The sequence below is a fragment of the Bufo gargarizans genome, chromosome 6, assembly GCF_014858855.1.
Source record: "Bufo gargarizans isolate SCDJY-AF-19 chromosome 6, ASM1485885v1, whole genome shotgun sequence".
Lineage (NCBI taxonomy): Eukaryota > Metazoa > Chordata > Amphibia > Anura > Bufonidae > Bufo > Bufo gargarizans.
The window spans coordinates 33593851-33665939 of NC_058085.1; the positions used below are offsets into that span (position 1 = coordinate 33593851).

Consider the following 72089-nt stretch of genomic DNA (forward strand, 5'->3'; position numbering starts at 1 on the left):
GATTTCATATCTTGGAGTGCCTTTTTTTCATTTTTAGTGACATTGTTACAAACCCCAGGATTCTGATTGATCTGATCGGGCAGCAGGACCAAATCACGTTCCACCAAATCTTGGTATCGATCCAGTCCTGGGGATCTGGATTGAATCGGATAAAAATCCAGATTCTTTGTGTGAAAGTACACTGACCTATTATTCAATTCCAGATCATCCAGGACTGTATTTGACTCCTGGAGTTCACATGCATGCATCATTTCCTGAAAGCTCATATATCTAATATTTGGGGAACTTACACCATCACAGATAGAGGGATCACTTGTGGACGGAACAGGGTGGTCAGCGTCCCCAGCATCCACAGCACGGACATAGTCACCACCCACCTGGAAATGCCGGCGGAGAGTGAGGGCGCAGGCCAGCCTGTTGATGTCCAGAAGAGTCCTATACCAATCAAATTGGCAGGTAGGAGAAAAGGTTAAATACTCTTAAGTACAGACGTGGACAAAATTGTTGGTACCCTTTGGTCAATGAAAGAAAAAGTCACAATGGTCACAGAAATAACTTTAATCTGACAAAAGTAATAATAAATTAAAATTCTATAAATGTTAACCAATGAAAGTCAGACATTGTTTTTCAACCATGCTTCAACAGAATTATGTAAAAAAATAAACTCATGAAACAGGCATGGACAAAAATGATGGTACCCCTAGAAAACACAGAACATAATGTGACCAAAGGGACATGTTAATTCAAGGTGTGTCCACTAATTAGCATCACAGGTGTCTACAACCTTGTAATCAGCCATTGGGCCTATATATATGGCTCCAGGTAATCACTGTGTTGTTTGGTGATATGGTGTGTACCACACTCGACATGGACCAGAGGAAGCAAAGGAAAGAGCTGTCTCAAGAGATCAGAAAGAAAATTATAGACAAGCATGTTAAAGGTAAAGGCTATAAGACCATCTCCAAGCAACTAGATGTTCCTGTGAGTACAGTTGCACATATTATTCATAAGTTTAAGATCCATGGGACTGTAGCCAACCTCCCTGGACGTGGCCGCAGGAGGAAAATTGATGACAAATCTAAGAGACGGATAATCCGAATGGTAACAAAAGAGCCTAGAAAGACTTCTAAAGAGATTCAAGGTGAACTTCATGCTCAAGGAACATCAGTGTCAGATCGCACCATCCGTCGTTGTTTGAGCCAAAGTGGACTACATGGGAGACGACCAAGGAGGACACCATTGTTGAAAACGAATCATAAAAAAGCAAGACTGGAATATGCCAAACTACATGTTGACAAGCCACAAAGCTTCTGGGAGAATGTCCTGTGGACAGATGAGACAAAAATCGAAGTTTTTGCCAAGGCACATCAGCTGTATGTTCACAGACGAAAAAATGAAGCATATCAAGAAAAGAACACTGTCCCTACTGTGAAACATGGAGGAGGCTCTGTTATGTTCTGGGGCTGCTTTGCTGCGTCTGGCACAGGGTGTCTTGAATCTGTGCAGGGTACAATGAAATCTCAAGACTATCAAGGAATTCTAGAGAGAAATGTACTAGCCAGTGTCAGAAAGCTTGGTCTCAGTCGCAGGTCATGGGTCTTGCAACAGGACAATGACCCAAAACACACCGCTAAAAACACCCAAGAATGGCTAAGAGGAAAAAATTGGACTATTCTAAAGTGGCCTTCTATGAGCCCTGACCTCAATCCTATTGAGCATCTTTGGAAGGAGCTGAAACATGCAGTCTGGAAAAGGCACCCTTCAAACCGGACACAACTGGAGCAGTTTGCTCATGAGGAGTGGGCCAAAATACCTGCTGAGAGGTGCAGATGTCTCATTGACAGTTACAGGAAGCGTTTGATTGCAGTGATTGCCTCAAAAGGTTGCGCAACAAAATATTAAGTTAGGGGTACCATCATTTTTGTCCATGCCTGTTTCATGAGTTTATTTTTTTACATAATTCTGTTGAAGCATGGTTGAAAAACAATGTCTGACTTTCATTGGTTAACATTTATAGAATTTTAATTTATTATTACTTTTGTCAGATTAAAGTTATTTCTGTGACCATTGTGACTTTTTCTTTCATTGACCAAAGGGTACCAACAATTTTGTCCACGTCTGTATATTAATATCATCAGCTGACAGTATGGAGGCGGATAAATTGATTACTTCAAGTTCATCCTGTCCTTTTTGTATCTCACTGGATACCGGCGATTTTCCATGTTTTCGACCCGCTCTCCGTTTTTTTAAACCGCTTTGTGTGAAACAGTTTCTTGACTTTGTGAGGTCTGTGTCAGTGAAGAGGTAAGATCCTGTTCAGAATCGAGTCCAAATCCGTTGAGCTGAAGGAGACCCTTTGAGGATTTTTTATTTTCTTTTTATTGCGCAGCTTTTTTTAAATGGAGCGCGGTGTGTTCTTTTTAGAATCTGTCCATGTGTACACCTGGTTGGACTCATAGTCGAGCAAATCGTGGTTTTATTTCTTTTGCTTGAATTTTATGAGATCGTCCTCCATTTTTTGAAGATCATCCTTTAGTTTGTTGTCCAAGTTGGTGAATTCAGGATTGTTGATGTGTATGCACAGAGTTTCTTGCGTTTTTTTGATGTTTTCCCTGAATTCCACCAGAGCTTGACTTTCATTAGTTATGATTAAGTCCATTATTAAGGAATATGTCTTGATGGTGGTGGTGCACCAAATGGCGGTATTTAAAATCTCTGAATGTAACCCAAAACTATTAAGGGTGTATCTCACAATGACATCTGCATCAAAGGCTGCCAACAAATTTTTTTGTGCCCAAACGAGTGTTTCTTTAAAAACTGAATTTGACAGCAGTATATAAGCCTGTAATTTCACGCCTTAAAATAGTGATTTTTTTTGTCAAAAAAGTGTGTTTTTAAAACCCCAGAAAATGATGGGTGTATTTCTCCCTTAAATTGCACACTGACTAATACAGATGTTGTAGATTGCCCAAAAAGTTTTTTTTTGCTAACAGAATATGAAAGCTGTATATATTAAACTTGAATTTAACACTTGCAGATCTGGAAAATACAGTTTTTTAAAGAAAAAAATGTGTGTTTTTTAAACCCCAGAAAATGATGGGTGTATTTCTACCTTAAATTGCCCACTGACTAATACAGATGTTGTAGTTTGCCCCCCAAAAAATGGTGATTTGCAATGTCCCAAAAGCTCAGATGCAGTGCTGGTGCACTGAGCATGCATAAAATGGCCGCCGCCGCCGCCGCCACCCACCTAACTAACCAAATTCTAAAAGTTAGTATTTTTTGGTCAATTAGCTTAGGGCAGGGTAAAACGATTGTGCACCCACACAACTATTTCTAGGTAGATCGCTGAGTTAGATTTTCTCCTATTCTCTCCCTGAAATCACAAGTCCAGCAGCATCCTCTCCCTACACTTGTAACAGCAGAGTGACGTGCAGCGCTGCGTGACTCGATCTTACATAGAGCCTGGGTCACATGCTGCTCTGGCCAATCACAGCCATGCCAGTAGTAGGCATGGCTGTGATGGCTTCTTGGGGGCAAGTAGCACGACGCTTGTTGATTGGTTGCTGTGCAGCCTTTCAAAAAGCGCCTAGAAAGCACCGAACCCGAACTTTTATGGAAATGTTCAGGTTCAGGGTCCCAAAATCCTAAAGTTTGGTACGAACCCGAACTTTACAGTCCCATGTCGGCGATCGCAGCAAACCGCAGGTCAATTAAGACCCGCGGTTTGCTGCATTTCCGGGTTATTCGGGTCTCTGGGGACCCGATAACCCGGAACAGGATGGTGATCGGTGGTGTGATAATACACCACCAATCACCATCCTTAGATCCTGAGAGGTGATGGTGACATCACCTCCCAGGATCAGCTCTGATTGGTAGGTGGGCGGGGCGGGCGGTTCAAATTAGAGCAGCTCTGCTCTCCTCATTCTTTTGTGTCCAGGAGCCGAGGAGAGAGGAGCGCTGCTGCACGTGGATCCACACCCCAATCTGTGCCCCAACACCCCCCAGGTATTTAGGGAAAGGTTGGGTTAGGCGGGCAGGTATATTCAGGGAACGTTAGTGTGAAAAAAAATATATATATATATATGATTGTTGCATCACCCTAAATCGGGTGTCTGGGGTCCACAGCACAGCTGTGTGACCCTAGACCCCCCAGGGGTGCTGCAGCTTGCCCCCCTGACCCTCCCCCTTTACTTTTTTTGGGCGCAAGATGCTATTTTTTTGTGTGTACGCTGATTGTGGCCGGCACTCTTAGCGTCCATCCACTGTTAGCGCATCGCACACCCCACGGCTGATTAACTTCGGACGGTTGACGTAGTCTTTGGTTTTTTTTTGCCTGTTAGGTTTAGGGTAAGTTTGCGAACACCTGTGCCCCCACACAGGCACACTGAATAAAGATTTACATGCACACACACACACACACACTCCCCTATGGCCCGCCGATTGTTCTCAGACGAGGAGGCATACGCCCAGATTGCATCCGAGTCTGAGAGTCCCAGTGAGGATGAGGATGACCCCACTTTCCTGTTGTCATCTAGCAATGATGATGAGCCCCCAAGGCGGCAGAGACGCCGCCAGGCGGAGCAAAGAGACCACCATGATAGGGACCCTGTGGCCCACCCTAGTACGAGCAGCTCTGGGGCTCGTACTAGTTTTCCGGCCCACCAGTTAAACCAGTGTACCCCAGAGCGATTTGAGCCCGTGATTCCTGATTTTGTAGGCCGACCAGGAATCCAAATTTCCACAGTGGGCTTCACTGAATATGACTATTTTAGTTTTTTTTTCAGTGACCACTTTGTAAATCTGATGGTGGAGCAGACGAACCTGTACGCCCAACAGTTCGTTGCTCAACACCCGGGCTCCTTTTTGGCTAGGCCCGGTGGCTGGACCCAGGTCAGTGCAGCCGAGATGAGGACGTTTTGGGGCCTTGTGCTGCACATGGGCCTAGTCAAGAAACCCAGTGTCAGGCATTACTGGAGTGGGGACGTCCTCTACCAGACCCCACTTTACAGTAAGGCCATGACACGCTCCCGTTTGAGACCATCCGGAAATGCCTGCATTATTAAGATAATGCAGCATGTCCCCCCTGAGGTGATCCTGCCTATGATCGCCTGTACAAAATCAGACCGGTCATCGATCACTTTGGGGCCAAATTTGTACAGGCCTATGTACCTGGAAGGGAGGTTGCGGTTGATGAGTCTCTCATTACGTTCAAGGAGAGACTCATTTTCCGCCAGTACATTCCCTCTAAGCGGGCGAGGTATGATGTGAAGCTGTACAAACTTTGTGAGAGTACCTCAGGGTACACTTACAAGTTTTGTGTGTATGAGGGGCGAGATTCCCGTATTCAACCCACAGAATGTCCCCCCACTCTGGGTGTTAATGGGAAACTTGTGTGGGACCTTATGCACCCACTGCTAGATAAGGGTTACCACCTGTAAGTGGATAACTTTTATACCAGTATCCCCTTGTTCCAGTCCCTCGCCGCCAGATCCACATCCGATTGTGGAACCGTGCAGAAAAATCAATGCAGCCTCCCTGTCCACCCCCTCCAGGTACCTATCCCCAGGGGAAAGACCCGTGCCCTTACCACTGGAAACCTGTTGCTGGTCAGATATAAGGACAAGAAGGATGTCCTTGTACTGTCCACAATTCACGATAACGGCATCACCCCTGTCCCTGTGCGAGGTACCACGGCAACGGTCCTCAAGCCCGATTGTATCGTCGACTACAATCGGTATATGGGAGGAGTTGATCTCTCTGATCCAGTCCTCAAGCCATATAATGCCATGCGCAAAACCCGGGCATGGTACAAAAAAGTTGCGGTCTACTTGGTACAGGTTGCCATGTACAACTCTTTTGTGCTGTCCCGGAGAGCTGGCAACACAGGGACATTCCTTCAGTTCTATGAGGCAGTCCTCAAGGCCCTGATCTTTTCTGATTGGGAAAGTGCAGGCCGGAGTACCTCGGGAACTGGAGGCGCTCGGATCGTCCGTGGCCAACACTTTCCAGGTGTGGTCCCCCATACTGGAAAGAAGGGACGGAGCCAAAAAAGGTGCAGAGTGTGTCACAGGAGGGGGATACGGAAGGACACCACTACTCAATGTGACACGTGCCCCGATCATCCGGGCCTCTGCGTTATTGGTTGCTTCAGGGAGTACCACACTTCCATGGAGTACTGAATTTATATCCCAATTTAGCCACTGACAATCGGATAAAAAACTGGTTCTCAGCCTTGAGACACTAAAACAAAAACAAAAAAATCTTCAAAAATATTATTTAGTAAAACTAAAATAAATTTAAAAAGTAGACATATTTTTGTCACCTTACATAATAAAAATTGTAATAGCAAGCGATCAAAAAGTCATATGCCCCCCAAAATAGTGCCAATCAAACCGTCCCCTCATTCCGCCAAAAACTAGCCCCTACATAAGATAATCGGCTAAAAAACAAAAATTACTCAGACTATGGAGATACTAAATAAAGTAAAAAAATAATAATAATAACGGTGCCAAAAAAGCCATTTTTGGGCAAATTTTCCATGTTAATCCGTTTTTTGGCAATAACAAAACAAGGGTTAACAGCCAAACAAAACTTAATATTTATTACCCTCATACTGCAGTTTACAGAAAATACCCCATATGTGGTCGTAAACTGCTGTATGACCAAACGGCAGGTCGCAGAAGGAAAGGAACGCCGTATGGTTTCTGGAAGGCGGATTTTGATGGCCTTTTTTTTTTTTTTTGACACCATGTCCCATTTGAAGCCCCCCTGATGCACCCCTAGAGTAAAATCTCCATAAAAGCGACCCCATCTAATAAACGACACCCCTCAAGGTATTCAAAACTTATTTTACAAACGTCGTTAACCCTTTAGGTGTTCCACAAGAGTTATTGGCAAATGGAGATGAAATTTCAGAATTTCTATTTCTGGTAACCATGCCTCACAAAAATGTAATATAGATAAACCAAAAATCATATGTACCCTAAAATTAGTCCCAACAAAACTGCCACCTTATACCGTAGTTTCCAAAATGGGGTCCCTTTTATGGAGTTTGTACTCTAAGGGTGCATCAGGGGGCTTCAAATGGGACAGTTTTGGTTTTGGGACAGCAAAATCTGCCTTCCAAAAACCACACGGCGCACCTTTCCGTCTACGCCCTACTGTGTGCCCGTACAGTAGTTTACGGCCACATACGGGGTGTTTCTGCAAACTACAGAATCGGGGCAATAAATATAGCATTTTGTTTGGCTGTTAACCCTTGATTTGTTACTGGAAAAAATGGATTAAAATGGAAAATTTGCCCAAAAATTTAAAATCTCAAATTTCACCCCCATAAACGACTATATAAAATATATAAAATATCATTCCCAAAATGATCCAAACATGAAGTAGACATATGGGTAATGTAAAGTAATAACCATTTTTGGAATTATTACTACGTATTATAGAAGTAGAGAAATTAAAACCTGGAAATTTGCAATTTTTTACAAATTTTTAGTGAATTTAGTATTTTTTTTATAAATCAAAATACCTTTTTTTTTTTACTTCATTTTACCACTGTCATGAAGTACAATATGTGACGAAAAAACTGTCTCAGAACGGCCTGGATAAGTCAAAGCGTTTTAAAGTTATCACCACATAAAGTGACACTGGTCAGATTTGCAAAAAATGGCCTGGTCCTTAAGGTGAGTCCTTAGGCTGGTTTCACACGGGTGTAGCGGGAAAATGTGTGGGCGCGAGTGCAAAACATTGTAATGCGTTTTGCACGCGCGTGAAGTTCAGGCTTGGGATTGATGTTCTGTAGATTGTATTATTTTCCCTTATAACATAGTTATAAGGGAAAATAATAGCATTCTGAATACAGACTGCATAGTAAAATAGCGCTGGAGGGGTTAAATTTAAAAAAAAAATAATTTAACTCACCTTAGTCCACTTGATAGCGCAGCCTGGCTTCTCTTCTGTCTTCAGCTTAGCTGTGTGCAGGAACAGGACCTGTGGTGATGTCACTCCGGTCATCACATGGTCTGTCACATGATCTTTTACCATGGTGATGGATCATGTGATGACCGGAGTGACATCACCACAGGTCCTGTTACTGCACACAGCCCAGATGAAGACAGAAGAGATGCCGGCTGCGCGATCAAGTGGACTAAGGTGAGTTAAATTACTTTTTATATTTTTTTAACCCCTCCAGCGCTATTTTACTGTGCATTCTGTATTCAGAATGCTATTATTTTCCCCTATAACCATGTTATAAGGGAAAATAATAATTATCGGGTCTCCATCCTGATCCTCTCCTGGCAACCGTGCGTGAAAATCGCACCGCATCCGCACTTGCTTGCGATTTTCACGCAACCCTATTTATTTCTGTGGGGCCTGCGTTACGTGAAAAATGCAGAATATAGAGCATGCTGCGATTTTCACGCAACGCACAAATGATGTGTGAAAATCACCGCTCGTGTGCACAGTCTCATAGAAATGAATGGGTCGGGATTCAGTGCGGGTGCAATGCGTTCAACTCACGCATTGCATCCGCACGGAAAACTCACCCGTGTGAAAGGGGTTAAGTGTTCAGTTGGTGAGGCACGAGGAGATCCAGGAGAGAGACACATCTGTAATGCCAAAGGGATGAAAGACTGGTGGCTGGAGGGAGCGGTGGACTTTGCGCCTGGATGGAGGAGCACAGAATAAAACACATCAAGTATCGTCAGCAAAGATTTCATCTGCAGCATAATTGTTATGGCTTCTAATCAGTCATAAAACAGAAAATTACAGTAAAGGAGTTAAGTGAGACTAAATCAGACCCCCAGACATGGCCAACGAGCGGTGGTGATGATACCATCCTGGTCCCCACTCCTCCAACGAGGGGACATCTGACTGCTGCAGCCAATCAGAGGCCACAGCGGTGACCTGCTCCCCTCCTGTGTGACGTACTTCTCCTCTCGCTCTAATATTACAATCACTTCCATGTATCATCATTACCTTCACGCAGAGAAAGCTTCCTTCCAACAACTGCTTCTTAGGTCGGTATTATTTGTCAGTCCGTGTACTTGAGTAACTTGACCTAACGACACCTTCAGCTGATCTGGCTCCAGTCCAAATAGACACCATTTATCAGGTCCCACACTTGATGCCTATGTCACCGTGAATCACCTGTGTCCCTTAGGACAAAGTATTAGGCTGGATCGGCGTTGGTCACTTACTGTACCCCGGAGCGTCACGTGTTGTGCCGGTGATCAGCGCATGCGTGGATTTGGGAACTCGCTGGAGTTGATGGTCACATTGCCAGAACACAGAGTCTCTCCCAGGATGAAAACAAGTCTACTGCGCATCCGCCGATGTGTAATCCGGGATATAAGCAGGAGGTGGAAGAGGAAAAAACAAAAGGGCCATAAACCCCGGAGTTGTGATGTATGATATATCCAGGGCCGGCCTTAGGTGTTCAGGCGCCCTGTGCGAGCTAACCTTGTGGCGCCCCCCCTCAAAAAAAAAAATATATATATTGGGTGGCACAGTGTAGGCTATATGTGTATAACAAACATATTTCACATGAAAACTTACAGTTACTTGGCTTGGCCCTTTGGGATCTCGGACGCCACTTCCACACTTGGCCGGGGGCTCGGCGGAGCTGATGTTGTGTTTTATCCTAATGAGAAAGATTTCATAATAAGGATTTGGAGAAGGGGCAGAGGGACAGCAGAGCAGGGAGAGGCTGGTGCTGCTACTAGGGGGCTAATACCATGGGGGAGTAATAAAGCCCACCATAATGCCCCCCCAGTAGTAATGATTCTCCTTATAATGTGACAGTGCAAAAAATACCCCCTTGTAATGTCCCCAGTTGAGCTAATGTCCCCATAGTGCCCCCATAATGTGCCAGTATAAAATACCCCTATATAGTGCCCCTAGTAAATGACCCCATAGTGCTCCACACCCTCCTTCCTCCTAGTGCCCCCCATAATGTACCAGTATAAAATGCTCCAGTAGATGCCCTCAGTGTCCCCCATAATTTGCATGTATAAAATACCCCTTCTTAGTGCCCCCCATAGATGACCCCATAGTACTCCTCTCCCCCCTTCCCCATAGTACCCACCATGTGTCCCAGTATAAAATTGTACTGTACAGAGAGCCCATATAAAATACCCCTTCTTTGTGGCCTCAGTAGATGCCCCTATAGTGCCCCCAATCATGTGCCAGTATTAACAGCCCCCCCTGTGCCAGTAATAATAGCCCCCTATGCCAGTAATAGCAGCCCCCCTGTGCCAGTAATAGCAGCCCCCAGTAATAAGAGCCCCTCTGTGTCAGTAATAACAGCCCCCAGTAATAACAGCCCCTCTGTGCCAGTAATAACAGCCCCCAGTAATAACAGCCCCTCTGTGCCAGTAATAACAGCCCCTCTGTGTCAGTAATAACAGCCCCCAGTAATAACAGCCCCTCTGTGCCAGTAATAACAGCCCCCAGTAATAAGAGCCCCCCTGTGCCAGTAATAACAGCCCCCAGTAATAACAGCCCCTCTGTGTCAGTAATAACAGCCCCTCTGTGTCAGTAATAACAGCCCCCAGTAATAACAGCCCCTCTGTGCCAGTAATAACAGCCCCCAGTAATAAGAGCCCCCCTGTGCCAGTAATAACAGCCCCCAGTAATAACAGCCCCTCTGTGTCAGTAATAACAGCCCCTCTGTGCCAGTAATAACAGCCCCCAGTAATAAAAGCCCCTCTGTGCCAGTAATAACAGCCCCCAGTAATAACAGCCCCTCTGTGTCAGTAATAACAGACCCTCTGTGCCAGTAATAACAGCCCCCAGTAATAAGAGCCCCTCTGTGTCAGTAATAACAGCCCCCAGTAATAACAGCCCCTCTGTGCCAGTAATAACAGCCCCTCTGTGTCAGTAATAACAGCCCCCAGTAATAAGAGCCCCTCTGTGCCAGTAATAACAGCCCCCAGTAATAAGAGCCCCTCTGTGCCAGTAATAACAGACCCTCTGTGCCAGTAATAACAGCCCCCAGTAATAACAGCCCCCAGTAATAAGAGCCCCTCTGTGCCAGTAATAACAGCCCCCAGTAATAACAGCCCCTCTGTGTCAGTAATAACAGCCCCCAGTAATAACAGCCCCTCTGTGCCAGTAATAACAGCCCCCAGTAATAAGAGCCCCCCTGTGCCAGTAATAACAGCCCCCAGTAATAACAGCCCCTCTGTGTCAGTAATAACAGACCCTCTGTGCCAGTAATAACAGCCCCCAGTAATAAAAGCCCCTCTGTGCCAGTAATAACAGCCCCCAGTAATAACAGCCCCTCTGTGTCAGTAATAACAGACCCTCTGTGCCAGTAATAACAGCCCCCAGTAATAAGAGCCCCTCTGTGTCAGTAATAACAGCCCCCAGTAATAACAGCCCCTCTGTGCCAGTAATAACAGCCCCCAGTAATAACAGCCCCTCTGTGTCAGTAATAACAGCCCCCAGTAATAACAGCCCCTCTGTGCCAGTAATAACAGCCCCCAGTAATAACAGCCCCCGCCAGTAATAACAGCCCCCCCCCTTTGCCAGTAATAACAGCCCCCGCCAGTAATAACAGCCCCCCCTTTGCCAGTAATAACAAACAGCCCCCCCCTTTGGCAGTAATAACAGCCCCCGCCAGTAAAAGTATTGTACATCATAAAAATAAAAAAACAAACACCTCCATGTCAGTGATGCGATGCAGGCCTCTTCTGGCCTGCGTCCCACGCTGTATGGCTCAGGCGGCGCGATGACGTCATCGCGCCGCCTGCGCCGGCCTCTGATAGGCTGCCGGCCTAGTGCCTGCAGCCTATCAGAGGAAGGGAAAGGGACACGCCTCTCCCTCCCCTGCCGCAGCACAGGCATCTGTATCGCTGTCCTGAGGACGGCGATACAGATGACTGGAGATGAGCGCTTCCACAATGGAATCACTCATCTCCCTGTGCCCAGCGCCGCCGCCTTTACACTGCGAGCTGTCGGCCGCCCGGCGCCCCTGTTGCTATGGCGCCCTGTGCGGCCGCACAGCCCGCACACCCCAAAGGCCGGCCCTGGATATATCTCCTGGAGAATGAATAGCAGATGAGCACACACAGCTCTGCTACACACACATCCCAGGACTGGATTACATGGCTGTATACACACTGCACACAGGGTCTGACTGGCTCACCGGGAAGCCGGTGAAATGCCCGGTGGGCCCCTTGCCTGTCTGCTTATACTACAGCCAGAGCCACCAGCAGGGCAGTTACTATACTGTCAGGTGCCTGGCTGTTATCAGGTGCTGGGCTGCAGCACTGGCACACACATCATTTTACTTTGGTGAAAGGGACAGCACAGTACCTTGCAGGGCTTGTTCCTTTCTCCAAAGTAAACTTCACCGACCCGACATGAGCAGACAGCTTCCCCTCCTCTCTGCAGTGTGATATTCCTTCATGTGTGAGGAGGGGGCCGAGCCACAGGAGCCGAGGCAGCAGCAGGAGATGATTGAGACGCTGCTCTCTCTGACCTCCTGTGTCACTTGCCTCCAGTATAAAGTTCCGTTCTCTTCTCTTACTGGTCCCACTACTCCACACAGCAGCACTGGGGTAAGTTACTGTGGGAGGGAACTGGGAAGTTAGGAGAGTCCTGAAGCTGCTGCCCCTGCACACCCTGTGCCCCCCTGTTGTTCCAGCCCCTCACAGACCTTTGCCCACCATCTATCTCACCTATACTTTATACAGAGCAAGAAGTTATGTCTCCCAGTGTCCCCCTCTTCCCTCTCATCAGTGGCATTTCACACTTTCCCAGCCCCTCACCCCCACATAATATGTAATGTCTCTGGAGGTTATATCAGCACTGGAGCGTTATAAGAGGAGCGGCTGATATCAGTCACATATGATGTAATGTCTCTGGAGGTTATATCAGCACTGGAGCGTTATAAGAGGAGCGGCTGATATCAGTCACATATGATGTAATGTCTCTGGAGGTTATATCAGTACTGGAGCGTTATAAGAGGAGCGGCTGATATCAGTCACATATGATGTAATGTCTCTGGAGGTTATATCAGTACTGGAGCGTTATAAGAGGAGCGGCTGATATCAGTCACATATGATGTAATGTCTCTGGAGGTTATATCAGTACTGGAGCGTTATAAGAGGAGCGGCTGATATCAGTCACATATGATGTAATGTCTCTGGAGGTTATATCAGTACTGGAGCGTTATAAGAGGAGCGGCTGATATCAGTCACATGGGATGTAATGTCTCTGGAGGTTATATCAGTGCTGGAGCGTTATAAGAGGAGCCGCTGATATCAGTCACATATGATGTAATGTCTCTGGAAGTGATATCAGTGCTGGAGCATTATAAGAGGAGCGGCTGATATCAGTCACATAGGATGTAATGTCTCTGGAGGTTATATCAGTACTGGAGCGTTATAAGAGGAGCGGCTGATATCAGTCACATGTGATGTAATGTCTCTGGAGGTTATATCAGTGCTGGAGCGTTATAAGAGGAGCGGCTGATATCAGTCACATATGATGTAATGTCTCTGGAGGTTATATCAGTGCTGGAGCGTTATAAGAGGAGCGGCTGATATCAGTCACATATGATGTAATGTCTCTGGAGGTTATATCAGCGCTGGAGCGTTATAAGAGGAGCGGCTGATATCAGTCACATATGATGTAATGTCTCTGGAGGTTATATCAGCACTGGAGCGTTATAAGAGGAGCGGCTGATATCAGTCACATATGATGTAATGTCTCTGGAGGTTATATCAGTACTGGAGCGTTATAAGAGGAGCGGCTGATATCAGTCACATATGATGTAATGTCTCTGGAGGTTATATCAGTGCTGGAGCGTTATAAGAGGAGCGGCTGATATCAGTCACATAGGATGTAATGTCTCTGGAGGTTATATCAGTGCTGGAGCGTTATAAGAGGAGCGGCTGATATCAGTCACATATGATGTAATGTCTCTGGAGGTTATATCAGTGCTGGAGCATTATAAGAGGAGCGGCTGATATCAGTCACATATGATGTAATGTCTCTGGAGGTTATATCAGTGCTGGAGCGTTATAAGAGGAGCGGCTGATATCAGTCACATATGATGTAATGTCTCTGGAGGTGATATCAGTGCTGGATCGTTATAAGAGGAGCCGCTGATATCAGTCACATATGATGTAATGTCTCTGGAGGTTATATCAGTGCTGGAGCGTTATAAGAGGAGCTGCTGATATCGGTCACATATGATGTAATGTCTCTGGAGGTTATATCAGTGCTGGAGCGTTATAAGAGGAGCGGCTGATATCAGTCACATATGATGTAATGTCTCTGGAGGTTATATCAGCGCTGGAGCATTATAAGAGGAGCCGCTGATATCAGTCACATAGGATGTAATGTCTCTGGAGGTTATATCAGTGCTGGAGCGTTATAAGAGGAGCCGCTGATATCAGTCACATAGGATGTAATGTCTCTTGAGGTTATATCAGTACTGGAGCGTTATAAGAGGAGCGGCTGATATCAGTCACATAGGATGTAATGTCTCTGGAGGTTATATCAGCGCTGGAGCGTTATAAGAGGAGCGGCTGATATCAGTCACATAGGATGTAATGTCTCTGGAGGTTATATCAGCGCTGGAGCGTTATAAGAGGAGCGGCTGATATCAGTGCTATATGATGTAATGTCTCTGGAGGTTATATCAGTACTGGAACGTTATAAGAGGAGCGGCTGATATCAGTCACATAGGATGTAATGTCTCTGGAGGTTATATCAGTACTGGAGCGTTATAAGAGGAGCAGCTGATATCGGTCACATATGATGTAATGTCTCTGGAGGTTATATCAGTGCTGGAGCGTTATAAGAGGAGCGGCTTATATCAGTCACATATGATGTAATGTCTCTGGAGGCTATATCAGCGCTGGAGCGTTATAAGAGGAGCGGCCGATATCAGTCACATATGATGTAATATCTCTGGAGGTTATATCAGTACTGGAGCGTTATAAGAGGAGCGGCTGATATCAGTCACATAGGATGTCATGTCTCTGGAGCATTATAAGAGGAGCGGCTGATATCAGTCACATAGGATGTAATGTCTCTGGAGGTTATATCAGTACTGGAGCGTTATAAGAGGAGCGGCTGATATCAGTCACATATGATATAATGTCTCTGGAAGTGATATCAGTGCTGGAGCGTTATAAGAGGAGCGGCTGATATCAGTCACATAGGATGTAATGTCTCTGGAGGTTATATCAGTGCTGGAGCGTTATAAGAGGAGCGGCTGATATCAGTCACATATGATATAATGTCTCTGGAGGTTATATCAGTGCTGGAGCGTTATAAGAGGAGCGGCTGATATCAGTCACATAGGATGTAATGTCTCTGGAGGTTATATCAGTGCTGGAGCGTTATAAGAGGAGCGGCTGATATCAGTCACATATGATATAATGTCTCTGGAGGTTATATCAGTGCTGGAGCGTTATAAGAGGAGCGGCTGATATCAGTCACATTTGATATAATGTCTCTGGAGGTGATATCAGCGCTGGAGCGTTATAAGAGGAGCGGCTGATATCAGTCACATATGATGTAATGTCTCTGGAGGTTATATCAGTACTGGAGCGTTATAAGAGGAGCGGCTGATATCAGTCACATATGATGTAATGTCTCTGGAGGTTATATCAGCACTGGAGCGTTATAAGAGGAGCGGCTGATATCAGTCACATATGATGTAATGTCTCTGGAGGTTATATCAGCACTGGAGCGTTATAAGAGGAGCGGCTGATATCAGTCACATATGATATAATGCAGTGATGGTGAACCTTTTAGAGACCAAGTGCCCAAACTGCAACCAAATACCCACTTATTTATCGCAAAGTGCCAACACAGCAATTTAACCTGAATACCAATATAGTATATCTTTCATGTACTTTATCATACAGCTATAATAGCTTAATAGCCTACATTCAGTGCGCTGCCTGTGCTGTTCATATTGCGTCCTGTGCTGAAGAATGGCAGGAAAAGTCTAAAGCATATTGGTATGCCATAGAGTTTTTCCTGGATGCGGGTGCCCACATAGAGGGCTCTGAGTGCCGCCTCTGGCACCCGTGCCATAGGTTCGCCATCACTGATATAATGTCTCTGGAAGTGATATCAGTGCTGGAGCGTTATAAGAGAAGCCGCTGATATCAGTCACATGGGATGTAATGTCTCTGGAGGTTATATCAGTGCTGGAGCATTATAAGAGGAGCGGCTGATATCAGTCACATATGATGTAATGTCTCTGGAGGTTATATCGGTGCTGGAGCATTATAAGAGGAGCGGCTGATATCAGTCACATAGGATGTAATGTCTCTGGAGGTTATATCAGTGCTGGAGCGTTATAAGAGGAGCGGCTGATATCAGTCACATATGATGTAATGTCTCTGGAGGTGATATCAGTGCTGGATCGTTATAAGAGGAGCCGCTGATATCAGTCACATAGGATGTAATGTCTCTGGAGGTTATATCAGTGCTGGAGCGTTATAAGAGGAGCGGCTGATATCAGTCACATATGATGTAATGTCTCTGGAGGTTATATCAGTACTGGAGCGTTATAAGAGGAGCGGCTGATATCAGTCACATAGGATGTAATGTCTCTGGAGGTTATATCAGTGCTGGAGCGTTATAAGAGGAGCGGCTGATATCAGTCACATATGATGTAATGTCTCTGGAGGTTATATCGGCGCTGGAGCATTATAAGAGGAGCCGCTGATATCAGTCACATGTGATGTAATATCTCTGGAGGTTATATCAGTGCTGGAGCATTATAAGAGGAGCGGCTGATATCAGTCACATAGGATGTAATGTCTCTGGAGATTATATCAGTGCTGGTGCGTTATAAGAGGAGCGGCTGATATCAGTGCTATATGATGTAATGTCTCTGGAGGTTATATCAGTACTGGAGCGTTATAAGAGGAGCGGCTGATATCAGTCACATATGATGTAATGTCTCTGGAGGTTATATCGGTGCTGGAGCATTATAAGAGGAGCGGCTGATATCAGTCACATAGGATGTAATGTCTCTGGAGGTTATATCAGTGCTGGAGCGTTATAAGAGGAGCGGCTGATATCAGTCACATATGATGTACTGTCTCTGGAGGTATATCAGTGCTGGAGCATTATAAGAGGAGCGGCTGATATCGGTCACATATGATGTAATGTCTCTGGAGGTTATATCAGCACTGGAGCGTTATAAGAGGAGCGGCTGATATCAGTCACATAGGATGTAATGTCTCTGGAGGTTATATCAGTGCTGGAGCGTTATAAGAGGAGCCGCTGATATCAGTCACATAGGATGTAATGTCTCTGGAGGTTATATCAGTACTGGAGCGTTATAAGAGGAGCGGCTGATATCAGTCACATAGGATGTAATGTCTCTGGAGGTTATATCAGTACTGGAGCGTTATAAGAGGAGCGGCTGATATCAGTCACATAGGATGTAATGTCTCTGGAGGTTATATCAGCGCTGGAGCGTTATAAGAGGAGCGGCTGATATCAGTGCTATATGATGTAATGTCTCTGGAGGTTATATCAGTACTGGAGCGTTATAAGAGGAGCGGCTGATATCAGTGCTATATGATGTAATGTCTCTGGAGGTTATATCAGTACTGGAGCGTTATAAGAGGAGCGGCTGATATCAGTCACATAGGATGTATTGTCTCTGGAGGTTATATCAGTACTGGAGCGTTATAAGAGGAGCAGCTGATATCGGTCACATATGATGTAATGTCTCTGGAGGTTATATCAGTGCTGGAGCGTTATAAGAGGAGCGGCTTATATCAGTCACATATGATGTAATGTCTCTGGAGGTTATATCAGCGCTGGAGCGTTATAAGAGGAGCGGCCGATATCAGTCACATATGATGTAATATCTCTGGAGGTTATATCAGTGCTGGAGCATTATAAGAGGAGCGGCTGATATCGGTCACATATGATGTAATGTCTCTGGAGGTTATATCAGCACTGGAGCGTTATAAGAGGAGCGGCTGATATCAGTCACATAGGATGTAATGTCTCTGGAGGTTATATCAGTGCTGGAGCGTTATAAGAGGAGCGCTGATATCAGTCACATAGGATGTAATGTCTCTGGAGGTTATATCAGTACTGGAGCGTTATAAGAGGAGCGGCTGATATCAGTCACATAGGATGTAATGTCTCTGGAGGTTATATCAGTGCTGGAGCGTTATAAGAGGAGCGGCTGATATCAGTCACATATGATATAATGTCTCTGGAGGTTATATCAGTGCTGGAGCGTTATAAGAGGAGCGGCTGATATCAGTCACATATGATATAATGTCTCTGGAGGTGATATCAGCGCTGGAGCGTTATAAGAGGAGCGGCTGATATCAGTCACATATGATGTAATGTCTCTGGAGGTTATATCAGTACTGGAGCGTTATAAGAGGAGCGGCTGATATCAGTCACATATGATGTAATGTCTCTGGAGGTTATATCAGTACTGGAGCGTTATAAGAGGAGCGGCTGATATCAGTCACATATGATGTAATGTCTCTGGAGGTTATATCAGTACTGGAGCGTTATAAGAGGAGCGGCTGATATCAGTCACATATGATGTAATGTCTCTGGAGGTTATATCAGTACTGGAGCGTTATAAGAGGAGCGGCTGATATCAGTCACATAGGATGTAATGTCTCTGGAGGTTATATCAGTACTGGAGCGTTATAAGAGGAGCGGCTGATATCAGTCACATAGGATGTAATGTCTCTGGAGGTTATATCAGTGCTGGAGCGTTATAAGAGGAGCGGCTGATATCAGTCACATATGATGTAATGTCTCTGGAGGTTATATCAGCGCTGGAGCATTATAAGAGGAGCCGGCTGATATCAGTCACATTTGATGTAATGTCTCTGGAGGTTATATCAGTGCTGGAGCATTATAAGAGGAGCGGCTGATATCAGTCACATAGGATGTAATGTCTCTGGAGGTTATATCAGTGCTGGATGCGTTATAAGAGGAGCGGCTGATATCAGTCACATATGATGTAATGTCTCTGGAGGTTATATCAGTACTGGAGCGTTATAAGAGGAGCGGCTGATATCAGTCACATATGATGTAATGTCTCTGGAGGTTATATCAGTGCTGGAGCATTATAAGAGGAGCGGCTGATATCAGTCACATATGATGTAATGTCTCTGGAGGTTATATCAGTGCTGGAGCGTTATAAGAGGAGCGGCTGATATCAGTCACATATGATGTAATGTCTCTGGAGGTTATATCAGTGCTGGAGCGTTATAAGAGGAGCGGCTGATATCAGTCACATATGATGTAATGTCTCTGGAGGTTATATCAGCACTGGAGCGTTATAAGAGGAGCGGCTGATATCAGTCACATAGGATGTAATGTCTCTGGAGGTTATATCAGTGCTGGAGCGTTATAAGAGGAGCGGCTGATATCAGTCACATAGGATGTAATGTCTCTGGAGGTTATATCAGTAGCTGGAGCGTTATAAGAGGAGCGGCTGATATCAGTCACATAGGATGTAATGTCTCTGGAGGTTATATCAGCGCTGGAGCGTTATAAGAGGAGCGGCTGATATCAGTCACATATGATGTAATGTCTCTGGAGGTTATATCAGTACTGGAGCGTTATAAGAGGAGCGGCTGATATCAGTCACATAGGATGTAATGTCTCTGGAGGTTATATCAGTACTGGAGCGTTATAAGAGGAGCGGCTGATATCAGTCACATAGGATGTAATGTCTCTGGAGGTTATATCAGCGCTGGAGCGTTATAAGAGGAGCGGCTGATATCAGTCACATAGGATGTAATGTCTCTGGAGGTTATATCAGCGCTGGAGCGTTATAAGAGGAGCGGCTGATATCAGTCACATATGATGTAATGTCTCTGGAGGTTATATCAGTACTGGAGCGTTATAAGAGGAGCGGCTGATATCAGTCACATAGGATGTAATGTCTCTGGAGGTTATATCAGTACTGGAGCGTTATAAGAGGAGCAGGCTGATATCAGGTCACATATGATGTAATGTCTCTGGAGGTTATATCAGTGCTGGAGCGTTATAAGAGGAGCGGCTGATATCAGTCACATATGATGTAATGTCTCTGGAGGTTATATCAGCGCTGGAGCGTTATAAGAGGAGCGGCCGATATCAGTCACATATGATGTAATATCTCTGGAGGTTATATCAGTACTGGAGCGTTATAAGAGGAGCGGCTGATATCAGTCACATAGGATGTAATGTCTCTGGAGGTTATATCAGTACTGGAGCGTTATAAGAGGAGCGGCTGATATCAGTCACATAGGATGTAATGTCTCTGGAGGTTATATCAGTACTGGAGCGTTATAAGAGGAGCGGCTGATATCAGTCACATATGATATAATGTCTCTGGAAGTGATATCAGTGCTGGAGCGTTATAAGAGGAGCGGCTGATATCAGTCACATAGGATGTAATGTCTCTGGAGGTTATATCAGTGCTGGAGCGTTATAAGAGGAGCGGCTGATATCAGTCACATATGATATAATGTCTCTGGAGGTTATATCAGTGCTGGAGCGTTATAAGAGGAGCGGCTGATATCAGTCACATAGGATGTAATGTCTCTGGAGGTTATATCAGTGCTGGAGCGTTATAAGAGGAGCGGCTGATATCAGTCACATATGATATAATGTCTCTGGAGGTTATATCAGTGCTGGAGCGTTATAAGAGGAGCGGCTGATATCAGTCACATTTGATATAATGTCTCTGGAGGTGATATCAGCGCTGGAGCGTTATAAGAGGAGCGGCTGATATCAGTCACATATGATGTAATGTCTCTGGAGGTTATATCAGTACTGGAGCGTTATAAGAGGAGCGGCTGATATCAGTCACATATGATGTAATGTCTCTGGAGGTTATATCAGCACTGGAGCGTTATAAGAGGAGCGGCTGATATCAGTCACATATGATGTAATGTCTCTGGAGGTTATATCAGTACTGGAGCGTTATAAGAGGAGCGGCTGATATCAGTCACATATGATGTAATGTCTCTGGAGGTTATATCAGCACTGGAGCGTTATAAGAGGAGCGGCTGATATCAGTCACATATGATATAATGCAGTGATGGTGAACCTTTTAGAGACCAAGTGCCCAAACTGCAACCAAATACCCACTTATTTATCGCAAAGTGCCAACACAGCAATTTAACCTGAATACCAATATAGTATATCTTTCATGTACTTTATCATACAGCTATAATAGCTTAATAGCGTACATTCAGTGCGCTGCCTGTGCTGTTCATATTGCGTCCTGTGCTGAAGAATGGCAGGAAAAGTCTAAAGCATATTGGTATGCCATAGAGTTTTTCCTTAATGCAGGTGCCCACATAGAGGGCTCTGAGTGCCGCCTCTGGCACCCGTGCCATAGGTTCGCCATCACTGATATAATGTCTCTGGAAGTGATATCAGTGCTGGAGCGTTATAAGAGAAGCCGCTGATATCAGTCACATGGGATGTAATGTCTCTGGAGGTTATATCAGTGCTGGAGCATTATAAGAGGAGCGGCTGATATCAGTCACATATGATGTAATGTCTCTGGAGGTTATATCGGTGCTGGAGCATTATAAGAGGAGCGGCTGATATCAGTCACATAGGATGTAATGTCTCTGGAGGTTATATCAGTGCTGGAGCGTTATAAGAGGAGCGGCTGATATCAGTCACATATGATGTAATGTCTCTGGAGGTTATATCAGTACTGGAGCGTTATAAGAGGAGCGGCTGATATCAGTCACATTTGATATAATGTCTCTGGAGGTGATATCAGCGCTGGAGCGTTATAAGAGGAGCGGCTGATATCAGTCACATATGATGTAATGTCTCTGGAGGTTATATCAGTACTGGAGCGTTATAAGAGGAGCGGCTGATATCAGTCACATATGATGTAATGTCTCTGGAGGTTATATCAGCACTGGAGCGTTATAAGAGGAGCGGCTGATATCAGCCACATAGGATGTAATGTCTCTGGAGGTTATATCAGTGCTGGAGCGTTATAAGAGGAGCGGCTGATATCAGTCACATATGATATAATGCAGTGATGGTGAACCTTTTAGAGACCAAGTGCCCAAACTGCAACCAAATACCCACTTATTTATCGCAAAGTGCCAACACAGCAATTTAACCTGAATACCAATATAGTATATCTTTCATGTACTTTATCATACAGCTATAATAGCTTAATAGCCTACATTCAGTGCGCTGCCTGTGCTGTTCAAATTGCGTCCTGTGCTGAAGAATGGCAGGAAAAGTCTAAAGCATATTGGTATGCCATAGAGTTTTTCCTGGATGCGGGTGCCCACATAGAGGGCTCTGAGTGCCGCCTCTGGCACCCGTGCCATAGGTTCGCCATCACTGATATAATGTCTCTGGAAGTGATATCAGTGCTGGAGCGTTATAAGAGAAGCCGCTGATATCAGTCACATGGGATGTAATGTCTCTGGAGGTTATATCAGTGCTGGAGCATTATAAGAGGAGCGGCTGATATCAGTCACATATGATGTAATGTCTCTGGAGGTTATATCGGTGCTGGAGCATTATAAGAGGAGCGGCTGATATCAGTCACATAGGATGTAATGTCTCTGGAGGTTATATCAGTGCTGGAGCGTTATAAGAGGAGCGGCTGATATCAGTCACATATGATGTAATGTCTCTGGAGGTGATATCAGTGCTGGATCGTTATAAGAGGAGCCGCTGATATCAGTCACATAGGATGTAATGTCTCTGGAGGTTATATCAGTGCTGGAGCGTTATAAGAGGAGCGGCTGATATCAGTCACATATGATGTAATGTCTCTGGAGGTTATATCAGTACTGGAGCGTTATAAGAGGAGCGGCTGATATCAGTCACATAGGATGTAATGTCTCTGGAGGTTATATCAGTGCTGGAGCGTTATAAGAGGAGCGGCTGATATCAGTCACATATGATGTAATGTCTCTGGAGGTTATATCAGCGCTGGAGCATTATAAGAGGAGCCGCTGATATCAGTCACATGTGATGTAATATCTCTGGAGGTTATATCAGTGCTGGAGCATTATAAGAGGAGCGGCTGATATCAGTCACATAGGATGTAATGTCTCTGGAGATTATATCAGTGCTGGTGCGTTATAAGAGGAGCGGCTGATATCAGTGCTATATGATGTAATGTCTCTGGAGGTTATATCAGTACTGGAGCGTTATAAGAGGAGCCGCTGATATCAGTCACATATGATGTAATGTCTCTGGAGGTTATATCAGTGCTGGAGCGTTATAAGAGGAGCGGCTGATATCAGTCACATATGATGTAATGTCTCTGGAGGTTATATCGGTGCTGGAGCATTATAAGAGGAGCGGCTGATATCAGTCACATAGGATGTAATGTCTCTGGAGGTTATATCAGTGCTGGAGCGTTATAAGAGGAGCGGCTGATATCAGTCACATATGATGTAATGTCTCTGGAGGTTATATCAGTGCTGGAGCATTATAAGAGGAGCGGCTGATATCGGTCACATATGATGTAATGTCTCTGGAGGTTATATCAGCACTGGAGCGTTATAAGAGGAGCGGCTGATATCAGTCACATAGGATGTAATGTCTCTGGAGGTTATATCAGTGCTGGAGCGTTATAAGAGGAGCGGCTGATATCAGTCACATGGGATGTAATGTCTCTGGAGGTTATATCAGTACTGGAGCGTTATAAGAGGAGCGGCTGATATCAGTCACATAGGATGTAATGTCTCTGGAGGTTATATCAGCGCTGGAGCGTTATAAGAGGAGCGGCTCATATCAGTGCTATATGATGTAATGTCTCTGGAGGTTATATCAGCGCTGGAGCATTATAAGAGGAGCCGCTGATATCAGTGACATAGGATGTAATGTCTCTGGAGGTTATATCAGTGCTGGAGCGTTATAAGAGGAGCGGCTGATATCAGTGACATAGGATGTAATGTCTCTGGAGGTTATATCAGTACTGGAGCGTTATAAGAGGAGCAGCTGATATCGGTCACATATGATGTAATGTCTCTGGAGGTTATATCAGTGCTGGAGCGTTATAAGAGGAGCGGCTTATATCAGTCACATATGATGTAATGTCTCCTAGGTTATATCAGTGCTGAAGCGTTATAAGAGGAGCGGCTGATATCAGTCATATATGATGTAATGTCTCTGGAGGTTATATCAGTGCTGGAGCGTTATAAGAGGAGCGGCCGATATCGGTCACATAGGATGTAATGTCTCTGGAGGTTATATCAGTACTGGAGCGTTATAAGAGGAGCGGCTGATATCGGTCACATATGATGTAATGTCTCTGGAGGTTATATCAGTGCTGGAGCGTTATAAGAGGAGCGGCTGATATCAGTCACATAGGATGTAATGTCTCTGGAGGTTACCGTATTGTTTGCCCCATAAGATGCACTTTTTCCCCCAAAAAAATGGGGGGGGGGAATGCCTCTGTGTCTTATGGGGGGAATGCTGACATTTTTACATTGCAGGCTGCGATGTATGAGCCACTCCAGTGCTGCACTATACAAATATAAAATGTATTATTCAATTAAAAGTGATTACACATGCCCCCCCACTCCTAATATTACTGTACATCCTACCAGCTTCTGTAGAATGCAGGCAGGCCGGGGAGCGGCAGTGTAACTCCCTGATGTCACGTTCCTGCGCCGCCTACATTATGAATAAAGCAGGCGGCGCAGGCACGTGACGTCAGCGAGTGACGCGCCGGCCGCCCGCCCAGCCTGCCTGCGCCCAGGAGTGAGGGGGCATGTTTAATCACTTTTAATTGAATGAGACATTTTATATTTGTATACTGGAGCGGCGGGGGGGGGGGGGGGGGGGAATCTGTGGATGACAGTTTTATGGGGGACATCTGTGGATGGCACTGTTATGGGGTGGGGGGGGTCTGTGGATGGCACTGTTATGGGGTGGGGGGGGGGTCTGTGGATGGCACATATACAACAGTGCCATCGACAGATCCCCCATAACAGTGCCATCCACAGATCCCCTATAACAGTGCCACCCACAGATCCCCCATAACAGTGCCATCCACAGATCCCCCATAACAGTGCCATCCACAGATCCCCCATAACAGTCTCCTTCACAGATACCCCTCCATAACAGTGTCCGTCACAGATTCCCCATAACAGTGTCATCCACAGATACCCATAGCAGTGCCATCCACAGAACCCCCCATAACAGTGTGTCATCCACAGATCCCCCCATAACAGTGCCATCCACAGATCCCCTATAACAGTGCCACCCACAGATCCCCCATAACAGTGCCATCCACAGATCCCCCCATAACAGTGCCATCCACAGATCCCCCATAACACTGCCATCCACAGATCCCCATAACAGTGCCATCCACAGATCCCCCATAACAGTCTCCTTCACAGATACCCCTCCATAACAGTGTCCGTCACAGATTCCCCATAACAGTGTCATCCACAGATACCCATAACAGTGCCATCCACAGATCCCCCATAACAGTCTCCTTCACAGATACCCCTCCATAACAGTGTCCGTCACAGATTCCCCATAACAGTGTCATCCACAGATACCCATAACAGTTCCATCCACAGATCCCCAATAACAGTTCCATCCACAGATCCCCCCATAACAGTGTGTCATCCACAGATCCCCCCATAACAGTGTCCTTCACAGATCCCCCATAACAGTGTCATCCACAGATCCCCCATAACAGTGTGTCATCCACAGATCCCCCCATAACAGTGCCATCCACAGATCCCTAGTAATAGTGCCATCCACAGATTCCCCCCATAACAGTGCCACCCACAGACCACCATTAGTTCCAAACCCACCAAAAGCACACCTTTTGGTTAAAAATTTTTTTTTCTTATTTTCCTGTCCAAAAACCTAGGTGCGTCTTATAGGGCGAAAAATACGGTATATCAGTACTAGAGCGTTATAAGATGAGCGGCTGATACCAGTCACATATGACTGTGGATAGGTCATCAGTATCTGATTGGTGGGGGTCTGACACCCGGGACTAGGGATCGACCAATATTGATTTTTTTAGAGCCGATAACCTGTGAACTTTCAGGCCGATAGCCGATAATTTATACCAATATTCTGTGCATTTTCATTTTTGAAAAAAAATATTAAGAGCTGCCATTATATATCTAAGATTAAATTTTTTTTTTTTATATTTAATAACTTTTTCCCCCCATAGGGGCTAGAACTTGGGATCTTTTCATCCCTTGTCCTATTCCCCCTGATAGATCTCTATTAGGGTGAATAGGACCTCACACTCTCCCTGCTGCCCTGTGCTTTGTGCACACAGCATCAGGGATGTTACCATGGCAACCAGGGCTTCTGTAGCGTCCTGACTGCCATGGTAACCGATCGGAGCCCCAGGATTACACTGCTGGGGCTCCGATCAGAAGCTGCTACTGCCACCAATGAAGATAACTTGCCCAATAATTCAAATATAGCGACACCTAACCTCTATGAGAGGTAGCTGCGATCCACGGAAGTTAACTCCTCAGGTGCAGCTATATGATTCACCCGCCTCCTATATTTGAATTAATAACTGAGTTAACATCATTGGTGGCGCAATGGCCACAGTCCCTCCCCTCCTCTCCCCCCCTTGCCTCTCACTGGTGGCAGCGGCACGGGGTGGAGGGACTGCTTCCTTCTCCCCTGTGCTGCAGAGGAAACATGGATTGCGCTGACAGCAGAATGATCCATGTTCGCGATTCATTATCGGCAAGGTTAGATGCTGATACCGATAACTTTGAAAATCCTAAATATCTGCCGATAATATCGGTAACTCCGATAATCGGTCGATCCCTACCTGGGACCACTGCCATCAGCTGTTTGAGAAGGCACCGGGGCTCACCTGTGCCCTTCTCTGTGACGTCACGTTCATTGATCAAGTGGCCTAGGAGCAGCTCAGCCCCATAGAAGTGAATGGGGCTGATCACCGATACCAAGCACAGCCGCCATACAATGTCCTGCGCTGAGCTTGGTGAGCTGTGAGGAGGCCGGGGCATGCGCATTAATTACTGTGATGCCGTACCAGTGTGCATGTGCCAGCCGACGGACTCAGCGCGCAGGCGCGGGATCTCGGCGAAAGAAGAAGAAGATGGGCGGGCAGAGGGAAAGACTGGGCGGGGGGATGATAAGGCAGAGCTGCCTGGGCAACTACGAGGTTGACGCCGCCCCTCGGCACTTGCGAGCCCTCATTTGCATATCCTACTAAGATGATTTTTGCCAGTTTTATAATTCCACGATTGCTTAGAAAGGTAACGTTTTTTATCAACTGCAATGCTGCTAGAATGCTATGGGAAGGGTTAAAAAGGTGAAACTGATGAGCGACTCCCTTTAAAGAGAAACGATTTGATATAGTGCAGTGCACAATTCTGTTCTGTGTAGCATACTGTTACTGTAGTGTGTGCTAAAATGCAAACATTCATGTGTGCGAGACTGAAAAATAAACAAGTAATATCTCCAGCTCTAGGGTGGGCCCCCAAAATCAATTCCACTGGTGGACCCTAGGCGCCCCAGTCCGACTCTGCTTGCACACATATAGCCCTGATACAAGAACATTACCACGTTCTGCTAAATGCACACTAAAAGACGCAGCTGTATTACATGTACATCACACACATACAGCACAGCTACATTCACTTCACACAACAGGGACAGCACTGCTACATACACCCAGATCACTGAGAATATTAAGGCACCACCTGGTCATGTGACCCTCTAACTCCTCCCACCCAGGATCACATGGTCATGACATCATTACAGGTCCTTTACCTCCCTCAGCAACAGTCTTCAGCCTGACTCCTCCCACACAGGATCACATGGTCATGACATCATCACAGGTCTTTTACCTCCCCCAGCAACACAGTTTTCAGCCTGACTCCTCCCACACAGGATCACATGTCATGACATCACCGCAGGTCCTTTAGCCCACTACTCTTTTCCAGCTCTGGTGCAGGTATGTGTACATTTACCTTCCCTGTCTGTCAGGATTAGGCCTCGTTCACACAGTCAGTATTTGGTTAATGATTTTTATTGAGGTAATGCCTAGAATGTATGGGCTCCCCTGAGGTTCAGGTCATGTGACTGTGAGGTAGGTGCAGCATTCAGTGGAGGGTTGTGATTTTGGGGCTTGGAGTGGAGCCTGCGCCTAGATATGGTGGAATGGAGAGATCTGACCAAACAGTGAGTGTGAACCAGGCCTTACTGGGGCTGAGGGATCATTAACCCCTTATTCCCACAGGTATTTAACCCCTAATGAGCGCAGCAGCTTTCACAGTCCTGTCAGGCACAGATGTGATAGAGCTTTCTATGTGTTTCCTGGATCCTGTGAGGTTCACACTGGTGTTTGTGTTCCTGGGGAGGAGGAGGCCGCCCCGGGAGGGAGGGTTATGTTCCTGGTGAGGAGGAGGCTGCCCCGAGAGTGAGGGTTATGTTCCTGGTGAAAAAAAAGCCGCCCCAGGAGGGAGGGTTATGTTCCTGGTGAGAAGGAGGCCACCCCAGGAGTGAGGGTTGTGTTCCTGGTGAGGAGGAGGAGGCCGCCCCGGGAGTGAGGGTTATGTTCCTGGTGAGGAGGAGGCCACCCCAGGAGGGAGGTTTATGTTCCTGGTGAGGAGGAGGCTGCCCCGGGAGGGAGGGTTATGTTCCTGGTGAGGAGGAGGCCGCCCGGGGAGGGAGGGTTATGTTCCTATAGATGAATATGGTACAGAACCTGAGCACTCTGTATTATACTGTGTGCAGCTGATGTCACACATGTATTATTTACTGTAAATCCTCATTGAAGAGGTTGTCCAAGATATTTAAAAGGTGTTTTCTGGGAGTAAATTCTTCAGGATAAGTCACCAGTATCAGATCAGAGGGGTCCGGCTCTGGGCAACTGTTTGAAGAGTATGCAGTCCTCCAGTGAGTGGTGCACCCTCCTCACAACGCCGTCCATTGTATGGTGGCTGTGCTTGGTATTGCAGCTCAGGCCTATTCACTAGGCCTGAGTTGCACCTAGGCCGTGATCATAGTGCCATGAGCTCTTCAAACAACTGATCGGTGGAGGTTGCAGAAGTAAAACCCCCACCGATCAGATATTGGTGACCTATCCTGAGGACAGGTCATCAACATTCTACTCCTGGACAAAAAAAAACTTTAAGAATCCCAGACAGCCCCCCCCCCCTTCCATTGGCTCACTTCTTTCTCCAGTGCCTTTCCATTCTCTGCGGCAGTGACGTGTTGTATAATCATCTGGAGGTCGTTTTGAATAACCCCCCTGTTGGGTATGGACCCCTTAATTGTTTTACATTTACCACTGTTTGTGGGACTTTGTTTGTACTGGATTTGGGGAAAGAAACTGGAGAGCACACAGGCTTGTTCAGTGATAGAATTCTTCCCTGATAAAAATAAAATGTCAGTAGACTGCACAGCCTGTGAACCCAAGATCAGGCAGGAACTTACCTCATAAGTCATTATGGAGGAGCAGCTTTCAGTACGGAAACACAGCCGCCATACGTAGCGGGTTTCTCGGCCCAAACATCCTCGTGTGAAAAGTGTGAGTCAGTCACTGGTTAAATCCGATCATTACTTTGGTCTGTCTGTGAAGGTTCTCATTTATCCAGGTCATGGTATATCTGTAAAGAATAAATCAAAGCAACTGGACGTACTGTAGATTTCTTGAAAACGTTTCACTCGTTCTTCCAACGAGCTTTCTCAATTCTGAGTGACTGTACAAGAATTCTCTGGGAATAAATATGTAACTGAATGAACATCTGGTAATTATACCCAGAAAGTTGTTCTTATAATTAATTATAATAATTAAATTAATTATCAATTGAGGTCAGGTCAGACACGGTCTGTGTTTACCGAACTGAGCTCGATTGTATGAATCAGCCCTTACACTGTTTGAAGAAACTCAATGGGACACATTTATCAAGCATGACTTTTTTTGGGGAGAAAATAAACATTGTACTGGCAACGGTAGTCTTCAATTTGCGCCTCGTCTGTTATCACTTAATAAATGACGCTTTTCTTTTTTTAGTTTAAATCTGACATCTAGTGGTTGTTGAAAAGATAGGTTCCTATTCACTAAGACTGGTCTATTTCGTATGCGCATGAAAATGTAAGCTGAATCTAGGTGCACGTCTCCATGAAAGCAGGCAAAATGTAACGCAGTGCACCACTCAAAACAGAGGCAGAACAGTAAGCCAGCCCTGGAGTGGAGTAGAAATTAGACTGTTTTTACGCCTAAATAAGGTGCACCTACATACAGAGTTACAGTAAATTGGTCAGGAAATAGTCGCAAAAGTTTAAAAACTTCTGAATTAATCTTAAAACTCAAAACAGGCACAAATGCCTCCAGAACAGGTGCAAAATCAGTTGGTAAATGAGACTTCTAAAACAAGACAGTCAGAAGCAGGCTTTTTACTCATGAAAACAGGCACAGACACTATAGTAAATGTGCCCCAATGTGGCTCAGGTTGGGTGATAAATCTGGAGAACCCTTTAGACCAGTGTTTCCTGAACTCCTCAGGGCCCACCTGTCGGTCATGTTTTCAGATTTTCCTTAGTATTGAGCAGGTGATATAATTAGTGTCCATGCATCAGGTATTCATTCTGTGGGATATTCTCAAGTCATGACCGGCAGGTGGGCCCTGAGGACTGGAGGTGAGGAACATTGCTTTACACTGTCTAGTCTAACCTCACACCACCTCTTTATTGGCTTACTTTGCAATAGAATGTAATGCCAAAACTATGGGGGAAAACCGTGCCTCTTAACCCATGTGCCCTTTCCTATGAAGTCACGTCCATTTTCCACAAAGACAAACTTCCTCAGTGGATTAATTTTCTGGCTTACATTTTTGCCATAGTTTATGTGATTGGATTTCCCAGCCTTTTAAAAAAAAATGTCATTCAAGTGTGTGAAATGCCCCGGTCCTTCCATGGATCCCTTTTAGTCTTTTCACATCGCTGCAGTGACACCATTGGTCACAGAACTGATACCACTATGTATGAACAAGTCCAGAAAGGGGCCATCAGCTCGAGTTATGCCTCATTCACACTACAGTGTTTGGTCAGTGATTTCCATCAGTGATTTTGAGCCAAAACCAGGTGCAGCTCTAAACACAGAACAGTTGCCGTTCCTTCCCTTATACCTTATGTCTGTGGAGGCTTCAATCCTGGTTTTGGCTCACAATCACTGACCAAAACATTGACGTGTGAATGAGGCTTTATTGTGGAGTCCTGAGATGTAGACACATTGACCACTACCAGGTTCCGTTGATTGCTGATGTTTCCACCTTGGGTTCCTTGTATTACTGAATATCTACCATACTATCTATTTTTGCTTTTAACTCCTGTTTTCCATAGCATCACCATGACGGCAACATAAGGAGATTGACCCCTGACCTCTCTAGGGGCAGGAAGCAGAGAAAGGTTTAAATACCCACCACCAACACCAGTGTTTCCTGTCCCTACAGAGGACAGGGGCGGAGAAAGGTCCCCTTGTGTGCCTCGCGCCGGGGAGATGAAGAAGATGCGCACCTTAACACCATATCCACATGGTGACTCCCTGCCCTCCCGCGGTCTCTGTATTGACACCGGGGAGGGAGTGGATTGGGAGGCCTTGCTCCGGTATTATCTGGGGCCTGCTCCCGGGGCTGCTGACTCCCGCCTTTGCTCTGTTAGTTCCAGCTGGGTTGCACGCCCAGCTTCGGCGGGCGCTATATAAGTTACGTCACTTCCGGCGCCGAGATGACATCACCAGAAGTGACGAAGGCGGTGCACATTTGGCGGGACCGGAAGAAAATTTGAAATCTTCTCCTTTTCCCCTCCCCCACGACAGCACCATAGAGAGAGGGATCCACCCCCATGGACAGGAAACCTACAGAAATAAAAGGGTGGAGCCTCTCCTCCTATTCAGTGGTTTCCTGTCCCTGGAGTGGGAGACCTACAGTTTTTTCTTTCAGGTCTTACCGGCGGTCTTTGTTTTGCTCCTAGGAGTTTCCTAGAGGGCCGCTGGTTGCTGCCGGGGTCTATCGCGCCGCTGGGCGGGCTGACAGGACCCTAGGGTATGGAGGTGCTCCGGGGCCCTCCGTATCTTGCGGCAGCCATGTGGGTAACTCTCAGGGAGAGCTCTGCCCCATGAGGTACGCCAGCAAGCGGTGGTTCTGGACAAGCGAGGTTCTGCCACCCGAACTCAGAGTAGGAGCGCCCGGACACGTGGGGTCACTTCCGGTTCGCGCGGAGGGTATGACGCACTTCCGGTCTGCCCTCCAGCTCAATGGAACGCATGTGGAACGCATGCACGACTTCCGGTTTTAGACCGGATGTGACGCAATTCTAAAGCGTCAGGAGAGGCGAACCTTTAGTATTTAAGGGAGGCAGGCCAGACCAACTGTGAGCTATACAGCGGTCTGCGCCTGTCGATATTGCATGTAGGAGCCTCCTGGTGATGGTTACAAGTAACAGGTACTATGGGCCAAATGGGTACTTATACCCCCTCTTCTTTTTTCTCACTCACTAAGTGTATAGACTCCATACCTTCTACCATTCGGAAGACGGAGGTTAAAAATACCCTTAAGTCAGACAAGAAGGAAAAAGTGGTTAAGGATAAGAATGCAAGATCTGGCCTGCCTCGGGACTTCTCCCTAGACGACAGGGATACTTCGCAAGGGTCGTCTTTGTCTGGTTTATCATCTGAAGATGAGTCTATATCCAACACCTTTTTTCCTTCAGAAGATACAGACAAATTGCTGAAGGTGATAAGATCCACCATGAACATTGAGGATGTTAGGGAGGATAAATCTGTAGCAGATTCTCTGTTTGAGGGGTTACAGGAAAGGAAGGGTCGCTACTTTCCCGTACATGAGAGCATTTTGTCTTTGATTCAGAGAGAATGGAGGAAGCCAGGCAGAAAAGTATTTGTCTCTAAAGCTTTTAAACGAAAATATTTGAAGAAGCGGCCTTCCTTCCTTTTGGGGGAAAGCTCCAAAAATTGATGTGGCCATCTCTAAAGTGTCTAGGAGATCTTCTCTCCCTTTTGAAGATACGGGCATGCTTAAAGAGCCTTTAGATAAAAAAGCAGAGGGCTTTCTTAGGGGTGCCTGGGAGGCCTCTACCTGGTCCCTTTGTCCAGCGGTAGCAGCTACAGTTACGGCTAGGACTTTATCTCTCTGGTTGCAGCAGCTAGAGGTGCAGTTAAAAGAGAGAGCCCCTAGGGATCAGATATTAGCCTCGTTACCAACGTTACAAAAGGCGGCTGATTTTCTAACAGATGCGTCGGTGGATTCCATTAAGCTTAACGCACAGTCAGCCTCCCTCACCAATTCTGCGCGAAGGGCTCTTTGGTTAAAGAGTTGGAATGGGGGTGATCTGGCCTCCAAACAGAGGTTATGTAATATCCCCTGTCAGGGAGAATTTTTGTTTGGGCCGGAGCTAGACGATCTGTTGGAAAAGGCAGCCGATAGAAAGAAAAGGTTTCCAGTCCCTAATCCTGCTGCTCTGTTTGGTTCCCGAAACAGGCAGTCCTTTCGTCCCTATAGGAATTATGCAGGCAGAAGGCAGAACAGGGATAAGGACCAGAGATTCCGATCCAGAAATTTTGGGGGAAAGGGATTCCTGTTCGGAAATCCTTCCTCTACTAATAAGAAACAACCCCAACAATGACGCCAGGTTGGAGGTGGGAGGAAGGCTAAAATTCTTTCAGGAAGCCTGGGGAAGGATTGCAGGGCCTTGGGTTTTAGATATTATTTGTTCAGGTCTAAAACCAGAGTTCCATTCTTTGCCTCCGCAAAGATTCATCATTACAAAAAGCTTGTGTGTAAAAGGTCGGTTTCCCATAATAAAAGAAGTTTCAGACCTTATCAAGAAAAATGTTTTGATTCCCGTTCCTCCAGAAGAACAATTCAAAGGGTTCTTCTCCCACCTGTTTCTGGTTCCAAAACCAGATGGTACCCACAGGACGATCATCAATCTCATGGATTTGAACAAATTTCTGGTGTTCAAAAAGTTCAAGATGGAAACAATGAGGAATACGATACAGCTTATTTTTCCTCATTGTTTCATGGCAGTGTTGGATTTAAAAGACGCCTACTTCCACATACCAATGCACCAGCGATTTCAAAAATTCCTGAGAGTGGCGATTCAGATGAATGGTCAGATCCGGCAATTTCAGTTCCAGGCTCTGCCCTTTGGGCTGACTATGGCCCCAAGAATATTTACAAAAGTAGTAGCGGAGATGATGTCGTTCATAAGAATCAAAGACATCTTGATAGTTCCATATCTGGACAATTTTCTGATTATAGCGGGTTCCAGGCTGGATTGCCAAAGGAATGTCCAGACTGTCATTCAGACCTTTCAAGAACTGGGTTGGATAGTGAATTACAAGAAGTCCAAATTAGAACCAGTCAGGATTCAGCGGTTCCTTGGCCTGATTTTAAACTCAGAGACTCAGAAGGTGCATCTCCCAGAAGAAAAAATTCAAAAAATCTGGAATCAAGTCAAATCCCTCTCTTCCACATCCCTGACTCTCCGAAAGGCCATGTCAGTCCTAGGATCCCTTACCTCCTGCATTCCGGCGGTAGAGTGGGCACAACTTCATTCCCGTCAGCTACAGTCGGAGATTCTGGCAGCTTTTAAAAAACACAAGGGGATGTTGAATGTCAGGATAAAGATTTCAGGCACAACCAGAAGGAGTCTATCTTGGTGGCTGGACAAGGACAATTTAGTTCAGGGGGTTCCATGGTCCTACCCAGATCCCGTGGTCTTGACCACAGATGCGAGCCCTTGGGGGTGGGGTGCCCACATTCGACAATACAATTTTCAGGGTCTTTGGTCCCCAGTCCAAAAATCGTACTCTTCCAACCGGAAAGAGTTGGTAGCTGTAAGACTAGCCGTAAAAGCAGCCCTGCCCTTACTAGGCACAGGCCATGTGAGAATTCTTTCGGACAATCAGACAACTGTGGCATACGTGAACCATCAAGGGGGGACAAGGTCAGCGTCCCTACGATGGGAAGCAGAAAAATTATTGACACTACTAGAGAAACAAGTCAGACACGTATCGGCCCTCCACATAAAAGGGAAGGAGAATATTCAAGCAGATTTTCTCAGCAGGCATCCATTAAAACAAGGGGAATGGTCCCTGAACTCCTCAGTATTTTCCAGGATCAGTGCGTCATGGGGCATGCCAGTCATAGATCTCTTCAGTACAAGCCAGAACAAGAAGGTGGAGGTCTTTTGTTCCTTAAATCCAACAGAATCCCCATATGGGGTGGATGCTTTTCTACTGAAGTGGAATTTTCCCCTGGCATATGCTTTTCCCCCCTTCCAGTTGATTCCAGCAGTCCTGAGAAAGATCAAAGAAGACAAGGCAAGGGTCATCCTTATCGCCCCCTTTTGGCCCAAGAGGGCATGGTTCACCCGGCTCCGGATGATGTCAGTCTCAGAACCATGGATTCTGCCGGTCCTACCAGATCTGTTGTCCCAGGGTCCAGTTTTTCATCAGGCGGTCAATGGTCTCCATCTGACTGCATGGAATTTGAACGGAGCCTATTGATTAAAAAAGGTTTCTCACAGGAGCTTATTACGACCCTGCTTAAAAGTAGAAAACCTGTCACCATTTTCATCTATGCCAGAACTTGGAAGAAATTTATGGAATTTAGTAAACTGAGCCCAGAGCATTTACCCTTGTCTGTCCCTGTTTCTCAAGTTCTTGAATTCTCACAGAAGGGCCTTTCCCTAGGTCTTGCTAAGAGTACCCTTAAGGTACAGGTCTCTGCCCTGTCGGTTCTATTCGAGCAGAACTTTGCCTCCAATCCGTGGATCATTAGATTCTTCAAAGCAGTGGATAGGATGACGCCAGTTTCATCCCCTAGAGTTCCCCCGTGGGATCTTAATGTTGTACTTAACTCCTAAACTAAAGTACCCTTTGAGCCTATAGATTCTGTAAGCGTAAAGCTTCTTACCTTCAAGCTTGTTTTGCTAGTGGCCCTCACTACGGCTAGAAGGATAAGCGAGTTACAGGCCATTTCCATTAACCCCCCTTTCACTACAATTCTAGAGGATAGAGTTATCATATTGCCTGATCCAGCCTTTTTACCCAAGGTGTCATCTAAATTTCATAGGTCTCAGGAGATTATTCTTCCCTCATTCTGTGACCATCCCAGAAACTCGGGAGAATTGACATTTCATACTCTAGATGTGCGGAGATGCCTAATTCAGTATCTCAAAATTACAAAGTCATGGAGAAAGTCTTCTGCTTTATTCATCCTCTTCTCAGGACCGAATAAAGGGAAGAAGGCTACCAAAAGTACCCTGTCTAGGTGGCTTAGACTGGGCATTATACAGTCTTACCTGGAGGAGGGCCTGTCCCCTCCAGTCTCTGTGAAGGCTCACTCTACTCGCTCTGTTTCCACTTCTTGGGCAGAAAGGTCTGGGGCCTCTATTGAGCAAATTTGTAGGGCAGCCACGTGGTCTTTCCCCTCGACTTTTTTCCATCACTACCGTTTGGATCTGCACTCTTCTTCTGATCTTTCTTTCGGTAGAAAGGTTTTGCAAGCGGTGGTCCCTCCCTAGGAAGGGCTCTTTCTCTGTAATTCTCTCTATGGTGCTGTCGTGGGGGAGGGGAAAAATGATGATTACACTTACCGGTAATCAGATTTTCCAGACCCCACGACAGCACCCTTCCTAATTCCCTCCCTTGGTGGTGGTTAAAAAAAAAAAAAGTTTTATTTTCAAGATTTGTATGGTTTATGTGAATATATGCTGTTCAGCTCAGACTAATTAATGGTGTAGGAGTCCCTCTCTTGCTCTGTAATCCACTGAATAGGAGGAGAGGCTCCACCCTTTTATTTCTGTAGGTTTCCTGTCCATGGGGGTGGATCCCTCTCTCTATGGTGCTGTCGTGGGGTCTGGAAAATCCGATTACCGGTAAGTGTAATCATCATTTTCCCCAGCGTTCCTGGTTGTGGTGAGTTGTGCCTCCTCCATCCCTCCAGGATGTCTGCACCAGAGCACCTAGAAGTCGCCACGCCGCCATGCGTAAGTCCCCCGGTGGGTGAAATCTAATCCATGTGGTTTCCCGTTTTTTTGGCCAGATGTGAGGGAACCATTGGGCTTCTCTATTTACTAATGGGGCTTTATTCCTTTGCCCTTAGATTTCTAAAGAATCGCAAAAGAAGGCCAAGAAATCCACAAAATGCATTTCTTGCTTTAAGCGTTTGCCAGATGACTATTTGAAAAACCTATGCGGGGATTGTATTGCCAGGATTATACGAGACGAACAACCATCGTTAATGGACAAGTTTAGAACCATTATGCAGGAGGAAATTAAATCTTCTTTGGCATTCTTGTCTGGGTTACACAAAGATACCCCTCCTCAAATTGAACCCCCGCACAATCGCCTAAGAACCGGGGATTCCTTTTCCTCTGAATCAGAGTATGGGAGGAAGATGACAGACAATCCGAGCGCGATATCCCTGAAGGTAGAATAAGATTTTATTTCTCTTCAGATGATATGCCAGAGGTACTCAAAGCAGTCAGGGCAACCATGGGAGTAGAAGAAATTCAACCAACCCCTTTTGTTCAGGAAGAAATGTTCAGTGGGACTGCGAGTGAAAAAAACTTGAGTTTTCTCTATTAATGAAAACATTAAGGGTTTGATATTAGCTTAATCCCAGAAGGGAATTGAAAATCTGTGACGCCAGAGTGGGGTGAAGATTGAAGGAATTTTTTCCTTTCTGGGAGAAAATTTCTTCAAACCTATGGGCGCTAAAGATTATCAAATCAGGCTACAGGATCCAATTTTCTGCCTTTCCCACAAGAAGATTTATAGTCTCAAGTCTCCCTACTCCAACATATCAAAGCCCAATTTGGAAGGGTTTTCAGGAGTTAATATCCAAACAGGTGATAACAGAGGTACCCCCATCAGAAAGAGGGAAAGTGTTCTACTCGACTCTTTTTCTGGTGAAAAAGAAAGAGGGTTCCTTTCAAACTATTATAAACCTGAAGCTCCTAAACAAATTTATCTCTTTTTTTTTTTTTTAACTCGTTTTATTAGAATAAAACAATTGAGGTTGGCATGTTACATACAGTACATTAATAGAGTACAAGCATCAGCAAAAATTCACATACAAGTTCCATGATGAGTCACAGACATATCATTTCATACAGCACAAATATTTATCTGAAATTACAAATAAAATAAAAATAAACCATGGGACGTGATGCAGCCTTATCTTGGCTGACTACAATGCAGTTGCATTCCATATAAAGGGGGTTCATTCTACAGAATACATGTGAGCCGGTGACACTGTCAGTGACGAGGCACACCAGGCCCCCCCAAACCTTCTCAAATTTCTGAGGACATTTCCTATGGGAGAACATAATTCTTTCCCAGGGAATTATTTGATTCACTAGGGCTTTCCATTGAGCAACTGTAGGCGGCCTCTCCGCCATCCGAGAGCCACTGCCTTTCTAGCCATGAATAACGTCTCCCTCAGGAATATACAGTTGTGGTGTGTGAGTGCATCATCATCAACCACTCCCAGAAGACATTTTTTAGGACACAACTCAAGAGCTCCCGGAACCAAGGAAGATAACACTGACACTACATCCCTCCAATAGCTCTGTACATAAGAACATTCCCATATCAGATGCCGAAAGCCCACACCTGACTGTGCACACCTGTGACACCTACAATGCGTCAGCCTACCCATCTTATATAGTCTAACCGGGGTAAGGTAGCTCCTGTGAAGTATAAATAGCTGAATAAGCCTATTGTTAAGGGAAGGTGATACCTCGGACGGGGCCTCCAACATAAATTTTAAACATAAAATTAGAAAGGAGTACCATTCAGATTGTATACCAGCAGCATTAGACAAGGTACTCTGACTTTAACTATAACAGTCCCGGAGACAAAACAGACGAACATGACCTCTTGGAAAACCGCAACGCAGTTCATCTGGGAGTTGACCTTCTTGGCCTCATAGAAAGCCATTCTTCAGCTTCACTGGGACTGGAGAAGAAAACCGATTTCCCGCGGTCGACCACTCTCAGGCGAGCTGGCTAGGCCATGGAGTATTGGATGTTACAGTCCCGTAGATGTTTCTTGATGCTGATAAAGGTCGCCCTCTTCTTCTGTAAATCAGCAGAAAAATCAGGATACAGGGATATATTTGCAGATCCCAAGGTTATGGTTTGTTTTATCCTGGCTTGAGCAAGGATGAGATCTATGTCTCTCCAGTTAAGCAGGCGAGCTAGCAAGGGTCTAGGGGGTGCACCCGAAGGTGGTGCCCTGAGCGGCACCCTGTGAGCTCTCTCCACCGCGTATGCCTTTGAAAAGGACGCCTCAGGGAACATGGACTTAAACCATCCCTCCAGAAATGCTGCTGGGTCGGCCCCCTCCGATCTCTCAGGCATCCCCAGGATTCTCACATTATTGCGCCTTGCGCGGTTCTCCAAGTCATCACATTTTTGTTTCAGAGAGTCCACTGCCCTTTCAACATCTGAAATCCTATCCGGCAGGATTCTGGTATTATCCTCCAGCTCAGAGACCCTCTCTTCAGTGAGCCTGGCCCTCTCTCTCAGCTGCTGTACATCATGGCGCAAGAGCCCCAGATCCACTCTCACCTCCTCTATCTTGCCAGTGAGGGAAGCTTGGCAGCCTGTGATCGCCGCCATTAGCCTTTCATGTGACGACTGTAGGGTAACCTCCGGCGCTTCCTCTGGCTGCTGCGCTGCCTGTCCCCTGGTCTGTGGTGCACGTGCTGGGGATGAAGGAGCAGCGCCATGTTGCGCCTCATGTCTGGCATACTCCTTAAGACGCTCCGCTGCCGCCTGCGCCTTACTGGGACTCATGATGCGGTGTTGCTGCCCCCGGGTAAGTCAGGGCACTGTCCGGGGGTGTCTGCGAAGTCTTTAGAGCACAGGATCGCTCAGGATAATCGGCGGGATGCGGAGCAGCGCTCAGACGCGTCCGGCCATGTTGGCAGTTGGCCACGCCCCCCCACAAATTTATCTCATCAAAAGTTTCATATGGAGACACTAAATTCAATCATTCCCCTCTTACAGAAAGAGTCAGTGATGTGCACGGTGGATTTAAGCGACGCTTACTACCATGTCCCAATACACCAAAATTCCCAGCAATTTCTGAGGTTTGCAATAAAGGATCACAGGGGCGATATTCACCACTACCAATTTACCTCTCTCCCTTTCGGCATATCCTCGGGTGTTCACAAAACTGATACGTAATAGAAGTAGTAGCATATCTGAAGAAAAAAGGATTAACAATCTTCCCATATTTGGACGATTTCTTAATAACCAACAACTCTCCTTCCCAACTACAGAAAGACCTGGAAGTGTTTCTACTAACATTGGACAGACTGAGATGGATGGTCAACAGAATGAAATCGAACCTTGTACCTTGGACCTAGATCAGGTTCCTAGGAGTTATCCTGGATTCTCAAAAACAGCTAACCAGTCTACCTTGGGACAGGATATCCGACATCCAACAGAAGATCAAGGTATTTTCATCCAAAAGAACCTATTCCATCAGAGACTCAATGAGTCTTCTAGGCGTCCTCACTTCTTGCATCCCATCAGTCCAATGGTGTCAAATTCACTTCAGACCTCTTCTAATGTGGATAGTCAGAGTATGGAACTAATTTTCTTTCTAGATCACAGGGTTACCATACCTCAGAGGATAAAATCCTCACTAGAGTGGTGAAGAATCCAGGAAAACTTGACCAGAGGAGTAACATGGAAGAAGATGCCTCACACCCAGATCACCACAGATGCAAGCAAGTGGGGCTGGGGGTCGAAGGTCGGCAAAGTTTATTATCAGGGACCATGGTCCAGTTCAATCAGGAGTCAGTCATCGAACTACTGAGAGCTGAGAGCGGTATGGGAAACTCAGAAGATTGCAGAATCACAACTCCGGGGCCGTCATTTAAAAATACTATCAGACAACACAACGACAATAAAATACCTAAATCATCAAGGAGGTACAAAATCTATGAGTCTACTAAAACTATCCTCAAAAATATTCAGTTGGGCAGAAATAAATATAAAATCCATTTCAGCGGTTCACCTAAAAGGAGTCCTGAATATAGAGGCCGACTACTTAAGCAGGAAAAAGAAAGACCAATCAGAATGGTCCTTGAACAAAGAGATCTTCCATATGATAACAAACAAATGGGGCATACTGAAAGTGGACCTGTTCGCCTCTCGTTAAAATTCAAAGGTTCCAACATTTTGCTCCCTAGACCCCAGGGACAATCCGTGGATTCTAGACGCCTTCTCCATCACGTGGGACCAAGCGCTGTACTATGCCTTCCTGCCTCTTCCGATTTAATACCAAAGGTGATATGAAGATCTGGAAGAAATTTTGTTCTTGATCGGGATCATCCTCTTCTAATAAATCCGCTCCAAATATATAATCAATTCTAGATTTCTTACAAAATGGCTTCGATCTGCTACCCTCAGAGTTCAAATATCCACTTTAAGTTGTTTCTACTACACTAAATTAGCAAATCGTAACTGGATCAGGGGATTAATAAGAGCGGTTACTAGAATACAGTCCAACGTTAAAATCTCGTATTCCTACCTGGTCCCTTCGAACCATTGAGTGACTGCTCTTTAAAACTAAAATTCATGACTGCTTTCCTAGTGGCCATCACTTCTGCCATAAGAATTAGCGAACTACAAGCGTTATCCATGAGGGAACCTTATTTGCAAGTCAAAAATGATAGATTAATCCTGAGACTAGACCCAGAATTCATGCCAAAAGTAGTCTCTAAATTCCACAAGGATCAGGGAATTACGCTCGCCTCTTTCTATGATAACCCTTCAGACGACAGAGAACTAACCTTTCATTCCCTAGATGTCAGACGAGCGGTACTTGACTACATAGACTCTACAAAACAGATTAGGAGGTCCGACGGTCTCTTTGTTCAATTCAAGGGCAAAAACAGAGGACAGAAGAAAATTTCCAAATCCTCAATTGCTAGATGGATTAAGAATGCTATTTCAACCTGTTATACTATTCAGAATCTCTCTTGCCCAGATAATCTGAAGGCTCACTCTACCAGAGCGATGTCTTCCTCCTAAGCGGAGAGAGCGGGTGTTCCCCTAGAAGAAATTTGTAAAGCCGCTACTTGGTCTAGTATCCATACCTTCATTAAACACTATAGAGTAGACCTTTTAAAAAAAAATCAGACATGTCTTTTGGACAAAAAGTCCTTCAGGCTGTTACCCCCCTTGATCATATTTTGTATATCTCCTTGTGTTGCAGTCGTAGTGATGCTATGGAAAACCGGAATTAGTACTCACCAGTAATTATTTTTCCATGAGATCACCACGACTGCATATAAATTCCCTCCCATTACGTTCTTTGCCTTGCTTTTTGGGGATTGCTGTGGAGTAATACCTTCCCTTCAGTTTGGTTTAAATTCGAATCTTATAAAATCACTTGTTTTCCACCACCTTTCTACTCTTGTATTTTGGAATCACTGGTGTTGGTGGTGGGAGGGGGGTATTTAAACCTTTCTCTGCCTCCTGCCCCTACAGAGGTCAGGGGTCAATCTCCTTGTGTTGCTGTCGTGGTGATCTCATGGAAAAAGAATTACCAGTAAGTACTAATTCCGGTTTTTGCGATCTGCAAAATGCGTATGCAGTCTGTGTGCCATTTTATTGCAGACCCCACTTCAATTAGTCTGCACTTTGCAGAAAAGTATAGCACATGCTCTATCTATTGTGTAATGGACATACGGATGCGGAAAGCACATGGAAGCATGTATTCAAAGTACTATCTCCTCTTATTACCTCCAGTAATTGTATTTTACATGGGATTTTGTAGGATTTCTACATCATCTCTTCTCCTTTCCATTCAGGTTACTACAATATAGGATCTGCACAGTGGATATCTTCTATATAAGATCCTTCTCCTGATTGATGCATCAATGATGGACAGGGACAAGATGGCGGAGAGTATAATAAATCTCACCCTAGAGATCCTCTACCGGCTTACTGGAGAGGTGAGAGATTCTGATGATGTCACATTACATCATCTTATCAATGTAGCTAACAGATGGACATGACTGGGGAGGTGAGGGACTCTGGAGATGTATAGAGTGATATTTATTACTGTGTCTCTCCATAACCAGGACTACACAGTAGTGAAGACCTCTAGTGGGCGCTGTCAGGCCCCTGTGTCTGAAGGATGGGGAGGAACCCTGAGCCCAATCACAGGGCCTCCACCTCACCCCCTAATATATGAGGAAATCAATACAGAGAAGATCCTGAAACTCACCCACAAGATAATTGAGCTGCTGACTGGAGAGGTGACACTGCTGGGAAATTAAACAGTAATGTTATGAAGGGATCTGGGTGATGACTGTATCATTGTGTTGTCAGGTTCCTATAAGGTGTCAGGATGTCACCGTCTATTTCTCCATGGAGGAGTGGGAGTTTTTGGAAGGACACAAAGATCTGTACAAGGACATCATGATGGAGGATCACCAGCTGCTTACATCACCAGGTAATAGACTGTATTACTGTGAATTCTAAGACCTAGGGATAAATAGGCTTAACAAGGCTTTTTTGCATAAAATGTTTACTTAACTATGATAAAACATATATATAAAAGATAACATACAGAGTAAAGTACCTGTCACCAAAGCTGCGGACAAATGACCCAGATCTCCATCAACCAGATTCCAACATGGCACCACGTCCATACCCATATGATACAAAGGGAAGTGGTAGTCGCAAGACACATCTTACCCTGATAATGTCTTTAATGGATCTAACCTATTTGTTACATGCTAGATTTTTTTTATACCTTCCCGGCCTCTCCTAAAGGTCTTCAGTGTGCAGTACACATGTACAGTTACTTCACATCTCAGGAAGCGGCCAGGTACCTGGCACCACTTACCAGCTATATTACAAGAAATTAAAGGGGAAAGAACCACTGAAATACCTTGCTACGTACACAAATACACACAGCATCTCATTATTTGTATGTATAGATTGTCAATACTGAATTTGTATAGAATCTTCAATTACATATGTAATATAATCTGTTCAGCAGCTATACATTCACCCGTTGAGACAAAATGCTATTTCATGTGTGGAAATCCTCACATAATAATAATCTACAACATAAACTGACATGAGGTGTGGATATAAAATCTACAACTTGTCAATTTTTGGTCAGTCCACTATGAATTTGATTCTTTATAATGCATTGGGTGAAATCCATGTTCTGTGTGCAGTGGAGAATCTGCAGCGTACCATGTAGAATTTGGTGTGGAAATGCTGAGGAGTTACTGTGGATTTCACCCCCAACATTTCAAGGTGAAATCCACAGCAGATATCCTACACATAATTTGACATTCTGCGGATTTTAAATCTGGATGTCAGGTCAGATTCCATAGCTTTCCACCGAATGCCTATATCTTCATCGTCTGTTGTCAGCGAAAGTATGCAAGCAGTTTTGAGACTGAAGAACCAGCGGCTCTTAGGGCTGTTTCACACGAGTGGATGCTGTGCGTGACATCCGCTGCGTGAATGACAGCCAAGACCCGATGCGGACAGCAGTAGCACAGAGCATTAACATGATTGATAATGCTCCGTGCCTCTCTGTGATCTCTTTACTACGAAATCACAGTGACAACTTTATCTCATTGTGATTTCGTAGTAAAGAGATCACAGAGAGGCACGGAGCATTATCAATCATGTTAATGCTCCGTGCTTTTGCTGTCCGCATCGGGTCTTGGCTGTCATTCACGCAGCGGGTGTCACGCACGGCATCCGCTTGTGTGAAACAGCCCTTAGACTTATATCAAGTTCCTGTGTGCTAACAGAATACAGAACGAAGGAGACATATACACAAATAGGAGGAGGAGGATTGAAGGTAAGAGCTATGAGTGTCAGGATTGGTGGTCACCATGTTCTAGAAGAAAGAGACCTAGATAATAGATCATCATTAACACATAACAATCCTAACGGCAGGCATGAAAAACAAGTTTTCCCCCGGCGACAGGAGGGTATCCCTGCCCCCTGGACAGGAAAGAACACTGGAGCTCCATATTAAAAAGGCCTCCTTTCCTTCTATAAGCCAGTGTTATTTCCTGTCCACGGACAGTGCGGATGCTTCTGCCAGTACAGTGAAGATTTCGCACGGCCTTGCTGTTTCCCCTGCATGTGAGGGTCACTGCAGAGATCGGGGGCTCCGGGGATGCAGTGGCTCCCTTCTCCGATCTTAGCCATAAGCCCTTCAGTGGAAGGCAGCCCTGGGCTTCTTATGCGACGAGCATCCATGCAGACGGGGCCTTCTCCAGGGCAGGAGGAGGTCCAAGAGCAGAGGTGACGTCAGGAAATAGCGGCGTAGCATTCGTCATGACGTCACGTGTGCGCGCGACCGTCGCCATGTCCAGGGCACGCTGGGGGCCAGAATTTTAAATATTCTAAGCACTACCTGGAGGATAGTGTGATTCCCTGCTCCAGCATGTTGGCTTCTCAAGAGGATGCGCCCGCAAGCCTGTGGATCCTGGTTCCAGCGCCCTCAGCCAGGTAAACCTCCTCTCCTGTATACCTGTGTAGATAAAATTTGGGATGTGGAGCTCTCCTCTCTTTTAGAAGTACACTGATGGGTGTGTGGTGGTGGAGGTTACTAGAGATAAAAATTACTAGCCCCTTTTTTTAAATCTGATTATTTTAAGGCAGAGAAACCTCCACTACCAGGACACAGGGCGGGGACTCAGGACGCAAGAAGTGTGCTTTATGCAGGAAGTCCTTTGTCTCCAAATCCAAAAAATCACTATGTGCAAAATGCACAGAGAAAATGGTATCTGAGTATCTGAAGAATCTCCCTCTTTTCTGAGCTCCATGAGGCATATAATTAGAGAGGAAGTAAATGCAGCGGTGGAATCAAGGCTACCTCCCTTATCTCCACAAGCTTCCACTTCTCAGAATTACCAGATTTCCACAATCTGGATGTAAGATGTTGCCTACTATGTTATCTGGAGAGAACAAAGCAGTTCAGACAGTCGGACAACCTCTTTATCCAGTTCCAGGGTCTGAATAAGGGTCTAGCGTCCAGGAAGCCTACGATCGCTCGGTGGATAAGAGACGCTATATCTCTTTGTTATACCAACAGGAATCTTGTTTCCCCAGCAGGACTCAAGGCCCTCTCAACTCGGGCAATGTCAGCCTCCTGGGCAGAAAACGCAGCTATATCAATTGAACAGATCTGCAAAGGGGCTGCCTGGGCTAATCCTATAACCTTTTCTAAGCACTACAGGCGGGATGTGACCCATAATCAGGACTTGTCCTTTGGGCGTAGAATTCTTTCTGCAGTAGTCCCCCCCCCCCCCTAAAATATGTTCTTCTCTGTTAATCCTCCTGTCAGTGCCGTTGGGAAGGCTAATGGAAATTCAATTACCGGTAAGAGTAATTACCCTTTCTCATCCGTATCATTTTGGGACACAGGCTTGACCTTGGATATAGCTGTTGCCGCTAGGAGGCGGACACTAAGCACAAATATACCCATTCTACAGGGACTAAGCTAAACCGGTTTTACCGTAGTGTCTGTAGGAGGCAGACCTCCCTGCGTTTTTTGTTTTCTCTTTTTTTCCTTTTTTCTAGCGGTAGTTTCAGGCAGTCCTAAAAGCTGCCTGAACTCCCACCCAGGAGACCAGGGGGTCCCCCAAGCCCACTGCTGCTTCCCGTTTTCCAGAAGCAAAGGAGGACCAGAGGTTCCTAAAAGGCACTGTATCCCGCCAGCGTTTGGATCATCACGGTCGTACACTGCAAGTCTCCTCTGTTCCTGTGTAGCGTCCCTCCCCAAGGGGCCGCACGCCGAAGGTTGTGATCTTGCTGGAGCCAGGGGGGCAGAAGACGCCGGACAGGTGAGTATAAGAAAAAAAGATAGAAATTGGCCCCAAGTGCTCTCCTCCTTCAAGCACCGTCACTCTTCTCAGGTTACCTGGTCCCCATAAAGCTGGGCCCCTCAAGGAGATCTATGCTGTCGGGAGAGAGGGGGTGCAGCAGGGCTTGGTGCGGGGTGTCCGTTTTTCTTTATTGTTCGCTGGGTCCGGGGCACCGCCGGAGCTGCCGCTAATTGAGACCCCGGCTTCTTTGCGGCCTTCTCCCATTTGATCACCCCACATTTTTCTATTCCGCGGCCGTGGCTGCAGTGGTATTCGCTCCTGCGAGCAAGTGGGGTCGGATGCAGAAGCTAGTGGGCCAGAGTCTTTTTGGGGGCAGGGCAGGAGTTTTCCCCGCTCCCACGCCAACAGCTGGAATGTTGCTGTCCCCGCCCACTTCCAGTTTTTAAAGGCACCTGCAGCGGGATGCTGACAGGCTCCTCTGGACATGCTGCATGGAGGGACACAGGCTTTGTAAGCGCTGTTTTTATGTTCCTACAGGGTTAAACCTACCCCCCTCATCCTCCCTTCTGTCATGGCAGGATTGTCATTATGTCCGAGCCCAGATCCCAGACCCCGATGCAGGCGGTCACTACTGTGCACCATTATGCTCGTGTGTCATGTTGCGTAAAATTTCCATCCGCTCAGTCAGATCCTCTCTGCTCTGTATGTGCGGCTCCGCCATCCAGTGGCTCGGCCCCGGACTCAATCGCCCCTGCTGCCTAGCCTAAGGTAGAACTGGAATGGGCGCGTTCCCTGTCATGGATGGTACAGGATGTCCCCAGTACCAACAAATCAATTGTGGAAATATCGGGGCCTTTGTCCGTAAGGCAGTCCTCTGATCAGTCCGATTTTGGGAATCGAGGGGTTCATGCCTGTCCCTCCAAATAGGCTAGAACATCCTCCCCCAAAAGGTGTCTGTGTATCCCATTTCCTCTGCCTCTGCTCCTCCTACTGGGGAGTCTCACTGCGATGTGTCCTCCATGGAAGAGGCATGTTCTGAGGAGAGGGAATCAGATGAGGATGTTGTCTCTCCTGAGGGTCAGTTGTCCAAACTATCCTCTATGGTGGACAATCTTATTACAGCGGTTATTGAAACGTTGCAGGTTGAGGACCCTGCACCTTCTTCGGCTAGCTTGGATTTTTTCATTAGAAGGTCCTGTCGCTCGCACAAGTGTTTCCCCAAACACCAGGATTTTGATTCCTCTCTTTCCAAGGAATGGAATTTTCCTGATAGACGTTTTGCTTTGGCAAAACGCTTGAACTTCCTTTATCCATTTCCGGAGGATTTGACTAAGGGCTCATGCACACGACCATATAGTTTTTTCAGTGTTTTGCGGTCCGTTTTTTACAGATCCGTTGTTCCGTTTTTTGTTTCCATTGTGTTTCCTTTCCGTTTTACCGGTCCGTTTTTCCGTATGCCACATACGGTATACAGTAATTACATAGAAAAAATTGGGCTGGGCATAAAATTTAAATAGATGGTTCAGCAAAAACAGAACAGATACGGAAGACATACAGATGCATTTCCGTATGTGTTTTTTTTTTTTTTTTTTTTGTGGACCCATTGACTTGAATAGAGCCAAGCACCGTGATTTGCGGACAAGAATAGGACATGTTCTTTCTTTTCACGCTACGGAAATGCTGAAACGGAATGCACATGGAGGCACTTCAGTTTTTTTTTTGCTAAACCATTGAAATGAATGGTTCAGTATATGTACCGCATACTGAACGCAAAATACTGTCATGTACATGAGCCCTAAGGAATGGTCATCGTCACCTATTATGAACACGGCTGTTTCCCGCTTGGCTAAGCATACTACCTTGCCAATGGCGGATGGGGCTTCTTTCTCTCATATCAGGGATAAGAAACTGGAAGCTTTGAAAAGTCTTCCTTTGAAGCAGCGGGCACAGCACTGCAGTCGGTGTTTGCCTCTACTTGGATGAGCAAGGCTATGGGGGAATGGGCAGATAATTTGCATCAGGGTCTTACCTCAGGAGTTCCTTCTGGGGAACTGACCGATGTGTCCCTGTAGCTCTCTCATGCCAGTGCGTTTATTTGTGAGGCCTCTTTGGACGCGGACAGGCTTATAGCTCGTTCGTCAGCCCTGTTGGTGGCTATTCACCGTACCCTATGGCTTTCCTGCTGGGCGGCAGACAATGCTTCAAAGCGGGCCCTGACGGCACTCCCCTTTACCGGCAGCAGACTGTTTGGTAAGCACCCGGATGAGATCATTTTGGGCGCTACGGGTGGTAAGAGCACTCATTTACCAGAGAACAGTGGGCGGTTTAATATGTCAAAAAAGTGGAAGCCTTTTTTTCGCCCCTTTCTGAGTTTTTCCAGCCCTAAGAGGTCGGCCTACAAGTTCGGTCCCGGATCAGAATTGCAAGCCTTCCATCAAGCCTCGCCCTTCCTGGGGTCCCTGTCAACAGGGCTCAAAGTCTTATAACCCCAAGTCCTCCGTTGTATGACGGACTGCTTCCGGCGCCTTCCGTCCTGCTTCATTTATTTCGGCATGTTTGGCTGGCTCACGTCTCGAATGCATGGGTGAGAGAGGTGATTGCAGAGGGCTACAAACTGGAATTCAAGTCTTTTTTTCTTTTTATTTTTTTTTCGGTCGTTGCCTCCGACCTCTCCCTCAGCCGCAGATTCCTTTTTTCGGGCGATTCGCACACTCTTGCAGCAGTGAGCGATTGTTCCTGTTCCTGCGCAAGAGCATTTTCTAGGGTTTTACTCCAATCTCTTTGTGATTCCCAGAAAAGAGGGGACAGTCCGCCCCGTTCTGGACCTCAATGCACTCAACTGCTTCCTTTGCATCTGCAGTTTCCGGATGGAGTCCCTGAGATTTGTTATTACGTCCATGGAACCGGGGGAAGTACCTATCCTCGGTAGACATCAAGGACGCTTATCTTCACATGCCCATCTGCGTCATTCATCAGAGATTTCTCTGGTTCGCAGTGGGTCCATTTCACTTCCAGTTTGTAGCCCTCCTGTTCGGCCTGGCTACGGCTCCTAGCGTCTATACGAAGATTCTGGCGGCAGTCATGGCCCTGCTCCATGCCAGGGGGATCATGGCAATCCCTTACTTAGACGACATCCTGATAAAGGGTCCGTCATTCCGGGTGACAGCAGACAGCCTTTGAATAGTCATGGACACCCTGGAACCCTTCGGATGGATCCTGAACAGACAGAAGTCCTGTCTTTATCCATCTCAGCAGCTGACTTATCTGGGCATGGTGCTCAACACATTTCAGGCCAAGATATTCTTGTCTCTGGAGAAGCTATCTGCTCTCCATCTTCAGATTCTCCCCTTGTTGCAGCCATGTCCTATTCCCATTTGTCACTGCATGTGGGCTCTGGGTCACATGGTCTTTGCCTTTGAAGCACTACCCTCTGCTCAGTACAATACCAAAAGTCTTCAGCGAGCCATTCTGTCCAGCTGGGACCGTTCCCCACAGCCTCTCTTTATCTGCCCATGCGTCTCTCTGCTCCAATCTGGGCCTTTAGATGGTGTCTGGCCTCTCCAATGTTGACGTCGGTCCGCTCGTTCCTTCCTCTCCGGTGGACGGTGTTAACAACGGACGCAAGCCTCAGGCGTTGGGGGGGGGGGGGGGGGGGAGGATTGCAAAATCTCTCCGTTCAAGGAGTATGGTCACGAGAGGAATGCTCCCTTCCAATCAACGTTCTTGAGTTGAGGGGGCGATTTGTCTCTCTCTGCGGCATTGGACCAACCATCTCAGGGGACATCCAGTTCGGGTTCAGTCTGACAACTCCATGGCGGTAGCATACCTCAATCACCAGGGCAGCACCCGAAGCCCGGCAGCCATGGTGGAGATGGCTCTGATTCTCAGCTAGTTGGAGAGCCATGTTCTGGCGCTGTCAGCAGTTCACATCCCCAACGTCGACAATTGGATTTGCTGACTTCCTCTCGATCCCGGCGAGTGGGCTCTTCACCCGCAGGTGTTTCAAGCCATCTGTGAGCGGTGGGGTCGGCCGAACGTGGATCTCATGGCCTCCCGCTTCAACAACAAGGTTGAGGACTTCGTCGCGCAGTCCAGGGGCCCCATAGCCCTGCAGTGCGACGGGCTGGTGATTCTGTGTAGTCGGTTCACGTTTCCTTACGTGTTCCCGCCTCTGCCTCTCATTCCGCATCTGCTCAGGAAAATCAGATCCGAAGGACTGTCCGTCATTCTCGTGACCCCCGATTGGCCACTCCAAGTTTGGCATGCGTCTCTGGTCACCCTTCTCACCGACGAACCCTGGCGTCTTCCTCTTCGGGAGGACCTCCTGTCGAAGGGGCCGATCTTCCACCGGAATTTAGGGTCGCTACATTTAATGACATGGCTGTTGAAGCCGCCATACTAAAGGCTTGGGGATTCTCGGATGCCGTGGTCCAGACTATGATTCGTGCCAGAAAGTCGTAATTTTCCCGAATCTACCACCAGACCTGGAAGTCCTACTTTAGTTGGTGCAAGCGGCATTAGCTGTCTCCCGCTCGGTTCTCTTTGCTGCGACTCTTGCCTTTCCTGCAGTCGGGCATGGACTTGGGGCTGGCTCTCAGCTCCCTAAAAAGGGCAAGTGTCGGCTCTCTCCATTCTTTTTCAGCGGAATTTAGCTTCGCTTTCAGAGGTTCAGACTTTTCTGCAGGGGGTGGTGCATGCTTTGCCCCCTTTCCGTGCTGTGTTGGATTCTTGGGATCTTAATCCAGTGCTCAACGCTCTCCAGTCTTGACCGTTTGAGCCTTTGCAGCAGGTGTCACTTTGCTTCCTGTCTTACAAGGTGGCATTTTTTGTGGCAATCGCTTCTATCCGTAGGGTTTCGGAACTTGCGGCTCTGTCACCTTTCCTGATCCTCCATCAGGATAAGGTAGTCCTTTGTCCTGTTCAGTCCTTCCTTCTGAAGGTGGTGTCGACATACCATTTAAATAAGAAGATTTATTCTCCCTTTATTTTGTCCGAACCCGTCTCATCTTTGGGAGCAGTCGCTCCACACTGTGGATTTGGTACGGGCCGTTCGAGTCTATCTGTCCCAGACGGCATCTTTCCGGCGGACGGATTCTCTGTTTGTCAATCCAGAAGGGACGAGACTGGCAGCGTCGAAGACTTCCATTTCTCGATAGATTTGTATAGCTATTGTGGAAGCGTACCGCCTTTAGAACCGTGCTTTGGCCCTTCAGGTATGCAAGGCGGTGACCTGGTCGTCTTTGCACACCTTTTCCAAGTTTTATAGGGTGCTCACCTTTGCGTCTGCTGATGCGGATCTGGGGCATAAAGTTTTGCAGACAGCGGCTATCTGATTGGCAGAAGGGTTTCTGGTTAGGCCCACCCCTGGGACTGCTCTGTAACATACCAAGGTCAAGCCTGTGTTCCCCAATAAACGGAAGAGAAACAAATTTTATGGTAAGTACAAAAATCTAGTTATCACCTTCCAAATTAGAGATCATTGGGGAAGATTTATCAAGGCCGTCTAAAAGAAAAACTATCATTCTTCATGAGCAGAATTGGAAATGAAATCTACGTTGTAATTGGTTGCCATGGGTAACAAAAACAGTTTTTATGTTAGACAGTTTCTTCGGTCAATGAGACCCAAAGGGATATTTAGGACGATGTGAGCTGTGTGGGTCTTGATCCTCTGCACTCCTGGAGGATGTGCCTAATTTATGGCGAAGTGCAGTCATGCAGCCATGTTCAGAAGCTAGGCAGACGTAGGCCTTCATCACTGCTACTTTAGTTCCTGCACCACAGGGACCTTTTTATTCTCATGTTATTGTCCTGGCCATGCATTTGTAAGTACTTTTGTTTTCCTGGCTCCTGTTCCTGTGTGTCGATATTGATTTAAAATGTTCGATCCTTATCATGGCTTAGTTCCTGGCCATGCTCCCATCTTGTACATTGCTCCTTTACTGACTCCCCTGCTAATGCATTGGTGCTGCTACTAATCTATCATTATTCTGGAGACTGTGGTCTGGAGGTCATACTGCAACAGAGTTCATATGGTTTCTCCACATAGGGGGTTAGGAGTGACTACCAGGTCATTCCTTAGGCTCCACATCTCATTCTTAGCAGCCCTAATGGATTACGGCTTAAAGAGTACATATTTCTGGTATTTGACCATAAAAGGAATCCATCGGACTCTGTGCTTCATATAAGGCCAGAATAGCATAAACATTAAGCCATGTTTCTCCAAGGTCACATAGAGGAAATCCCAGTGTACTCGATCAAATACCTTATCAGCGTCAAGAAACTGAAATACACTGGAGGCCCCTGTATAGCTAACTATTTGGATTAAAGTTGTACTGTCCAGTTTGCCCACCTGTCTGGTATTTGGGGCTCTAGGGTAGCCTTCTAGCCAGTGTTTATCACCTAAAAAAGGCTAAATGCACTATTCCAGTTCTATTTTTTGTTTATTAGTAATCATATTCCTGCCATAATTCTGAACACCACTCATCTAGCTTTTAAAAGCATCAGGGCCAGCTCTGGTTTTTGGTGGTATCACTTCCCTCACTACATTAGAGATTAGCTCTATTACCTCCCTACACTATCTGTGGGGGTGGCATCTCAGGAGAACCCCCTGAACTGTCTTTGTGGGGGTGGAGTCTCAGGAGCACACCACCTTCACTGTCTGTACGGGTGGCAACTCAGGAGCTCCTGAGAAACCCTGTCTCAGCAGTGTTGAGTGTGGCCTACCAGGAGAATTGATTCTGAGGGTCCTCCCTCCATCTATACAATATTTGCTAAGAGGGCATTCCAGTTATACAGGATAAAGGATAACTATTAGATCATGGGGGTCCTACTGCTGGGACCTCCACTGATCACGAGAATGGTTATATTACCCCCTCAGAGACCCCCAAAATGAACAGAGCGGCAGGTCAGGCATGCTCATGTACAGTACATTTACTGCTAGATGCAAAGTCCTTATGATTTAGTAGAGAAATAATGATAACAGTACAAATAAACAAAACTACCATATCAGACATGTTAAATAGTGCCACTATATACTGCTCATATAATATTGTGATATTTTCCATCCATGTGCTATCCCAGTTTTTGGTGGATAGCAAATGGACTTATTCATTTCTTTGTGTCTGCAAAAAAAATAAAATAAAAAAAACACATCTGTGTACTCTCTGCATCCGTATGTCTGTTCTGCTAACTATAGAACATGTCCTATTCTTCTCAACAAAAAACTAAAAGTAGCCATTTCTATTGATGAAAGTGAGAAAATTGCGCAATACACACGGAAGATATCTGTGTGGTTTGTGGACCAAAATACGGATATGATGAAATGCATAATCCTTAGACAGTGATCTGATTTGTCTCCATTTTAAAAATCAGTTGAATATTGGATTTTGCTACATGCCATGCAAAGAATATGCATTTTATATGGAAATGTTATTAATACTATGCTGTCAAATTAATTTTATTCTTTTCAGATGACTGTACCAGAATCTCAGACGGGCATGTGACATCTTCAGATTTTAAAACAGAGGATTATGCTATTACACAAAATACAAGTGAAGAACATGCCATAATCCCAGATGTACCCTCAGGTCTTCTCAGCAAAGATTCATCATGTGATTCTTTTAAATATGTCCAATCTTCTGATTTATCACAGATTGCAAAGGAACAGAAAAGCCACAAAATGGGTGTTGAACATCAAGCAGAGGAGAAGCCGTTTTCATGTTTGCAATGTGGAAAATGTTTTAAACATAATTCTGCTCTTGTTAGACATCAGAAAATTCACACAGGGGAGAAGCCATATTCATGTCCAGAATGTGGCAAATGCTTTACAGATAAGTCACATCTTCTTAGACATGAGAGTAGTCACAGAGGAGAGAAGCCATATTTATGTTCAGAGTGTGGGAAATATTTTAGCCAGAAATCAGATCTTGTTAGACATCAAATAACACATACAGGGAAAAAGCCATTTTCATGTTCAGAATGTGGAAAATGTTTTACAAACAAAACAAATCTTGTTACACATCAGAGAATTCACACAGGGGAGAAGCTATTTTCCTGCCTAGAATGTAAGAAATGCTTTACTCATAAATCATATCTTGAAAAGCATTTAAAAAATCACACAGGAGAGAAGCCATATTCATGCTCAGAATGTGGGAAATGTTTTACAGATAAGTCATATCTTGTTATACATAAAAGAAGTCATACAGGAGAGAAACCGTATTCATGTACAGAGTGTGGCAAATATTTTATCCAGAAATCTGATCTTGTTAGACATCAAGTAACTCACACGGGGGAGAAGCCTTTTTTGTGTTCAGAATGTGGGAAAGGTTTTGCTCAGAAGTCAACCCTTGTTTGTCATCGAAGAACTCACAGAGCGGAGAAACCTTTTTTATGTTCAGAATGTGGAAAATCTTTTAATTGTAAATCAAATCTTCTTAATCATCATAAAAATCATACAGGGGAGAAGCCATATTCATGTTCAGAATGTAGGAAATGTTTTAAAGATAAGTCATATCTTCGTAGACATGAGAGTATTCACACAGGTGAGAAGCCATATTCATGTTCAGAGTGTGGGAAATATTTTAGCCAGAAATCTGATCTTGTTAGACATCAAGTAACTCACACAGGGAAAAAGCCTTTTTCGTGTTCAGAATGTGAGAAATGTTTTACTAAGAAGTCAACCCTTGTTTGTCACAGAAGAACTCACACTAGAGAGAGAAGAGACTTTCTTGTTCAGAATGTGAAAAATGTTTCACAGATAAATCATATAGAAACATAGAATGTGTCAGCAGATAATAACTATTTGGCCCATCTAGTCTACCCAATATACTGAATACTATGAATAGCCCCTGGCCCTATCTTATATAAAGGATTGCCTTATGCCTATCCCCTGCATGCTTAAACTCCTTCACTGTATTTGCAGCTACCACTTCTGCAGGAAGGCTATTCCATGCATCCACTACTCTCTCAGTAAAGTAATACTTCCTGATATTACTTTTAAACCTTTGCCCCTCTAATTTAAAACTATGTCCTCTTGTAGCAGTTTTTCTTCTTTTAAATATTCTCTCCTCTTTTACCATGTTGATTCACTTTATGTATTTAAAAGTTTCTATCATATCCCCTCTGTCTCGTCTTTCTTCCAAGCTCTACACGTTAAGGTCCTTTTCCTGGTAAATTTTATCCTGCAATTCATGTACTAGTTTAGTAGCTCTTCTCTGAACTCTCTCCAAAGAATCAATATCCTTCTGGAAATATGGTCTCTAGTACTGCGCACAGTACTCCAAATGAGGTCTCACTAGTGCTCTGTAGAGTGGCATGAGCTCTACTGGTAATGCCTCTCCCTATTCACTCAAGCATTCTGCTAGCATTTCATGCTGCTCAATGACATTGTCTGCCTGCCTTTAAGTCTTTTGAAATAATGACCCCTAAATCCCTTTCCTCAGATATTGAGGTTAGGACTGTATCACAGATTTTATATTTTGCTCTTGGGTTTTTATGCCCCAGGTGCATTATCTTGCACTTATCAACATAAATTTTAGTTGTCCGATTTTTTTTATTTTTTTTTACATTCCTCTAGTTTTCCTAAATCCTTTTCCATTTGGTGTATTCCTCCAGGAACATCAACCCTGTTACAAATCTTTGTGTCATCAGCAAAAAGACACACCTTAACATCGAGGCCTTCTGCAATTTCGCTGATAAAAATATTAAACAATATGGGTCCCAGAACAGATCCCTGAGGTACCCCACTGGTAACAAGACCATGGTCTGAAAATACTCCATTGACTACAACCCTCTGTTGTCTGTCACAGCCACTGCCTAATCCATTCAACAATATGGGAGTCCAAGCTTAAAGACTGCAATTTATTGATAAGCCTTCTATGTGGGACAGTATCAGAAGCCTTACTAAAGTCTAGATAAGCAATGTCTACTGCACCTCCGCCATCTATTATTTTAGTCACCCAATAAAAAAAAATCAGTAATATTAGTTTGACATGATCTCCCTGAAGTAAACCCATGCTGTTTTTTCATCTTTCAATCCATGGGATTTTAGATGTCCCACAATCCTCTCCTTAAGTATGGTTTCCATTGGCTAACTAGCCTATAGTTGCCTGATTCCTCCATACTAGCTTTCTTGTGAATGGGCACAACATTTGCTAATTTCCAATCTTCTGGGACGACTCCTGTTACCAGTGATTGGTTAAATAAATCTGTTAATGGTTTTGCTAGTACTCTGCTAAGCTCTTTTATTAGCTTTGGGTGTATCCCATCAGGCCCCTGTGATTTATTTGTATTAATTTTAGACAGCTGACTTAGAACCTCTTCCTCTGTAAAGACACATGCATCAAAAGATTCATCCCTAACTGAGGTCCTTTTCCTTAATTTTCCTTTGTAAAAACTAAACAGAAGTATTCATTGAGGCAGTCAGCTAGTTCTTTATCTTCTTCCACATACCTTCCTTCTTTTGTTTTTAATTTGGTAATTCCTTGTTTTCATTTCCTTTTTTCATTTATGTATCTGAAGAATGTCTTATCACCTTTTTTCACTGAGTTAATTTCTCTTCTGCCTGTGCTTTAGAAGCTCTTATAATTTGCTTGGCTTCTCTCTGCCTAATCCTATAAATTTCCCTGTCATCCTCGTTTTTTTTGTTTTTTTTTACAATTACTAAATCTTTTTGTTTTTTTTATGATTTTTGCCACTTCTGCTGCATACCACAGTGGTCTCTTCATTTTTTTGCTTTTGCTGACAAGCCTGACAAGCCTAATGCAATTATCTGTTGCCTTCAATGGTGCCACTTTTAAGTAGTCCCATTTCTCCTGGACTCCATTGAAACTGTTCTAGTCTGATAGGGACTCGTATACCACTAATCTAATTTAAAAAAGTCAGTTTTTCTAAAATCAAAAGCTTTTGTTTTTGTGTGGCGTGACTCAGTCACTGTACTTATAGTAAACCACACTGACTGATGATCACTAGATCCCAAGCTTTCGCCTACAGTAATATCAGATACCAAATTCCAATTTGTGAATACCAAATCTAAAATGGCCTCCTTCCGGGTTGGCTCCTCAACTACTTGCTGTAGAGATAATCCCAGTAGGGAATTTAGAATATCTGTACTCCTGGCATTTCATTTTAGCCATTTCCTCAACTTGTAGATCATCTAATTCTTTGACATGGCCAGGTGGTCTATATATCACACCTACACGTGTTACCTTATAATTATCAAGCTGCAACGTAACCCAAACTGACTCTAAATTGTTCTCGCTAACTTGTATTAGTAAATGGAAAATATTTTACAAAAAAATCAAATCTTATTACACATCAGAGAATTCACACAAGGGAGAAGCTATTTTCCTGCACAGAATGTGAGAAATGCTTTACTTATAAATCATATCTTAAAAAGCATTTAAAAATTCACTCAGGAGAGAAACCATATTCCTTCTCAGAATGTGGGAAATATTTTACAGATAAGTCATCTTGTTATACATAAAAGAAGTCACACAGGAGAGAAACCGTATTCATGTACAGAGTGTGGAAAATATTTTACTCAGAAAACTGATCTTGTTAGACACCAAGTAACTCACACGGGGGAGAAGCCTTTTTCGTGTTCAGAATGTGGGAAATGTTTTACTCAGAAGTCAACCCTTGTTTGTCATCGAAGAACTAAAACTAGAGAGAAGAGATTTTCTTGTTCATAATGTGGAAAATGTTTAACAGATAAATAATATCTTGTTTAACATCAGAGAATTCGCACAGGGGAAAAGCCATTTTCATGTCCAGAATGTAGCAGCTCCCACTAGGGGCGATGCTCTATTGGATCTGGTAATTTCTAATGATGCAGAGCTTGTTGGTAATGTTACTTTTCAAGAAACACTAGGTAACACAATATAATTATATTCCCCCTAAACTGTAAAAAGCAAACTCTGTCAGGCAGAGCAAAGACACTGAATTTCAAAAAGGCTAATTTCCCTCGGTTGAGGGCAGCATTTGAGGGCATAGACTGGGAGCAGCTACTGTCACATAATAATACAGAGGATAAATGTGAGAGCTTCAAATCCGCATTGAGTAAATGCACTACAAAATTTATCCCTTTAGGTAACAAGTATAAACTACAAAAATTAAACCCCCCATGGCTTACACCTACTGTAAAAGAAGGAATAAAAGACAAAAAGAGGGCATTTAAAAAAAATACAAATCTGAGGGGTTAGCTGTAGCGTTTAAAGATTACAAAGGGCTTAATAAAATCTGCAAAAAGGAGATAAAATTTGCAAAGATACAAAGCGAACAGCAGGTAGCAAAAGAAAGCAAAACAAATCCCAAAAAGTTTTTTAAATATATAAATGCTAAAAAACCTAGGTCTGAGAAGGTAGGTCCCCTAAATAATGGTAGTCACTGAAGATAAGGAAAAGGCAGAGTTCCTAAATAGGTTTTCTAGCTCTGTATATACAAAAGAAGAGAAAGGAGCTGATACCTGTGGTGCCGGGGTTGTTAGTACATCCAGTGATATACTCAATTGGCTAACTGTAGATATGGTCCAGGAGAAGTTGAATAGGGTAAATGTGAACAAAACTCTGGGTCCAGATAGATTACACCCAAGAGTGCTTAAAGAGCTCTGTTCAGTCATTGCTGTGCCCCTGTTTATAATTTTTAAGGATTCTCTAGGGACTGGTACAGTGCCAAGTGATTGGTGCAAGGCAAACGTCGTGCCCATATTCAAAAAAGGATCAAGGTCCTCCACAGGTAATTATAGACCAGTTAGTTTAACAAAAAATGTTTGAAGGAATCTTAAGAGACTACCGTATTTTTCGCCCTATAAGACACACCGGCCCATAAAACGTACCTAGGTTTTTGGGGAGGAAAATAATAAAAAAAAAATTTGGCACCAATAGGTGTGCTTTTGGTGGGTTTTGAACATTTTGTGGTCTGTGGATGGCACACTGTTATGGGGGATCTGTGGATGGCGAACTGTTATGGGGGATCTGTGGGTGACGCACTGTTATGGGGGATCTGGGTGACGCACTGTTATGGGGGATCTGTGGATGGCAAACTATTATGGGGGATCTGTGGGTGACACTTATGGGGGATCTGTGGGTGGCACTTATTGGGGTCTCTGGATGACACTGTTATGGGGGGGATCTGTGGATGACACTGTTATGGAGGGGATCTGTGGATGACACATATATACCATCTTATGCTATTTGTCATCCACAGATTCCCTCCATAACAGTGTCCCTGTAGTGAATGACCCTCAATACAATCTGCATTTTTAATGACAGCGGGGCCCGTGCAGTGACTGTTTTCTACTACACTGGCCCCGCTCACTGTATAATCGTATCTGTATTCTGTAATAGTTAATTATGTATATACTGGTAATCGTATAATCAGCGATACTTACAACTACAAGCGCTCGGTAGGTAGCAGGGAGGAGGCAGGCTGGGAGGACGAGCGGGCGGCGCGTCACCTACTACGTCACGCGCCTGCGCCGCCCACTTTATGAATGAAGCAGGCGGCGCAGGTGCGTGGCGTAGTGACTCACGCTGCCAGCGCCCGTCCTCCTGACCTGCCTCCTCCCTCCTCTCTGCTACTTACTGAGCCCCTCCTCTCTCACAGCTGATACACCCGCCGCGCGGCATCGCGGCGGGTGTATCATTTAAAATACGACAAAATCAGCAGCATTCGCCCCATAAGACGCACTGCTATTTTCCCCCCACTTTTGGGGCGACAAAAATATGGTATATACAGCAGTATGTGACTATAAATAATATTATAAGTGATAACCAGCATGGGTTTACCAAGGACAGAAGTTGTCAGACTAACCTGATTTATTTTTATGAGGAGGTGAGTAGTAGCCTGGACAGAGGGGAAGCTGTGGATGTAGTGTTTCTGGATTTTGCAAAGGCTTTTGATACTGTCCCTCATAGACGCTTAATAAGTAAAGTAAGGTCTATTGGCTTGGAAAGTATAGTTTGTAATTGGATTGAAAACTGGCTGAAGGACCGTGTCCAATGAGTTATGGTAAATGATTCCTATTAAGAATGGTCCCAGGTTATAAGTGACTTACCCCAAGGATCAGTGCTGGACCCTTTATTATTTAATTTATTTATTAATGATATTGAGGACAGGATTAATAGCACCTTATCTATTTTTGCAGATGACACTAAAGTGTGTAGTACTGTACAGTCTATGGAAGATGTCCACAAACTACAAGCTGACATGAACACTCTGAGTGATTGGGCATCAACTTGGCAAATGAGGTTCAATGTGGACAAATGTAAAGTTCAGCATCTTGGTAGTAATAATCTCTGTGCTTCATATGTCCTAGGTGATGTAGCACTGGGAGAGTCACTTATAGAGAACGATTTGTGTGTACTTGTGGATGGTAGATTAAATTATAGTATACAATGTCAATCAGCTGCTTCTAAGGCCACCAGGATATTGTCATGCATTAAACGAGGCATGGACTTGCGGGGCAGGGATGTAATACTACCATTTTACAAAGTACTGGTGCGGCCTCATCTGGAATACCCAGTCCAGTTCTGGGCACCAGTACATAGAAAGGATGCATTGTAACTGGAAAAGTACAGAGGAGAGCGACTAAAATGATAAGGGGCATGGAGTGTCTTAGTTATGAAGAAAGATTAAAATATTTGAATTTATTTAGTCTTGAGAAGAGACGTCTAAGAGGGGACATGATTAACCTGTACAAGTATATCAATGGGCCATACAAAAAATACGGCGAAAAGCTGTTCCATGTAAAATGTGCTCAAAAGACAAGGGGGCACTGCCTCCGACTGAAGAAGAAAAAGTTCCGTCTCCAGAAGCGTCAAAGCTTCTTCACTGTAAGAACTTTAAATCTGTGGAATAGACTTCCTCAGGACTCCAGATAATGCAGCTGAAGATCCACCATGTGCATAGAATATTTCACAATAAGATCTCAAGACTTGTTACTCGTTAATAAACATTTGACTTTAAAACATATCTTTGTGGTTGGGCCTATTTTCTTTACCCTTTTAGATTTGAAGATAACATTATAAAACCTATAGATTTAAGCGAGAACTGATATAACTTGACTGAGGAGAATTACACCGTGGATCCTATACTTTGTGGAATTTTCTAGGACATTTTCTGTTTTAGAAACAGATTTATTCATTTGGGTATATGTCATGGTCTTACCTTCTTGCTGTTCTCCTTCGTTTGACATGTGCTGGCGGCCATCTTGGTTTCTGGGTTTCTTGTAGCCTCCCACCCTGCGGCTTCTCCTTCCCACTGGGAGGAGCTGGATGCCTAGCTCATATATATATAGGAGGTCTGTGGCTTCAGTTCCTTGCTTGGTCCTCCTGTGTTCACATGCTTCTAAGACTGCTGCTGCTTCTGGTTCCTGATCCTGGCTTCGTCTGACTACCCTGCTGGTTCCTGATCCAGGCTTCGTCTGAATACCCTGCTGGTTCCTGATCCAGGCTTCGTCTGACTACCCTTCTGGTTCCTGACCTCTGGCTTCGCAAGACCCTGCTTTGGTTTAGCCATCCGTTTGGACTTTTGCCTTACAGCTTGATTTTCAATAAAGCCTTCTTATATCCACTTATCTCTTGTTGTACGTCTGGTTCATGGTTCCATGACAGTATATTAATATTAATCATATTATGTCGTTGAGTCTCCTGTCCATCTCATCATTAGAATTGTCTTGTCTGACAGTCCTGAACCAAGGATCTCTGCACATGTGCATCCCAATGAAGGGCAGAGACATTGGTGGTGGTGATGATAACTGGGTAGAGATCTGGAAGTATTTGCCTCTGGTAAGATTGAATTCTAGTAAGCACCACGTGAGATCTTGAATCAAGACAGTCCATAAGCTTATCAGAGGGTGAAGGTTATAATGATTGAGGTGTAAAACCCACAGCATGTCCTGATGTAACTCTTTGGTATACACCTTGACCCAAAAGGACAGCATCTATAGCTGCCATTAGAGGTCTTCATAATCTTGTGAACAGAAGTGATGGGATAGACCAGTGATGGCGAACCTATGGCACGGGTGCCAGAGGCGGCACTCAGAGCCCTCTCTGTGGGCACCCGCGCCTTGGAAAAAGTATATGGCGTACCAATATGCCTTAGACTTTTCCTGCCATTCATCAGCAGAGGACGCACTATGAACAACACAAGCGGCTCACTGAATGTAGGCTATTAAGCTATTATAGCTAAATGATAAAGCACATGGAAGATATACTATATTGGTATTCGGGTTAAATTGCCGTGTTGGCACTTTGCGATAAATAAGTGGGTATTTGGTTGCAGTTTGGGCACTCGGTCTCTAAAAGGTTCACCATCACTGGGATAGACTATCTGTTGGTGGACTTTGTTTTTGACAGAGAAGATATCTCATGAGGTATTAATAAAGTCATGGAAACTGTGTCGATTTTGAACCCTAGAAACAGTTTGTTTATAGTTGGATCAATTTTTTCCAATTTACTACAAATCTGAGAGACTGTAGTAGCTGTATCACAATTAGTGTTGGGCGCGAATATTAATCGCGAATATTTAGAATATAGTGATATATATATTCATAATTTTGAATGTTCTAGTTTTTTTCCATCAGTAACCTCCCTTTTTGCTTGTGGGACAATGAAAAGGCTGCAATGTCTTTGTCTGAACTTAGCAACATCCCTAGCAACCAATAGGAAAGTTGCCTACCCCTTACTATATAAGAAACTCCCCAGCAATCATTTTCTACAGTTTTTTAAAGTTCTAATAGAGACAGCAGTGTCATTGCTGTGCTCTGTGCTTTCCTGTGTCATTACATTTGAGACATAGTTAGATAGCTGATATATATAATACAGATAGTTAGTGGGAGATAGTCAGTGTAGGTTATATCCTGATATAGTGTAGCTGTTGCAGTGCAGGGTGTTAGGTAGTGTGATAGGTTCTGCTGTCCATACATACATGCAGACCTGTTAAAATATGGATTTTCACGTATTGCTCCAAAATATTAGAAATATTAGTGCAATCGCAAATATATTGGAGCACTCTAACTGCATATAAAGCCATTTTTTATGTTCTGCCGTGCCAACCATTTTCTCCAGTCCAGTAGAAACTTCTAGCAGCTTTGAAAATGTAGCAAAAGTGACCCACGCCTGTATTTTGCACGCATTATGTGAATATTGCATTGCCCATTTTTTGCAATCAAGAAAATAATCTCGAATTCGCGAATATATGACGAATATTCGCCCAAATTTTCGTGAAATATCACAAATTCGAATATAGCCCCTGCCGCTCATCACTAATCACAATCTGTAGATGGGACCTCAGAAGATTTTCTGAAGATATGAAGGCACTTCAGGAAACTTCTCTGCACTGGCAAGAATGTGTGGATGTTCTTGACTGTTGAGGAGCAACCTGTCTTGAGGAATGTGATGAGATTTTAGAGCATAACCTTCTCTTATAATCTGACAAAAACCCACTTGTCTGAGGTAATATTTTTCCTCATAGGGAACACCATAAAAAACTAAACCCATTAAACTATGGCAGAATTGCGTTTTGGTAGAATTTTTTTCAGCTTCCTACTACATCGTATACAATGTTAAATAGTGCCATGAGAAAGTACAATTTGTCCTGCAAAAAAACAAGCCTTTTTATGTCTATGTGAACAGAAAAATAATAAAGTTATGGCTCCAGGAGTAAAAAACTGAAATGCAAGAATGGAAAATTCTATTAATGTTTACAAGAGATGTCCCGAACTATTCGCCGGCGAACATTGCTTGTTCGCGTTCGCCGCAGCATGTGTGTCAGGCTCACAGCGTATACTGTGCCCACTTGCCCAGTGCCACCACTTATATCTGGTGTCACAGTAGCTTGCATTTAAAAAAAACTTAAACTTTTTTGACTGTAATATAATTGCAGTTAGTTGCATGCAAGCATGTGTATCAGGCCTACAGCATGTACTGTGCCAACTCCTGCCAGTGCACAGTGCCACTCATATCTGGTGTCACACACAGTAGCTTGCATAAAAAAAAATTGACTGTAATATAATAGCAGTTAGTTTTCTGCAAGCGTGTGTGTTAGGCCTACAGCGTCTACTCTGTGAGGCGCTTGATTTGCGACAGCCCAACACGTTGGAATTCAACACTCCTAATGTTTGACCGCCTGCTCCAACAAGAAAATGCAGTCAACGAGTATTTGTATGACCGGGGTGCTAGGACAGCCTCTGCGGAGCTGGGACTTTTTTTGCCACGTTACTGGACGCTCATGCGCAATGCCTGTAGGCTCATGAGTCCTTTTGAGGAGGTGACAAACCTAGTCAGTCGCACTGAAGGCACCATCAGCGACATCATCCCATTTGTTTTCTTCCTGGAGCGTGCCCTGCGAATAGTGCTGGATCAGGCTGTATATGAGCGTGAAGAGGAAGAGTTGTGGTCACCATCACCACCAGAAACAGCCTTATCATCATCGCTTGCTGGACCTGCGGCAACGTTGGAAGAGGAGTCAGAGGAGGAATGTGGCTTTGAGGAGGAGGAAGACCAACCACAGAAGGCATCCCAGGGTGTTTGTTGTCACCTATCTGGTTCCCGTGAAGTTGTACGTGGCTAGGGGGAAGAACAGACCTTCAATGAGATCAGTGAGGACGAGGAATGGGACATGAGTAGCTCAGCATCCAACCTTGTGCAAATGGGGTCTTTCATGCTGTCATGCCTGTTGAGGGAACCTCGTATAAAAAGGCTGAAGGAGAACAACCTGTACTGGGTGGCCACGCTACTAGACCCTGGTATAGGCAGAAAGTGCCTGAAATGTTACCGAATTACCAGAAGTCGGAAAGGATGCAGCAGTTCCAAAATAAATTAAAAAGTATGCTTTACACAGCGTATAAGGATGATGTCGCAGCACAACGGGAATCTAACAGGGGAAGAGGTGAAAGTAATCCTCCTCCTACCACGACCACGCCGGCAAGGACAGGACACTTTACAGATGTGTTGTTGATGGAGGACATGCAGAGCTTTTTAAGTCCTACGCATCGCCACAGCCCTTCGGGTTCCACCCTCAGAGAATGACTCGACCGACAGGTAGCAGACTACCTCGCCTTAACTGCAGATATCGACACTCTGAGGAGCGATGAACCCCTTGACTACTGGGTGTGCAGGCTTTACTTGTGGCCTGAGCTATCCCAATTTGCGATAGAACTTCTGGCCTGCCCCGCTTCAAGTGTCCTGTCAGAAAGGACCTTCAGTGCAGCAGGAGGTATTGTCACTGAGAAGAGAAATCGCCTAGGTCAAAAAAGTCTAGATTACCTCACCTTTATTAAGATGAATGAGGCATAGATCCCGAAGGGACTGACAGTGGATGATACATTCGACTAAAAAAGGCCTGATGAGATGAGCTGCCTTGGGCTAAAAATGGTCCACACGCTGCTGTATTTTATCTCTGCTTGCCGGATGACTTGTGTGACTTATCCGCCACCAACTAGGGTTCAAGCCGCAATGTTTTAGGGCACTTTCTGCCTGGAAAACACAAATTTTTCTGGCTGCTGCTACAGCAGCGGCTGCAACAACACCTAATTTTTCAGGCATGTGTACATGCCTAATTTTTCTGGCCTCTGGTGCTGCACTGTGGCTGCAAAAACAAAACAAACAAAAAAGGCACATACATGTGTCAATTCCCCTTCGTGATAGTTACCTTGTTGTGGTGAAGGGGCTTGCGTATCACAATGAAGCGACCACCTCTATGAGTGTGTTGGCAATGACAATGTTGGCACACCCCAGATGATAAGGTCATTGCTTCATTGTGAACAGACCAAAAGCGATCGGCTGGATAATTTTGCATAGAAAAAACATTAATTTTCTTTGTGATCATCTAAGGTGATCATTAAAGCCTACTAGGCCAACAATGGGCCCACACTGCAGAATCATTGTTTTCTGGGTCACTTAACTGTCACTGAACTACCTCAGCACGACCATAGGCTTTGAAAAAAAACCATTGCCTGCAATCTCCCAAATGTGCGCACGAGCACAGTCATCACTACACCAAGATTGACTCATAGAGGAATAAAATTTATGTCATGAGTGTGTCAACTATTGACAACTCTTTGCGGTTGTCTAAAATCGATTCCTGATAGGGGACGTAACACGGATTAAACTGATAGGAATAGTACTACTTAACACACCACTCATATCTGGTGGCACAGTACATTGCAAGGCGTACGCGCAGTGCCCCAAATTGGAAGTAGCAGGACCAACCAAGCATCTTTTTCCATCTCCCGGTTCCTAAAATCTATTCCATACATGTCCCCTGATAGAGAACGTAACAGGGATTAAACTGATAGGAATAGTACTACTTAACATACCACTCTTATTGGGATTGCATAGTACATCTCACGGCGCACGCGCAGTGCCCCAAATTGGAAGTAAGAGGACCGACCAAGCATCTTTTTCCATCTCCCGGTTCCTAAAATCTATTCCATACCTGATAGGGGACGTAACAGGGATTAAACTGATAGGAATAGTACTACTTAAACACACCACTCATATCTGGTGGCACAGTACATTGCATCTGATAGGGGACAAAACTGAGATTAAACTGTTAACAGATTTTTTTTTTTATAAAAAAAAAAAAGAGGACAGCCTCTGCGGAGCTGGGTATTTTTTGGCCGCGTTACTGAAAGCTCATGCACAATGGCTGTATGCTCGTGCGTCCTTTTGCGGAGGTGATAAACCTGGTCAGTCAAACCCAAGGCAACATCATTGACCTCATCCCATATGCGGTTTTTCTGGAGCGTGCCCTGCGAAGAGAGCTGGATCAGGTCATAGATGAGCATGAAGAGGAAGAGTTGTGGTCATCATGACCACCAGAAGCAGCCTTGTCGTCGTCAATTGCTGGACCTGCGGCAACGCAGAGAGAAGAGTCTAAAGAAGAGGAGTCAGAGGAGGAAGGTAGCTTTAAGGAGGTGGAAGACCAACCACAGCAGGCATCCCAGGGGGCTTGTTGTCACCTTTCAGGGACCCTTGGTGTTGTACGTGGCTGGGTGGAGGAAGAGACCTTCAATGACGTCAGTGAGGACAAGGAACGGGACATGGCTAGCTTGGTATCCAACCTTGTGCAAATGGGGAGTTTTCGGTTGTGCAAAAAGGACTGTTTGCGGTGCGTTAAACAGGGAGTTTGGTCTGTCAGAGTTTGGTCTGTCACTGTAAAGCGGGTGTAACCCTTGCACTACCTGATCGATACAACATCATACCTGATCGTATACACACAATGGATGTTTTAAAGCACGTTATTCCAAACAATTTAGGAATGTCAGGTGATTTATGCCCTTTATGGATTAAAACCTGACTCTGCGTCAACTACGTAATTGCCATGGGAGTTTTGCCATGGATCCCCCTCCGGCATGCCACAGTCCAGGTGTTAGTCCCCTTGAAACAACTTTTCCATCACTATTGTGGCCAGAAAGAGTCCCTGTGGGTTTTAAAATTCGCCTGCCTATTGAAGTCAATGGTGGTTCGCCCATTTGCAAACACTTGCGAAAAATCGCGTTCGCCGCTCGCGAACGGAAAATTTTATTTTCGCGACATCTCTAATGTTTACATTCCATACATCTGGCTGCGTTAGAGGCTAAGCTTTGTTTTCTTTTTGGAAAGAGAGCTAGTTTCCATATTCTTCATGAACTGCTCCGATGCTCCTGTCAGGGGGGCTGCCTGGGTGAAAATGGAGGTATGTCCGGGTTCAGCTCTGAACCGACAACCCCTTTAATGTGTAATAAAAAACATAACTCAGCATCATGGATAAATCATTGAATAAAATAAACAATATATTGCCCCAGAGAGCCTGCAGCCATACTGCTCCCAGAGAGCCTGCAATATCGGGGCTATCCAGTCTGGATGCTCAATCAAGCCACAAAAATAGTTCAACAAAAAGATCTATGGTAATCTCTTCTAAATCTCATTTACTGAGTTTTTCTTCCTCTCTTATTCTTTTTTCAATTAGTTACAGCAGAGAAGTTTCTTCCATTTGTAGCCTAATACACAAATGCTTACCCATTCTTCATCAGGATACTATAGGCCAGTGTACTGTGCAAAAGTTCTGGGCAGCCATGGAGAATAGACTGCAAAGTAAGAATGCCTTCAAAAACATGTGTTAAAGAGGTTTTCCAAGATTTTTTTTTATCCTCCAGGTCATCGGTATCTGATTGGTGAGGGTCTGACACCTGGGACCTCTGCTGACCAGCTGTTTCAGAAGGAGGCACCAGTGGTGGTAGTAACGCTGCAGCCTTCTCCCTGCTCACCAAGCACAGCTCCGGACATTGTATAGCGGTTGTGCTTGATATCGCACTCCGCTCCACTCACTTCTATGTGGCTGAGCTGCTTCTAGGCCACATGACATGGAGAAGGCTGTGACACTACTGCAAGTGCCTTCTCAAACAGCTGATCGGTGGTGGTCCTGGGTCCAGAGGACAGGTCATCAGTTAAAAAGTATTAGAAAATTCCTTTAATAGTTAGAATTTTGTTAATTGATAAAAATAAAGTAAATGAAGAGAAGAAAAATGTAAATCGCATCAGCTTCCAGTGTGATCGCCTTTTGCCGTCAGCATCAGTTCTTCTATATAAACTTGCACAGGATTTGAAGGAATTTGTCAGGCAAGTCATTCCACACATCTTGGAGGACTAACCACAGATCTTCTGTGGATGTAGGCCTGCTCAAATCCTTCTGTCTCTTCATGTAATCCCAGTCAGACTGGATGGGACCATATCTGTACTCACAGGACTCCTTGTTTTTTCTTTACACTGAAGTTCTTGACTGGATATTTGGGGTTGTTCTGCTGTCCTGCTGCAGGATAAATCCTAAAGATGGTGTAAAATTAGATCAGCGGTCTGGACCTGCACTGGTTTTATCACAGGGGCTCAGGCTGGATGATAGACACTTTTCTCTGACTCTATACAAAGGGGAGAGCTTGTGAGTGGACGTTAGTGATGCCTGAACCGGCCGGATAAGCCTCGTTAAGGGAAAGACGCTGTTGCTAGTTGCTTTTTAATCATCTGTTCTGGAAGAGAAGAAGATGTGGAGAGATCGGGTAGCAACTGGGACTAGTCGTCTGAATCTCGATAATAGATGCCTGTTGGAAATCGTCCACCGGAATGTGAAACTCCTGAGACAAATTCTTCTTGGGAAAGTTCTTATGTGTTTATTAGAGACAGAGCAGCAAGGCAGGTAATGGGAAATAGTATAGGAGGCAGAAAACTGAGGTGGAGTATAGTAAAGCTGATGGTAGTGAAGATTAGCATTGAGCGAATCGAAGTTGACAAAGTGGACTTTGATCCGAATTTCAGGAAATTCAGATTTGCTGCAAAGCCGAATTTCTTTGTGCTTTGTGGTAACTAATCAATTTTCCCTGAAATGGTGGTAAAAAAATAAATAAAAAATCATACTTAGATCAATTTGATTGCAAAGAGGTGGCTGTGGACATCTTGCTTGAAGATCCAGTGTAAAATCTCGTTCTGATCCAGCATGAAGATTTTGTGCTGGATCTTCAAGCAGGATGGCTGCGTCTGCTTCTTCATGTTGAAATGGATGAGGCAAGTAGGATTTAATTTTTATTTTATTTGCAAACACTAAAATGTTTTAATCTGGATCTCAGATACCGCGATCAGCGATGAACTCGGCATATGATGGGTTCAATGACGGGGCAGCGCGATTGTTGTTCTATGTCATTGCAGCCGCTATTTACAAAGAAATGCGCTTTGTGACGAAGTAATTCATCACAAAGCAAATTTTTTTGTAAAATTCGCCGAAGCAGCCGAATCGAATTTTAGAGAACTTTGCTCAATTCTAGTTTTAACCTTTGATCCATGGTCCTCTGATCTCATTGTCATTAAGTGTTTGTCTCCATAAACTAAAGAAGCTGAAAGAGCATCAAGTATTTAGAAGAACCATAGAATGCCATTCATCTGTCACTGAGACTCCATGGCCTCATCACTAGTCCTAATAGGGAAAACATATGATAGATACTTTGAGATTTTGGAGAGGTTACATTTGGGCCAAAGAGGTGAATTTGACTGTTATCCGAGCAAAAGTCCTACCGAAAGCCATGGGATTCTCCGAGCCGTCATAGATGGAAGGTTTTGATGGAGAAGAGTAGGGTACAGCCTTGAAGGACACCAACAAGGTGTTTTGTGAGTGGGGGACATTAACCTCTTCAGGACACATGACGTACAGGTACGGCATGTTGTCCTGGTACTTAAGGACACATGACGTACCGGTACGTCATGTATAGTTCCGATCACCGGCGATCGGAACCCGGTGCCTGCTCAAATCATTGAGCAGGCACCTTGGCTAAATGCGCCCCATGTCGGCGATCGCATCAAACCGCAGGTCAATTCAGACCTGGGGTTTGCTACGTTTCTGGGTTATTCGGGTCTCTGGGGACCCGATAACCTGGAACAGGATGGTGATCGGTGGTGTGATCATACACCACCAATCACCATCCTTAGATCCTGAGAGGTGATGGTGACATCACCTCTCAGGATCGGCTCTGATTGGTAGGTGGGCGGGCGGGGGGAGGTTCAAATTAGATCAGCGCTCCTCTCCTTTTGTGTCCAGGAGCCGGGGAGAGAGGAGCGCTGCTGCACGTGGATCCAGAGCTGCACCGATCTCCAGCCAGCACCCCAATTTGTGCTCCCAAGGTATTTAGGAAAAGGTTGGTTTAGGCAGGGATATTCAGGGAAACTTAGTGTGAAAAGAAAAAACAACTAATTTTTGTTGCATCACCCTATATCGGGTGTCTGGGGTCCACAGCACAGCTTTGTGACCCTAGACCCCCCAGGGGTGCTGCAGCTTGCCCCCCCTGACCCCACCCACCCTCAACAATTTTTTGGGCGCCCACTGTTAGCACATCGCACACCCCACCGCTGATCAACTTCGGACGGTTAATCATCGATTTAGATTATAATATAAAAAAAAAAATTCACTTTTTTTGGTTAGTCTTTGTTTTTTATTGTCTGTTAGGTTTAGGGTAAGTTCGCGAACACCCGTGCCCCCACACACACTGAATAAAGATTTACACGCATACCAAATAAAGATTTACATGCACACACACGCAGACAGACACTCCCCTAAAGCCCGCCGGATGTTCTCGGCCGAGGAGGCATACGCCCAGCTTGCATCCGAAGAGTCCCAGTGAGGCCGAGGATGACCCCACTTTCCTGTTGTCATCCGCGTCCTCCTCATCATCTAGCGATGATGATGAGCCCCCAAGGCGGCGGA

The 72089-nt window shown here is 45.1% G+C and overlaps 1 protein-coding gene and 1 long non-coding RNA gene across 2 annotated transcripts; both read left to right on the top strand.

Moving 5' to 3' along the window:
• Positions 1-27825: 27825 nt before the first annotated feature.
• On the top strand, positions 27826-43439 carry LOC122941710. Its single transcript, XR_006390502.1, has 4 exons — positions 27826-27952; positions 42864-43007; positions 43137-43313; positions 43387-43439. It is a non-coding gene; the product is annotated as an uncharacterized LOC122941710 (long non-coding RNA).
• A 21-nt stretch (positions 43440-43460) lies between these two features.
• On the top strand, positions 43461-55709 carry LOC122941672 (zinc finger protein OZF-like). The gene is made up of 2 exons (XM_044299092.1): positions 43461-43510; positions 54335-55709. The coding sequence occupies exons 1-2, from the start codon at positions 43477-43479 to the stop codon at positions 55639-55641; spliced, it is 1341 nt and encodes a 446-aa protein (XP_044155027.1). The 5' UTR covers positions 43461-43476; the 3' UTR covers positions 55642-55709.
• Positions 55710-72089: the final 16380 nt, after the last annotated feature.

Bases quoted from the DNA above. Each gene is read 5' to 3' on its own strand.
- LOC122941672 (XM_044299092.1), top strand. From the start codon at position 43,477: ATGATGGAGGATCACCAGCTGCTTACATCACCAG. The intron at 43,511-54,334 runs GTAATAGACTGT...TATTCTTTTCAG, and splicing joins CCAGCTGCTTACATCACCAG to ATGACTGTACCAGAATCTCA.